The 72089-nt window shown below is 45.0% G+C and overlaps 1 protein-coding gene and 1 pseudogene across 3 annotated transcripts; one reads left to right on the forward strand and one right to left on the reverse strand.

The window, feature by feature from the left end:
- Window positions 1-20653: 20653 nt before the first annotated feature.
- On the reverse strand, window positions 20654-26879 carry LOC123103081 (uncharacterized). Of its 3 annotated transcripts, XR_006449649.1 has the most exons (8): window positions 26417-26824; window positions 26159-26308; window positions 25422-25566; window positions 24337-24489; window positions 24088-24178; window positions 22247-23996; window positions 21994-22095; window positions 20654-21723 (listed from the first exon to the last, which is right to left on the reverse strand). XR_006449649.1 is itself a non-coding variant. In XM_044524574.1 (7 exons), the coding sequence occupies exons 2-6, from the start codon at window positions 26278-26280 to the stop codon at window positions 23938-23940; spliced, it is 570 nt and encodes a 189-aa protein (XP_044380509.1). In that variant the 5' UTR covers window positions 26281-26308; window positions 26417-26879; the 3' UTR covers window positions 20654-22095; window positions 22247-23937. The 3 variants fall into 3 exon arrangements, 2 of the variants coding, with proteins under 2 accessions (XP_044380509.1, XP_044380508.1); XM_044524574.1 differs by having other exon boundaries at window positions 20654-22095; window positions 26417-26879; XM_044524573.1 differs by lacking the exons at window positions 20654-21723; window positions 21994-22095; window positions 22247-23996; ... (1 more) ...; window positions 24337-24489; window positions 25422-25566 and having other exon boundaries at window positions 25575-26308; window positions 26417-26879.
- Window positions 26880-68213: 41334 nt separating this feature from the next.
- LOC123083652 (disease resistance protein RGA2-like) overlaps window positions 68214-72089 on the forward strand; it is a 4460-nt pseudogene continuing 584 nt past the window's right edge.

Raw genomic sequence — 72089 nt, forward strand, 5'->3', positions numbered from 1 at the left:
CTCTAGTGCGTGTAACAGTTTGCTTGTCACATATTACCAAAGCTGAATCAAGACATCAGAGCTGAATCAAGCCAGCCATCAACTCTTCATCTTCAGATTTTCTTTTGTTCTTTTTCAGAGGGGAGCAATAACGATTTTGTTTTCGGAAGGGGGTATAGAAAATCAATAAAAGGAGACTTAAAGCTGATTGCTTAGTCAATCGCCAAACTGAGAGGAATAATTTTTGACTTTTGCTTGGGCAGGCCGCGGAAGGAAAGCCTTTTGGTATGGTGAGGTGTGTTTTGCTTGGCTGTTGCGGATTTTTTTTGAACGGTCACCGGGGGGGGGGGGGGGGGAGCTTCCCCACCTGAATATATTACCACTCAAAAGAGGAACGAAGAATTACATCAGTAGTTCAGTTTACAACAACAGGTGTTAATGAAAAGCAGCAGAGAGGAAATTAAGCCATTGCTTAGCAGAGATATTGTCTTCTTTCTTTTTGAACCGGAAGACCCAGAGGGAGAAATCTGCTACAATGTTACGTATTGTAGTTCTGTGGGAGTGATCCTCGTTTCTGAAGATGAGGGCGTTTCTCGAGTCCCATATCTTCCATGTAATAGTCAGAGCGACCGAAGGCCAAATGTTGGGGTCGAGGCCCATAATCATTGGATGTTGGTGCAGATCATCCAGGGAGTTTGGCGACGGCAGACCCAAAGAAGACCAAACCTGTGCTGCATAGGAACAGTTGGAGATGAGATGGAGAGCATCCTCATGCGGGTCTTGACACCTGGGGCAAGCAACTGATTGGGCAATATGCTTGTGAAACATGTTGGCTTTCATGTTTAGCCGATCGCGGAGGAGAAGCCAGGCGAAGATCTTGACTTTGATTGGTACGTTGGAGGCCCAGACAAAGTCGTGGTGGGGGTCGTCGTAGTCTTCAGCAAGAATGGAGGAGTAGGCGTTCTTGGCAGAGAACGGCAGTCCATGGGAGAGGGACGGCAGTCCATGGATTTGAATCGAATGGCGGTCTATTCCATGAGCTGTTTTGGCAATGGAATGTTGCTGTCCAGAACTGACTCTGTTTCAGTCTTGAGTAATGCAGCAGTAGAACTTACTGACCGTGTGATTGAGAATTATAGTTTGACTACTTCTGGCCAGGCAAATTCAGGCCTAGGTAAACAGCTTCAGTTTATGGTTTGCACGCAGAAATTAAGCAGGGGTACGCCTTCCTCTCAAGGATTTTTTTGAGTGTTTGTTATCTCCTTTTATTTATAATGCTCCACAGATTCGCCGTTCTGGAAAGGGCTCATGAGGGTTAAGGCCGCTTTCTTCAACAGAACGAGAGGTATTGTTGGTAATGGAGATGATACGCGATTCTGGGAGGATACGTGGCTGGGTGACGCGCCTTTGGCTACACAATATCCAACACTATATCGTATTGTTCAGCGTAGGGACGCTCTTGTTGCGACGGTGATGCAGTCTATTCCTCTAAACATGCAGTTTAGGAGAGTGCTTGTTGGACCTCGATGGGAAGCATGGCTTCACTTGGTCCGTAGGCTGATGGACGTTCAGCTAAATCCTCAGCCCGACCAGTTGTGTTGGAAACTAACTAAAACTGGGGTGTTCACGGTAAAATCGATGTATATGGATATTAATTCATCTGTGATACCTACGACTAAGGAGGTCTGGAAAGTTAAGGTTCCTTTGAAGATTAAAGTGTTTATGTGGTTTGTGCATAAACAAGTTATTCTTACAAAGGACAATCTAGTTAAGCGCAACTGGACAGGATCTACTAGGTGTAGTTTCTGTGATCGGGATGAGACTATCAAGCATTTATTTTTTGATTGCCCGTTGGCACAAGGGTTGTGGCGCATTGTGCAAATTGCCTTTAATATTACTCCACCGAGATCGATAAACACGTTATTTGGGGCGTGGCTGTTTGGGATTGAGTCCGAAACAACCAGACACATTCGTGTAGGAGTATGTGCGTTATTATGGGCAATTTGGAATTGCAGGAATGATTTGGTTTTTAACAGGACAACAAATATTCATTTTTTGCAGGTGTTATTCCGGGCTACGGCGCTGATCCGTACTTGGTCCTTACTCACTCCGACGGAGGCCAGGGAGCGTTTGGTTACTGGATCTGTCCGGTGGGAGGCGGTAGCGCGGGATATCTTCAACCGGTTTGGATGACGATCATGTAATAGGATAGGAGTTTAGTTTACCTATCTGCTATTTTGCCAGCCGGGTTGTGGCTTATCTCATTTCTGCCTTGCAGTCGATGCTCTATGTGAGCTATAGGCTGCTTTGGTTTCTTTTTCTGTAAGACCTTTGTTCAGAACCTGTTTATTTGTTTAATAAGAGAGGCCGTATGCATCGATCTGATGCAGAGGCCGGGGAATCCCCTTTTCAAAAATAAAAAAAAATTAAAAAACTCCCTCACCGTCGCCCTGGGTTGTTGGAGGCTGCTTCCGGAGACCATTGCTACCCGAGAGCCCTGTGTCTCTGCTCTGCCTGTACAGCAGCTAGTTAATGTGAGACTGTATCCTTGTCTCTTCAGTTAATTAACCTGAAGCGTCTCCTGCCCTGTTTGTAGCTTAATTAGCTTAACTAGTATTTTTTTGAAGGGGAGTATAGACAATCATAAAAGGAGACTTACAGCTAATTGCTTAGCCGATCACAAAACTGAGATGAATATTTTTCAATTTTGCTTTGGCAAAATGTTTGGCGGCAGAAGAAAAGCCTTTTGGCCTGGTAGGTGAATTTTGCTTGGCTGTTGCAGATTTGAATTGAATGGCAGTCTATTTAATGAGCTGTTTTAGCAGTGGGATGTTGCTGTTTAGAACTGACTTTTGTATCATCTTGAGTAATGCAGCAGTAGAGCTTACTGACGGTGTGATTGAGAATTATAGTTTCTCGCCAGGTGAATTCGGGCCTAGGTAAATGGCTTCAGTTTATGGTTTGCAATACTAACGCCTAGCATCCTTGACAAGAGCAGTTGCTGGCACTCCTTGCGGCCGACACAGCATCATTATCATCATGTCTTTCAAGCATAAAGTACTCATGGTCCTAGCGAGATACTTCCCACGGCATACAGAAATGAAGCAGGGGTAAACGGCTTCTTGTCTAGGATTTCTGTAGTGTTTGTTATCTATGCAGCCCCTTGTAGTCGGTCAGCGCTCTGCTTCTACAGTATTGTTGTAATGCTCCACAAACTCACCGTCGCCGTCGCCCTGGGATGTGGAAGGCTGCCACTGGAGACCATTGCCACCCGAGAGCCCTGTCCCTATGCATATACTATCAGCTAGTTAATGTCAGGTTGTATTCTTATTTCATCAATCAATTAAACTGAACGCGCCTCCTGCTCTGTTGGTAGCTTAATCATGCTTGCTAACCTGATTAGTTCTCTAACCATGCTGCTTCCGTTTGGACTGTGGGCATTATGTACATGGAGTGGTGTACGGGTGCTTTGGCAAGAGGTTGGTTATCCCCGCCCGTGTGATCAGGAGAAGGGAAGTGTTTTCTGGTGTCGTGAAGAGAAGAGGTTTCAGTGTCGGTGAAAGCGAGGAAGAAACTGAACATGTAGAGCAATCAGAACTGATTCGCTGTCATAGATTTGGGCTGTTTCAGAAGTGGGAGGTTGTTGTTGTTTGAGAGCTGCAGCTAGTACTGACTCTGTTTCATTCTGATAATGCAGCAGTGGCCTGAATGTTTGGCACAAGGCACATCCCAAGAGCCATGCATTTGCATACTATACTTTTCCAATATCTTACACTTCTTTATTTAGCATTGGCCTGTCTATTGTAAGACCTAAATGGGTCATGCATTATTATGCTGGACTGGGTCTACTCTTAGCCATGCAGATGTCATCGCCAAACTACAAAGTCATTCACGATATTTTTTCCATTAAACCATGTGCTCACTTCTATCCAAGTAGCTCTACTATGTGACACGCTTTTATTGTGTACTCACATGATAAACAAATGATAACGGCTCCTGAATGCATGCTTAACCGTTGCCACCTATCACATGCTAACCTGAATGTAAAAAGATCCTAACAAAGACTGCAGACATATAAGTCAGGCCTATATATATATATATATGTACTCGATCGCCTAACTTGCCTTAGCTAGGATGCAAAAGTGTGTTATATGAGAGGTTTCATATATTATTTTATGCTCTATTCCATTTCTATCAATCTGTTTGAAATACTGGAGGAAAACAAAAGATCACAATAAATCTTTAGCTTCGCTTCGGTCGCCTCCACTTCTTACGTCATATGTCTCCGATGAAAGCACCAACGGAAAGAAGAAACCGAATCCAGCCCACAACATGCACCAAAAAGATTTTGGTCACCGCCATGCGCCTCACCACTGCTCGCGTGTCCATCCCAGGTCTTCAGGTCACTGAGGATGTCAAAGTGCGTGTGACATGGATTCAGATTTATTTTATCGTGTTTAGCTTCAGTCCAGATAAAATATTGGAGGAAAACAAAAATGCAAGAGCCAAGGAGGTGAGGCGAAAATAAGCTGAAAGCAACCAACAATGTCTTATTTTGCTTTGCCCACTTGCAATAGTATGCCTTCCGTTTGCGGAAGATTATACTCATAGTACTAGAATTGGGAGTTGCGAGGACGTTGCCAGCCTTACTGCTGTAGGAGCAATTGATGGTGAGTTGGACATGAAGAGAGAGTTAGATCAGTCGACGAGTCCGGCCAAGAATGAAAGTGATGTTTCCCAAAGATAGGATAGAGCTTCTATTCTATGGTTTTCCTTGTTTTGTTTCCTTCCTTTTTTTCCTCTCTCCCTGTACTATACTTTTTTATTAATAGAAAATATACCATAGGACAATTGTTCTACCGCCAGGGCCTAAAAAGATAGAGAAATAAGAATGCAACGTCCGAAGATGTGTTATTTTGATGGATGAGTATGCTATGCCTGAGGGGTACATCAAATCTATCATAATTATCTATGAGCTGAACTTCCTGAGTGATGAGCTGAATTGCTGGTGTGCTTGGGCTGAGAGTGGAGTATGAAAGCTTTCCAATGAATCGTTGATTGGCGAATAAGCAAACCCCCTCCCCCTTCCAACGTTGTGCATCGAGACTCCCGCCTTGCCACCCCACCGGGCCCCACTGCACCCCGCCCCACTGTAGATGGTGAGGGCAACACTCCTCCACGGCCTGAGCTAGGGACCGGCAAGGGCGCGACACCACGGCCGCCGCCAACGCCCGGCGGCGGTGCTCCCCGGCGCGGCCAGTCCCGGCCGGCGCGGCCTGCTTTTTCCCCGTCGGCGGCGCTGCACCGCGACCCGCCATGACCCCAAGGGGTGGGATGCGCTGAGCTCGACCAGTTCCAACGGATCAAAGCCGAGGCGCATGTCTCAGAAAAACACTAGGGCGCTGGGAGGCAGACGGCAACGTCGATCGCACGATGCATGCGTCGTCCTCCTCGCTATCACCCTGACCAGACTTGTCTGGGCCTCATACCCAACAGTCCTCAGCCCAGCGAGACTAGATGGCCCAACATCCAAATCGAACCCCCTTTGGCCCAGGAGCGATTTCAAACGCTCCTGGCGAGCCGTCCTGATCTGGGACACCGTGATCGCCGGCCTCGCCGCCGCGGTCACCTCCGGCGCCGATCTAGGCCCTGCCCGGCGAGGTTTCTTTCGACGCGTCACCGTAGTCCACGAGTCCGGCCGAATCAAATCGAAAAGAGTTAGATTCGGTAAACTTACCTTAGGCAGGTGGCCCTTCCATGGCCGGATCGCCGTCGCCGCCGTTCTCCGATGAACCACACGGCGCAGCATCTCCTTCTTATCTCCCGCGTGAAGCCCAACCCTAGCCGGATCACCGAGGGGCGGGACTTTGTCGACCGTAGTCGCCACTTGATCTTCATCGTAACCGGCATTGAAGAACTCGCACAGATGGTCGGAAGGCGTTGGCGATGGCGGCGTCGCATCCACCTCCTCATCCCCATCGTCCTCGTCGGCGAGGGCCCAGAACCGGCCCCCCATCCACCGATGGTCGCCGGAGGTCGCCACCACCTTCGCCGCGCACCCTCCTGCCCGGCCTCCGCACACAGGTCCTTCTCGCTGTCCTCGTGCTCACCGTTTGCTTGTGTCGCTTGTAAAACTAGAATATTGGGGCAACTGCTCGACACCCTTGGGGGGTGCGGCTATCTCATTATATATAAGTACCAAAGGGTACAAGTACAAGTACAACACGTATACACAAGTCTACGTATTCATATACAGTCTAACACCCTCCCTCAATCTTAACTGTGGCCTGAAGTACAAACTAAGTTAAGATTGCGCCTGCAGCCTACAAACTGTGGTTGTGGAAGAGGCTTCGTGAAGATGTCAGCAAGTTGATCCTTTGATGATATGAACTTGATGCTAAGCAGCTTCTGTGCAACACGCTCTCGAACAAAGTGATAGTCAACCTCAATATGTTTTGTTCGAGCATGAAACACTGGGTTAGATGATAAGTATGTAGCACCAATGTTATCACACCAAAGCACTGGAGAGTGAACTGAAGGAACTCGCAACTCCCTCAGCAAGGACTGAACCCAAATGATCTCAGCTGTCGCATCAGCAACTGCTTTGTACTCGGCTTCTGTGCTGCTGCGAGACACCGTAGCCTGCTTGCGAGCATTCCAGGCAATCAAGTTGGGACCAAGAAACACTGCATACCCCCCCCCCCCCCCGTGGATCGCCGGTCATCAGGACTACCAGCCCAGTCAGCATCAGAGAAGGCCGAGATCTCATAAGACGGCGCACGCTGGAGAAGCAAACCATGAGATGCAGTGAGGCATATATATCGCAGAATGCGCTTCACAGCGGACCAATGGGATGTCGTGGGCGCATGAAGAAACTGACAGACACGATTGACTGCATAAGAGACATCTGGTCTGGTGATAGTAAGATACTGCAGGCCTCCAACAAGACTGCGGTACTCAGTGGCATCATCAGAGGAGAGAGGGTCACCATCAAAAGCAGACAACCGATCAGTGGCAGACATAGGAGTAGCGACAGGTTTACACTGCAGCATACCAGCACGACGCAACAAATCCAGAGCGTACTTCTTCTGAGTAAGAGTGACTCCAGCAGAAGACCGTGACACCTCCAGACCAAGGAAGAAGTGCAGAGCACCGAGATCCTTAACAGCAAAATCACCACTCAATGCAGCCACAAGGCGGTCTGCCGCAGCATCTGAGGAACTGATGAGAATAATATCATCAACATAGACCAGTAAATACATCGTAACCTCAGGGCGTTGAAGAAGGAACAGTGATGTGTCAGCAGTAGAAGGAATGAACCCAAGTGCTCGCAAAACCGAACCAAGACGTGCATGCCAGGCACGGGGAGCCTGCTTAAGACCATAGAGCGCCTTAAAAAGACGACAGAGATGATTAGGACGTGCAGGATCCACAAACCCTGGTGGCTGACGCATATAAACCTCCTCCTCCAGAACTCCATGCAAAAAAGCGTTCTGCACATCAAGCTGACGGAGAAACCATCCTCGAGTAACAGCAAGGGATAGTAGCAGACGAATGGTAGTAGGCTTGATAACTGGACTGAACGTGTCTTCATAGTCAAGACCATACCTCTGTTTGAAGCCCTTAGCCACTAACCTTGCCTTGTAACGCTCGATGGAGCCATCAGCATGCCGTTTAACTTTAAACACCCACTTAGAGTCAATGATATTGACCCCAGACACTGGAGGAACAAGCTGCCAGGTGTCATTCTTCAGCAATGCTTGAAACTCCTGTTCCATCACGGCACGCCAGTGGGGAATGCCTAGTGCAGCCTGAAAGTGGCGAGGCTCAGCAGTGGGATCCGCAGCAGCATGAGCCATGCACGCGGCGAGCCACGCAACAGTTCCATCGGTCCAAATCTTAGGCTGAAAGACACCGGTCTGACTGCGCGTGCGATGTCGAGGAGCAACAGGTTGTGGTGATGACGCAGGGCATGATGCAGGCGACGAAGAAGGCGACCCCGAGTCGCCAAGGCTCGCGCTGGAGCCACTGGGCGTCGGGGAGGCGGGCGGTGTGGCGCCCGACACGGCCACGTCGCCCAGGGCCACGCTGGAGCCACTGAGCGCCGAAGAAGCAGGCGAGCCTGGGGTGGCCGGCCCATCGGGAGCCGAAGCCGGCCCAGGCGAGCCCGGCGTGGCTCGCCCAGGAGCAACCTCCTGCGAGGCCATCTCGGGCAACTCCCACGAGGCGGGCGAGGATGCCACTCGCGGAGCGGGGTCGGGCGATGCCCGCGATGCAGCCGCGGGCGCAGCTCTTGCGGGTTGCGGTGTACCGCCCGATATGCATGCCCCATGCACGCGATCGTCCTCCGGACGCGCCGATGCTTGTTCTTGAAGGAGCTCGAGACGAGCGCCACGGCCAACACCTGCAGCATGGTTAGGGAGCAACACAGGAGCATATGCAGCATCCACAAATTTATCAGGCAGAGGTGTGGTAGAAGAAGCGTCTGGCATAAGAGTGATAGAGGTATTCGGAAGTGCACGAAGGGGAAACACATTCTCATCAAAAACGACGTCACGAGAAATGTAAACGCGATTGGTGGGAACATGTAGGCATTTGTACCCTTTGTGAAGGGAACTATACCCAAGAAAAACGCACTTTTTCGACCGAAACTCTAGCTTATGTTTATTATATGGACGCAAATGAGGCCAACAGGCACACCCGAAGACTTTGAGAAAGGTGTAGTCTGGGATTTCATTGAGCAAGAGTTCAAGTGGGGTTTTCATATTCAGTAGTCGTGAAGGAAGCCTATTGATCAAAAAACAGGTAGTGGAGAAAGCATCACTCCAGAACCTAAAAGGTACGGAGGCATGAGCTAACAAAGTGATGCCAGTTTCTACAAGGTGACGATGCTTACGTTCGGCAGTCCCATTCTGCTGATGCATATGGGGGCAAGACACATGGTGTATAATCCCAAGCTTGTTAACGAACGAGTTGAGGTTGTGGTATTCACCCCCCCCCCAGTCGCTTTGGACATGAATAATTTTCTGGCGAAGGAGACGCTCAACATGTGCTTGAAACTGGATAAACACATCAAACACATCAGATTTTTTCTTAATAAGATAGAGCCAGGTAAACCGACTGTAAGCATCAATGAAACTGACATAATAATTATGGCCACTAACAAATGTTTGGGCATGACACCATACATCAGAAAAAATAAGCTCAAGAGGATGTTTCACAACACGACTAGACTCTAAAAACGGGAGTTGGTGACTCTTGCCCTGCTGACAGACATCACAAATAGTTTCAGCAGTTTTATTTGACACAACTGGTAGCTCATGACGATGCAACACATGACGGACTATGGGAGCGGCAGGATGACCAAGTCGCGCGTGCCAATGTGTAGGCGAGACACGAACACCACTGAACGCCTGAGGAGAAAACTGCATGGGAGGTGCGGTTGGCGCGTCAAGTGCATACAAGCCACGGCGAAGACGACCGCTAAGCAGAACGGCCCTCGTGTCCCGATCCTTGATAAAGAAACGAAAAGGGTGAAATTCAGCAAGGACATTATTGTCACGAGTAAGTTGTGGAACAGACAACAAACTATGCGAAGCAGTGGGAATACGAAGGATGTTAGACAAATGCAGTTTTCGTGAATTGTGTGCAAGAAGGGATGCCTGACCAACATGGGAGATGCGCATACCTGCTCCGTTAGCGGTGTGCACCTGATCATGACCGCGATATGGCTCCTGGACCGAGAGCTTGCTCGTGTCGTTGGTGAGGTGGTTGGTAGCTCCCGTGTCCATGTACCACGAGGGATCAATCGAGTAGGATGGAGTACGCCCGTGCTCATGACCCACCACCGCAGCGGCCGCCTGTTTTTCATTCCCCTTGCCATTGTTGCCGAGGCCAAGGAAATCTTGCTTGTAGCGGCGATGACAGCGAGAAGCTATGTGGCGCTCAATCCCACACAGCTGGCACGTCTGCTGAGCACCACAACTGGGGCAGCAAGCCACCGGCCGTGATCCCCCTGTGATGGACGGCGCGGCACCCCATGAGGGCTGAGATGTGCCCGCCGGCTTGGCAGGAAGCGACGGCTTCTGCGATTTGCCACGGGTTGCGGCGTTAGCAGAGGCAAAACTCGGAGTAGATCGACGCGCTTTGATGCGCTGTTCACGACCAAGGAGCCGCGCATACAGTTCTCGTGGCGGGAGAGGCGCCTCGCGTCCATGGACGTTCTCAATGAGATTGTCATAGTCATCATCGAGGCCATTGAGCACATGAGTGGTGAAGTCCTCATCTCCAAGGGGCTGGCCAATGGAGGCCAGCGTGTCTGCAAGTCCTGACATCTTGTTGAAGTACTCCGTGATGGTGAGGCCTCCAAGCTTGGTCTCCCCCAACTCAGTACGGATAGAGTGAGCACGCGCCTGAGACTGAGAGGCAAAACTGCTGTGAAGTGCAGACCAAGCCTCCCGGGATGTCGCGGCGAAGATGACAAGCGACGACACGCTCGGAGTCAGCGAGGACTGGATGGCCGAAAGTATCGCCTGGTCTTGGGCCACCCACACATGATGAGCCGGGTGATACGGCGGCGGACACGGGATAGAGCCATCAACATAGCCCTCCAAGTAGCGACTCCGTAGGAGAGGTAGCACCTGCGCCCGCCAGGATAGGTAGTTGTCCGGTGTAAGCTTCACCGGAAGAAGATGCGAGAAGTAGAACGGCGATGGCGCCGGAGCATAACCCGCATGGGGACCCATGTTCTGCCCATCATGGGGGGCGAGGGCCAAGGACGCCTCGTAGCCAGGACCGGAAGGGGCATCGACCGGACCAGGCGTGGCCACTGAAGACACGGCGGGCGCGGCGCCGTAGGCCGCGCCATAGGGTGACGGCGCCATCTGTGACGGCGGAGGCATCGGCCAGGTAGAAGGCTTTGGTGGCGCGGCGCCGTAGGTTGGTGCAGGGGCGCCGTACCACGGAGCGTAGGTCGGGGTAGCGCCATAGTAGGGCGGAGGGGCTCCGTAGGGTTGGGGAGCCGCCCCGTAGGCGGACGGTGCAGCGCCGCGAGAGGGTGGCGGCGCGAAGGCGAAGGTCGAGGGCGAGGCGCCACCAGTGGCGATCGGCGGCTGGGGCAGGCTCGGCCCGCCCTGCTCCTGCCCACCCTGCCCGCCCTGCAGATGGCTTTCGGCGGGCAGCGGCGGCTGCCGCCAAGCCGTGGCAAGCGGGGGGGATGTGAGGAAGGGCGACGAGGGAGCGACGGGCGCGCCAGCAGGAGAGGAAGCCGAGGCGGCGGTGGAGTGCGCGGAGGCCATCGGGCTAGGCGGCGGCAGCGATCGGCGGAGGCGGTGGCGGCAGCAAGGGGTGCAGCGGAAGACGGGAACTCTACTCTGATACCATGTAAAACTAGAATATTGGGGCAACTGCTCGACACCCTTGGGGGGTGCGGCTATCTCATTATATATAAGTACTAAAGGGTATAAGTACAAGTACAACATGTATACACAAGTCTACGTATCCATATACAGTCTAACATCGCTGCCAACGACGGCGCTGTTGCCCCTACGTCGCCCCGAGCTTACACCACTGAGGCATCGTCCCCCGCTCCACGGGCGCGCATAGGCAGAGTAGAGTAACTTTCTGACTAAGCACGCGCGCTCAGCCTAGCTAGAGCCCTGGACGCGCACTGTCCATGCTTTGCAGCGAGCATGGTGCGGGTTTCAACGCGCTTCGACGCCGGAGACCTCCAACGTTGCGTCGCCTCGTCCTCTGGCTCCAGTACGAGCGCCGCGAGGACAAGTTTGACCGCCGCTGCTGCTTGATACCTGTAGCCGGGCCGGACAACCTCGCTCCTTGAATGTGCCCGCTCCGTGGTCTTCCCCATGAAGTCCTCTGTGCGATGAATCTGGTACGGCGGTGATGGCGTCACCGGTCAACGTGGCCACGGACGGCAGCATCGACTCGCTCGTGGTCTTGTTCCTCCAAGAGCTCACCATCGCCAGCAGCTCCAGACCTTGCACGTTGATAGAATGCCCACATTAGAGATAAATCAAAGGGGAGAAATATATTGCTACATGGACTAGAACTAGTCAAAAGCCATGCCGAGTCAGTGCAAAAACAGCTTTGGTTGACTTGAGGGTCGAAACTTGTCAGTGCAAAAGCAGCATCATTTAATTAGTTAGCTGAGTAAACATGGACCTAACTTGTTCACAACACATGTTATTTGAAGAATTGAGATTTCTTTACCTGATTCGATGCTTAAATCTTACTGTAAATCATTTACTTGGTAACATTATCATCACTTGCAGGCAATGTGTAGATTGCGATGTCAGAGTTGTCAGAGTAATTAAGTAACACTTCACTGGCCGGCCGAGTACTATAATTATGGAACAGAGGGAATGGTATTATGTAAGAAGATTCTGTGTCCTTTGGTTACTTTTGGTGCTAGCTGATTCAGCTGAGGTACCAGTGTGTTTCTTTACAGCCTCATTTAGTCAGTCAATGAGCCACCTATCTTATTTTATAGACCAGTGTTATTATTATTGATGCTCTCTGCTAGCTACGTACGTGTGTACAAGTAGCTCTATACTAGTTTACGTTAGACCGTTACCTCTTTACACTGTCGCCTGTCTTTTTGCATCGCAAGTCTGCAGCCAAGCCCAGCATGTTTTCGGCCCTTTTTCAGCCACCGAACTATCAGATATGCTCACGCGGTAATGCTTTTTGGTGCACCGGTAACAGTCGCTGTGCTCAGGTTCAATAGGATATGGATACATAGCGGCTGATGGTGGGCACATTGCAACGATGTCATGGTGATCGTGCGACTATGCGACTGGCGGGCAGTAACTGGGCAAATATACCCTCCATATTTTTCCGTATTTTTCTCCGACCAAAGGCTAGTCAAGCCAATGCCAAGCATTTTTTGTTACTCATCAGTCCTACAGTCTGGTTTTGTTAGACCATCCTTGAAGGCGTATTTTTGGTGCAGTTTACTCATGATCTTAAGACCTTTAGGAGTTTCTGCAGCATTTGATGTAACAAATGGAGTAAGTGTCATTTATTTCCTTGTTCCATGACGATGTCGACTGCTTAGGTCCTTTCAAGAGGAGAAAACACCGAAGACCAGAAAGAAGAAAAAAAGACCATTTTACTCTGAACTGGTGTGCATTTGTACAACGAGACGAGTATTAATAATGTCCAATTTTGAGCAGGTTTCTTTGCTATGATATGCTAAATATTAGTCTATCCATTTCATGCATCTTTCATGATGCAATGAGCTTGGCTTGAGGGATCAGTGGACGGTTCCATGTCAGCATTGACAGCGTGGAGTCTAGGCAGAGTGGCGCGGTAGGTCTCAGCGGCGGATGTGGGATGATGGACGTGCATAGGGAGGAGGCGTTGTCTGGCACCATGGTGGCGTCGATGGCAAGCCTGACAAGGTCAATGTGTCGGTACCTACTCTAAAGATGGATCGGTGGGAGACGGTAGCAGCAGCCTCTGAGAGTGCGCCAGACCGGTGTCTGCCCCAGTCCCGGCAATGCGGCTTGGTTGAGGCCTCTGGCTTTAGATGTTAGGCTTTGGTGCGAGGTCTGCTTGGTATTCTGCTCGGACAATCGGCACCCCTTCATCAACTACATATCTAGCGATAAATGTTGCCAAGGTGGTGGATTCAGATTTACTGATGTATTACTTGGTAAGGGCTTTGTGAATAATTAATAAAATGGGTCCATGTATTGCCCAGATGCAGAGGTTGAGAGTCATCCTCCTTTTTGAAAAAAAATGAGCTTGGAAAACTGTCTGTTCTTACTTCCCAGTCTTGTGATGGAGTATGTTGAGAATTTATTGTAGAAAATATTGGATGGATGAATATTATTGTATTATTGATCCGACCCTATTTATAGAGTACAACATGCGGCGAGACTTGAAGTACAAGACAATTCATAGTATATTAAAACTAATTCTATCTTCATCTCTCCTTATCTTCAATTAAACACGTTTATATTCTAACATTCCCCCTCAGTCTTAGCAGAAGTGAAGCAGACGAGTACGACTGAATTTGAAGTCTTGTGCTTTCGTCGTCTTCTCCGCTGCGTCATCATCAACTGCGTCTTTGATGGGTCGACACCTAGGGCGTTGACTGTGCCCCCTTCTGGTGCCTTCCTTGTCACTCCTCTCTCTTCCCTCCCGCAGTCACAGCGAGAGTGGCGTGAACGTTGGTGACGACGCGGGTGCTGTTGACTGGAATTGTTGCCGATATGTTGCTGTAGACGTAGCCATTAATGTCAATGTCGAGATAGCCGATCATGGTGATGTAGACATGGTCGAGGTAGTCGTGGTCGATGTTGGGGTCCTCGTGGATGATGAAGCCGCACAAAGCCTAGAGGCGCAAAAAATATGCGCTATGACGGAGCTGCAGAGAATGACGATGCACCTTGCGGATGTCAGAGGGTGCTGTCGGCGATGAGTCCACCGGTTTTGCCAAGACCGGAGGAAGAAGCTCATCGAGCACACATCGTTTTTGCCAGAACCGTGTGCCCGTGAAGTGTTGTCACTGAAGTGACGTCGTGTCGATGCAGTCGTGTCGTCATGGATGACGCGGTCGATGCCGTCGTCGTGACGCGGTCATTGCTGTTGTCGAGGTCGTGTCTTGCAGAAAAGTCTGTCAGAGGACACTAGGTGTCCATCTTGTGGACGAGGTGGCAGCGGTGTGTTGACGATGATGCACTACAACAAAATTGACATACTGTGACGAAAATTCTCGTGACAATGGAGGAAAACGTCACCAAAAATCCTAATGTGTGATGTTGTCGTAGGTGGCGTCACTAATTACCGCAAATCGGTGACGATAAACGTCACCAAATTGCCCCGACCTCTCAGCACATCTGACTCTCAATTTTTGTGATGTTTTGGTAATTTCCATGACGAGCCCGCTAGAGTCACCGAGTACTACGAATGTATGAAGATAATTTTTGGCATGTTACGTATTGTAGTCAGACCCACCATAGCTAGTTCTTGGGTTATTGAGCGATTGGACCAATGTGTCAATGTTGGCAGTGGGTCCTGCCATAGTTTTTTCAAAGGCTACCCAGTGTTGTAATTTTTTTTGTTATAATATAAAGAGGCATTGGCCATGGAAATACTTATACTATTTTTTTGTAAAGGTAAACCTTATTTTGTTCTTTCAAATTTAAATAGGTAGTGGTTGGGAAAAAAACTTGAATCGAGCACCCATGAGCTGATGTTGTTTATCTCAAAAATAAAAATGAAAATAAGGGAGCCAAGAGGAAATGAGTGAACACTATTTTCATATCTATAGCATAATAAATAGTGAGCGGGTATGCAAAAAAACCTTCAATGGTGCAGTCGTGAGCTAATGTTGTTACGTTTCTATCCAAAAGTTAAAATGGAAATATGAGAGTCAATGGGATATTTTTTAATTCGTATCTTATTTTAGACTATCTTATCTATAAAAAGGTAGTTGCCAGGCAACAAGCTTTTTTGCTCCAGGAGTTTGAACGGGCGAACACCATGATCTGCACCCATTATAAAACGATGCACACTAGAATTCAAATCCATCCACGGAGGAAAAAAATCAACTCCATGCGCGGGTCAGCCAATTTGGCGCTAGGTCTCACGCCATGCTCTATGCCTCCAAATAGAACCCTAGCCCAAAAAAATCCCCAAATACACCTGTGGCTGTACCCACTCGTACCTGACTCAAATCGCATCTCACAGGCGGCGCCCCCAAATCACTCGTCGCCAGCCGCGCCACCGAAACCCCTCCCTGCCTCCGCCCTCTAGCCTACCGCCCCACCCAATCCCTCCCTGCTTCCCCGTCCCCAGCCACCACTACATCGCCGCCGGCCTGCTCCATTTGCTGCCTGGTCCGACCTCCATGCTACCTCCACCGCCACTTCATGGATGACTTGTCGACCATCGCCTACTCCATCTCTGGCGCCTTCCTCAGCTTCGTTTCTCACCTCGTGCCTCACCAAGATCTGGACGCTGCCTCACCACCCCTCCATCACCCACTACTTGAGATGTAGATGGTGATTTAGAAGATTGGTTTCATCCGATGAGCAACAAGACGACGGCGGTGGGAGACCAGGTTTGAGAGAGGTAACACAATGATGCAGACAGGCTAGAGGATGGGTCGGAAACTCTGCAAGGAACCTGACTACAGCACCATTAGATCTGCTCCCCTTCGAACTACTTGAATGTAATATTTCGCTGCTTCCTTTTTCTTCCATAATTTCCTGATGTGGGATTTGTGATCTGGAATTTCATTCTTCTAACCACGTATTTGAGATCTCCTTTACCTAGTTGCAGTTCATGTAGATAAGGAGTAAGATCAATTTCCTTTGGTCTTATCAAAGGTATGCATGGTTTATACTTATATGTACCTGACTGTCTATAAATTTCTACAATGAATAATTTCAACTCAAGTTTCCCTTTTAAGCTGCAAGATTATGCAATCTCCATCATGCTCAAGAACATCTAATATGTGACTAGACTCTACATTCAGAGTATTAACAGTGAAACTGTACTAGGAATAGCATTTTATTAGTAACTATGCACAAGAAGTCAATATTCTGTGATTACAGTTAACAAGGTAAAGATATGTCGAGGGCTCGTATCATGGGCCATATACTAAAAGGTTCATTCAGATGCTAATACTTCTCGGTGAAAGAGAAAATGATTATGTTATTCCGTTTTATTCCCCTAATAACGCAGGCGCATTAATCGACTTCTCACTGTAGGTAGCAGGACTGGGTTTGCAATATCAAGATAATCTTATCAATCTTGCTATGTTGGTAAAGTCTGAAGCTCAATATTTTTACTACTTGCTTGTTGATTCTCCACTTTCTGTTTTGTTACAGTCCAGCAATATTGCAGTCCAGTACTCGACAATTCCTTACCTGGTTGTGCATGCCTAACATTTAAGGTCATCATGTCCTTTCTTTGCGCATAACTTGTATTTTATTTGTTATATTTAGATTGAGGAAGTATTGTACAACTACAATGCAAGTACACAATTAGCTGTATCTGCTGGAGAAGGTGAGTAAGCACACAACTGATTAAAATAGTGTAGACACTACTAGTAGTTGCTTATGGCACTTAATTATACATATAGAAGGTGATGAACGGTCAAATTCAAAGCATGTCTGAATCAATTCAGAAATGAGAAAACATAGAGTTAATAGGAATTAGGTGGCCTGTAGTGGTTGGGTGATGACCTCTAGATACTGCATTATTCTAAGATTATTCACTATTTTGAATGGATGAATGAATGTCACTCCTTACTAAAGAGACATTTTTGTGTTTTGGTCTGTGATTTTTTAGTACATTACTGATATGTTTTTCAGTGATGTGTTGATCAAAACTTTTGTAGGGCCTGTTTGGATGGCAGCCCACGGCTGCCCTTCCAAAATATTGGCCGTTGACCAACAGGCTGGCAAGTGTTTGGATCGCATCCAAAATTTCGGATCCCAGCCAAATTTTTTGCCAGCCCTTGCAATTCTATACGAGCGTGCAGGCGAGTTGTTGGCGGCGATTTCCTTCACCAAAAGGTTTACGGACCCTCATTTTGGAAGGGCTGGTGGGGGCTGAAACCAAAAAACCCTGTAGTAACCAAAGTGTCAAACAACTATACTTATGCAACTAACTATGAAAATGTTCAGTAGATTACTATAGTTCATTGTCATATGTTGCAGTACTAGACTCACTAGTTTTTCACATGCTATTTAAAACTTTTAAGTAGCAAGTAGTTAAAAGTACAACCTTGATATATGTAAATTATTTCAACTGACAACTATTTATACAAGTTTGTGTCTTCTTGTTTTGCCAAACTAATATACTGTTTTATTAGCTCATTCGCATACCCGCAAATCTAGTTAATAATGTACTTAGATTCATAATTTGATAGATTGTATGCTTCTTAGTGGTACTCTTATATGTTTTTAGTTTGTATGTTTTCATCTCATTAAGATGCAACACACTATTGTGTTTCCTCAATTTATAGGCATCGAGGGGAGTTAGCCCTGAGACTTGAGGCACAAAACACAGCATTTGAAGAGATGCAAAAGAAGAATCAAGAAGAATTGGAGGCTTTGAAGAAGAGCCAACAAGAGAAGAATGAAGCCTAGGAAAAGAAGCAACATGATGCAGATAACCTGATTGGTTTTCTATTAAGGGCTCGAGCAACTCAACAAGAATCCATCATTTTGTCTATTGTCATGTCAAACTTGAGTTGGTGTTATTTTTTATTGTCATTTCTATTTAGAGGATGATTTGTCTAAGAGATTGAATATATAATATGATTGTTTTTTATTTCAATCTATAATGTGATGTGGCTCATATCTTATTTATATAATGTGATGCAAATTAAATACTTACTGTAATTTGCATTTACGATATAGTGGATCTGATAATTCATCGTAAATTATTTGAAATATAGTAAATATATTTTGATGATGTCATCTTCATCAATAATGGAAGTTGTGAAGCTAGTAGTGGGGTAATCTGTGCGGGTATTGACGTGGCATAAAATCAGTGGTGTTGCTCCATCATTGAATATTGTACAATATGGCATCTTTGCTCCTAACTCGTGACATTAATCCACCATCATAGAAACAGCAAGTTGTTGACATTCTATAAAACGTCACTGAAGGTACCATTTTCAATGACATTGTCTTGCCTGTGCCGTCACCAAGAGTAATCTGTGACGGGGATTCCGTGACGATGCTTGTGACGCCCATAAAACGTCACTCAAGTGTAATTTGTGACCTTATTTGCTGTTCGATGACATTTTTGGCTCGTCACAGTAGGTCTAATCTCTTGCAGTGATGGTGATGAAGACCATGTTGATGAAGACCTTGGCAATGAAGTGTCGGCGATGGCGTCGCGACGGCGTGTCGACGATAATGTGTCGTTTTAAGGCGTCCCTCGCGGCAACCAAGTGCCGATGCCATGTCGCGCCAGAGAAGTCGATGAAGATTGCATCTCGCTCGACACCGGCCTGGTGCGTGTGGGTGGTGCATGTTGAGATCACTTCTCGTAGACGTGCTTGACGAAGTATATTAGCTTGTAGCTTGGCGTAGTCGTACAGTTTGATGATGCGGTGCGGGGTTGGTGCAGATCGCTCGGTGATTCCGCGCTGATGGCTTGGTGTAGGCGATCCATGCGGCTCGATGTAGATGTAGTGGCACGGCTCGGTGAAGCGCCGTCCTGTGTGCTCTGGATAGACGAAGTGGTTAGCACCGATGGAAATTATCTGCATGGGGCATGACTGCATGCAAACGTAATGATTCTGCTGATCTCCTCGTGTGCCTAGCTCATGGTTGGTTGCTGGATCGATGAAGCCAACTTGTTCCTGGGCTGGAGTCCCACGCGTGGAGCGTGACAGGTGTTGCCTGCCGTGTGTCGTCCGGATCGAAGCCGGCTGCTCCGCCGCCCGAGCCCCGCGTACGCCTGCTCCTCGCGATCGCGCTCAAGTCGCCGGCAACCCGTAGTTCGCGCGCGTTGGAGTCGATCGTGCGCTCGTGACAGGGTCTACCTGCCCCGCCGCGCATGAGTGTGCCGCTTTCTGGTTTACTAGATCGTTATTGCGCCTTGGCGTGAGGGTACCGGTTCCAACGTCGGTCAAGCAGGTGATGGTAAGCCAATAGTAATCCAATAGTAATCCAGGTTTACCATATGCATTCATAAAGGATAACAATACAGCAAAAAAGAAACATTGAATTGTGATAGGAGCGAGACATAGTGGTGCTCAATATCGACAGCGCGCACGAGGGTGGCAGTCCCAACTATGTGGTTAAGCAGGTAATGCTCAAGTTAGTAGGAATCCTGATTTAGCGTAGTATTCAAACATGACAACAAAATTAAAAAGAGAAAACATTTACTTGTAATAGAAGCAAAACATCATCAAGTTCAATATCATTAGGAGATTATATGGCAACATCAAGTTTAGTGCGTTCATGAGACCATAAAAGGTAACCACTTGACTTAAGTTAAATACTAAGAGCGTGAACACAAGAGAGCAAGAACATAATAAAGAAGAAAAAGGCAGACACAGTGGGAGTAGAGAGGGTATAACTACAAAGCCACGGCTATTAGGTATAATAATAAGTAGCTCCATTCAACTACCTTGTCGATCAAGTTCATAGGCGGCACTTCACATGAACCCTAAAATAAATACTATAGCGTCCCTTGCTCCAAAGTAAAATTATGGATTATTGCTAGCATGACTTCAGTCAACATAGGTATATACACCAAAAAATATAGCACAAAATGAATGCCCTGCTGTAATCTTCTTAACAGAATATATTTTTGTAATTTTATGTTATATATTCCTAAATATCAAAGTCAGGTTTTATCAGAACATAGTTCACTTACAGTCGCTGCATAGAAATGATACATATTAATGCATAATGTTTTGCACTTAAAGAACGGCGCCAATGACTCATTAAACCAGTCAAAAATCGAAAGTGATAATTAAATGATGTTATCAGTCAAGTAATATAAAGGAAGACATGTTATAGATGTAAGCAGAATGCTTTTATGTCTTAAGATCTCCTTGGGATATTCATCGACGATCGAGCAATATAAATGGATTTCTGATCCATATTGGTCATAGAAGCAGTCTGACATAGATGCATTGAACAGTAGAGATTAGATGCAGTCGACATAGATATCTTAGACGAATTTAACATAGCATTATGTATTCCAAATTTATACATGACCAGCAGAGTCTAGTGCCAAAAGCAAACAGGTTTCTAGTAGAGGCCATACACACACAAATTCATAGGCTATTTAGGTAGATTGGTAGACTGAACATCAATTGAACATATGTTCAGAGGGCGTGGACAGTGAGATGCCTGAGATTAATTGAACATATGTTCAGAAGGCGAAGTAGATTGAAAATGATTTTCAGAGGGCGTGCATTGTGAGAGGCAGGCGACTGTAGCAGCGCTTGAAGGCGAAGGCATATATATTCCTTCCTTCATATTAGCTGCATGGAAGAAGTATGCCCAGCCTTTGGTTTATTCTGTTGTCAACTCATTTGATGAGGTGGGCTTTGATACACATATTTCCATCTGCAGATTTTATTAGCAAGTCATAAAGCTTTGGGCGAATATAGCAGCGGAGATATTTGTCGGTGAAATTGACCGAGATATACTGCAAATCAAAAGTAACAACACGAAGGTTAGGAACATTCGAAATGAAAGGTAACATATATAATTTTCTGATTTGTTTATTCTACAAAAGGAGTGACATAATTCAACACGTAAGTAGCTAGTCATTTCTCTAATTCATTAACACCCTTGTGAAGGCAAGTGATTCTTCAATTCATAACTTAAGTTGTATATTCTTAAACCAACTTTTGCTAAAAAAAGGGGTTCTAAGAAACATCAGCAAGAGCTCAGCAGATACATGTGCTCCAGGATTTGGCCATAGATCTGTCCTCCAAGTGAAGATTTAAACCATATGTCTCAGTGCAGAGTCAACATAAATAACTCAAACTGTTACGTATCTTATGATGTACTACCCCATGACGCCACCGTTCATGGTAAGGAATGTACATGAACTTTATAAAGGAAGAAGTAATCTTGATAAAAGAAAATTGGCATGGCATACCAAAATAGCAACGCCTATACTAAATAATGTGACTAATGTGTTGAAATTGCGGCATTTCAAATTTGTCAAACTCTGCACGATCACCTCATGTCGCTCAGTACACTACTGCTTTGAGACATCAACGCCCTACAAAATATACAGAGGGGGTAAAAGGAATGGGACATGTATTGCAAAATAATAACTGAATGATTATCGGTGCAAGAAAAAATAAATTTCCTTTTGATGTTCACTTTATTCATATGACAAGTATGGGTTTAATCAGCAGTACGCAGAAACTTGTGTGAATTAAAATACCAAGTTCGCTATGGGAAGTATAGTTTCTCTGTGTCATTGTGTCAAGACAAAACATGCTATTTCACATCCACTTAGAATTATAAGTTCTAGTAGCGGTGCTACCTGCAGGCTGCAGCAGTTGTAGCATGGAGCCGGCTGTCAGCATGGATGAGTTCACAGTAGCGGTGCAGGGTCCAGTTTCACACAATGAACCCCATTCAAATCCTTTAAAGCATCCAATTGTTAAAACAGATAAAGAAGAAAAGAGCTAAATCAGCTCAACCGGTCACCAAAAAGAAAAAAGAAGAAATGAAGAACTAAAAACCCAAGAATGTGAAGCTACACTGCAATGGGCGAGTGGATAAGAATCACAGACCTGTAGTGGCACAAGCCTCTGGATCGAAGAAAGTGGCTAGGCAGTGACCAGGATGACAAGAGAGGTGGCGCCTCATACAAACAGGAAGAGGTAATCAGAAGGAAAGAACCACTATTATTAATTAGAGTTATTTTTAATTAGGCAAAGGATGCATTACAACACTGGATCCTAAGCCACAGTTGAGGCATACAAAACTACAAGTGTCTATTATTTTCATATATAAACAACCTTTAGTAAACAACCTTTAGTATCTCAACCAGAACGAAAGCAAAACAAAAAATCATGGTGAAGTAACCAGCAAAGGAAGAATGAACCTTTTTGGAATTTTGAAGCAGCAAGACATGAAAAGTTCTCTTTTTCCTTCAATACTAAACACATTAGGGGAGGTAGCTGAAGTTTTATTGCATAGTTGGCTCAGATTCCCCTTTCCTCGATCATATAACCTACCACTGTCATCTCTTATCACTAGATCAATCTGTTTATACAGTAGAGCTGTCCTGGTTATCACTCAACAAGAATGACCATCCAAGGACAACAACAAGTATCACATGACCCAAAAGGATTCTAGAGACAAGAGGGAGGATCCAACTTGATACCCACAGGTTCCTCGATTGCTCAAAGGCACACTAATTCCACCCAGGTAATCATCATCGCCCTAGCACGAACACCACTTGAGCATAAATAAGCAACACCTTTAAATACAAATAAAAAACTGGTTCAGGGTTCATTGCATAGCCGCCACGGACGCCATCGCTGGCGGCGTTGATCTGCCGCCCTCCTCCGTGGCCGCTGCCACCGTCGCCGTGGCTGGTGGGAGCCACCTGCATGGGAGGGAGGGAGACGGCTGCAGGAGCAAGCGAGAGAGGAGGCGGCAGCTAGGTTTGCACCGTCCCGCGGTGGCATGGATGGAGTGAAACTATTCATTCCAGCAGTGTTGATCCCAGATCCAACAGCCCAGCCTTCTCCAGATCTCGATCCAACGAGTGAAAACGCATCAAGGGAAATGATCCAACGGCCGAGAATCGCTGAGCTCTGAGGAGGCTCGGTGGAACATCCATCTCTTATTTCTTGATGTGGATAAGCAACACGTTTAAATACAAAAATAAAGGTTTCAGGGTTAATTGCACAGTGGGCTCAGATTCGCCTTTCCTCGATCATATAACATACTCATGTCATCTCTTATCACCAGATCAATCTGTTGATACAGTAGAGCTGCCCTGGTTATCACTCAACAAGAATGACCATCCAAGGACAACAACAAATATCACACGTTCAAAAAGGATTATAGAGATAAGAGGGAGGATCCAACTTGATACCCACAGGTGTCTCGATTGCTCAAAGGCACACTTATTTCAGCAACGGCTAATCATCATCACCCTAGCATGAACACTACCGATCAATCTAGCAAATCCAGGAGCATAGCTATAGGACCAGGACATCCACATGTAACCAGAGTATCACATGAGCTCCTATGATAGCAACTAAACATGAACAGCAGCCTGTAAACCCTAAGATAGCATGGATCCACAACTACAGAGCTCAAGTAGGAACCGATGCATGAGTAGGGCATAGAGCATCAACCAGATGAGCACCACATCAATATAGCCACGGCCATGTCCCAAACAGTAGCCGAAGCAGAGGAGCAAAAGGAAGATGGAGCTAACCGAGGGAGGTTGTAGCCGAGGCAGTAGTCAGTGCGTGTCGGGGTTGCGCCTGAACGCCGTCCAACTGGTGAGGCACCATCTACAAGCTATGTATTTTATGTTCAATTTTATTTGAGTCAATTGCACGGTTCAGTTTAGTCCAGAAAGTTACAACTCGGGTTTGATGGTGCTTACTACCTCTCCTACTGCCTCCCATGCTGCCTCCTGCTCCTTGCCTCCTCCCAGTCAATAACAACCCCGACATCTCCTTCCGGGTAGTGACTGTGGCCTGCAGCACATCCATCCTAGTTAAGAGAAGCAAAACTACGAGCACAATAATCTTATTATTTATTAGGATCAGAAATGTTTTCCCAAGTGACAAACTTAATATCAGCAACCCTCGCAAAAAAAGGGTTTTACATCTGCAATGTAGGAAGTGATGGGTACCTTGATTAGAACCGATGGTATGATGAGGTGAATACACCTGCAATTATAAGATTGAAACATCAAGTACAACTTGAAGGTTTCTTCAACAGCAAGCTGCTCATTTGGTGACAGCTGAACTCTCAACGGTTGACGGCACATGTTGTCTGCCCTGCCCTGCATATTATATTATGTATAAGTAGAAGTCAAACAAAAAAGGAAGATACATTTATATTGATGAAGACATGGTTGTGTATAACAGACAACAATTTACTCAACAAGATTCCAGATGCCGCATAACAATGATAAGCAAGCAGCGTGAAAAGAGGGAGACATTTTGCTGAATGAATGAATTCCTCAACCATTCAAGTGGGAAAACCAACCATTAATTATCGTTTTCTTCTCTTGAAATTATTTATATTTATATCCGTGGTTCCCCTGCCCTGCCCTTGGTACACACATATAACTAAATAGCTAAGTAACTACTGCAGATCTAAACCAATCTAAAACTCGCCCGTGCCCCAATCCATGGTTGGACTGTATCACTCGCCCGTGCCCCAATCCCTGGTTGGATGAAGAAGCAAGCATATATAGAGTATATTTAGATGCTCCTGCTTTTTTCCACGACCCCGTTATTAACCACAGTATACAATAATGACAAGAATTAGAATCAGACTGCATTTCATATGTAGGTAAATACATCGGACTGATTCAACTATCTCTAAAACTCCATAGGAACTGGACTGGACTGGCATGCCTCCACTGAAGCAAAAGCTATTGAGAACTTTGTGGAGACATAGCAGACAACTGAACTCACATAACTGTAAGTGTAGTACAATTAACACTTGCAGGCCCCTGCTTGTAAGCACATGCATGATTCAGAGCATTGCACAGCTTCATTAACAGGGTCGCTACACTAAAAGCTCAAATTAGCGTCCGTGAGAAATGAGCGCTAGCATAGTAAGGGGCAGTTTCATTCATCCATCCATCCATTCAGTGTGGTTAAGTTTTCAGCTAAGAGAGCCAACCAATTTTATTTATGACAGCATCTGTAAAACGACTAACAATGACAGTTAGATGGGGCAGCGAGGAGAGGAGGAGGAGCGGACCTTGGTGTTGGTGTGCTTGGCGGTTGAGTCCCAGAGCGGGCGGAGGAACATGTCGGAGCTGGTCTCGACGATCCCGCGCGGCAGGCCCTCGGTGCTGGTCCTCCAGTTCCAGCGGGCCGCCGCCCCCTTCACATCATCCCTCTTTCTATCAACACACAAGCAACAAATGCAGGTCAATACCAGCTATTTGAATGAACCCAAGAAAAATATTCCATGCCATTCTTTACGAAATGTAGATGAAAATAATGTATCAGCAAGCATATGCTCCTAAAAAAGAAGCCAAGCCTAGGCATCATAACAAAGGTTTCCTGTGATAAGAATCAAGCCAAAGAGATTGTTATTTAACAATAAATACATGAGTCTGAGAACAAACAAACAGCAAGGATCAATTATATGTGAGCAAATAACAGAGAATACTTTGTAAACATGCTGAGCTATAGTGAACAGAACAAAGGCTAAAAATCTGCTCCTCACACAAGCATGTGTAGGCATCTAATTCCTAATCAGAGAACCCCTGGACTAAATGATCATTGCTAGCTGTATTATTTGGGATCTTTCTTCAGAACCTTAATTGAAATATCTCACATTCTATCCACAAACCTTTGAGTCATCCCTGTCAACCAATTCGTGCATACAAAGCATGGTCAGTTAAATTCAGACAAATGCATAATGCTACTAAACTTTAGTGCTGTTGTAATGGCACTGAAGATTCAACCAAGGAGGGGTGTTGGCCTTACGATGTTGGCGTTGGGGATGGTATGCACAGGCCGGAGAAGAGGCACCACCCCTCCTTGGTTGAATGTTCAGCACCATGTAGCGAGCAGGGCCAGGGCAAGGGGATTTCGGCCGGAGAGGGCATGTCGGCCTCCAGGATGGGCGTAGCTGGCCTGACCACCAGAGAAGACAACACACCCCGAGAGTGGATGTAAGAACAGAAACTGAGAGAGAGAGAGAGAGAGAGAGAGAGAGAGAGAAAGATAGAGAGAGAGAGATACCTGCACGGAGTAGACAGATGGGGGCGGGGAGGCGCCTAGCTCCGTCCGTTGCGGGGTCGTCGTTGTCGCCGGGGAGCACGGCGGCGAGCGCCCCGAGCGCCAGCGTTGCCTGGTCGGCGGGGATCTGCAGCGCCTCCGCAAGCACCGCGGCACCCACGAGCAGGCCGAGGAGGAAGACCGTGGGGAGGCGCCCAGCTCCGTCCGTTGCAGGGTCGTCGTCGTCGCCGGGGAGCACGGCGGCGAGCGCAGCGCCCCGAGCGCCAGCGTTGCCCGGTCGGCGGGGATCTGCAGCGCCTCCACGAGCACCGCGGCACCCACGAGCAGGCCGAGGAGGAAGACCGCGGGGGCTGGACCTCGACGGCGGCGGGGCAGGGAGGCGGGCTGGGCGAAGGAGACGGCGGCGGCGTGGGGAGCTGCTAGGGTTAGGGTTCATGTGGAGGAGGCGCAGTGGTGGAGGGGGAGGGACGAGCGGGTGCGGGAGGAGGAGGCAGCGGCTAGGTCTCCGTCACAGGAGCGCCCGGCCCTTTTATACCCCCACCACGTGAAATGACCAAAATGCCCTGGTGGGGGCATGGTATTTACATTCTGTTGCCATTACTATTCATTCCAGCAGTGTTTCTTTCAGATCCGACGGCCCAGATCCTCCCACCTCTCAATCGGACGGACGAGAACGCATCAAGAGAACGCATCCAACGGCTCAAAGTCACTGATCTCTGAGGAGGTTGTGTGAGGCCTTCTTCTCTTATTTCTGGATTGGCGACGGCTTGATCAGATCGGATGAAGATCAATGCTGATGCAGCCACCGGGAGAGGCGCGTATGCAAACGCGGTGGATGCCTACGCGGGACGTATGAGCATGGATTTTCTTTTTCACCGAATTGAACCTAAGGACCGTCGGATTTTTTGGGTAGCTAATGGAAAAACTAATCTAGTGAGAATCTCTAAAACTAAAATTGATCTAATGATGGGGAACTAAAAAATTGGATCTAAACTACGAGACTGATCTAATATTTGATTGATCGGGTGCCGCCCCCCCGGGAGAGGAGATTAGTCTCCCCGGGGGCGGCGCGCTGCGGAAGTGGTGAAAGGTTCTAGGATCGGCGTCGTTGGACAAACGGCTCTAATACCATATAAAATATATTGGATGGATGAATATTATTGTATTATTGATCTGACCCTCGTAGGGGTATATATATAGAGTACAACGTGCGGTGAGACTTGGAGTACAAGACAAGTCATACTATACTAAAACTAATTCCATCTTCATCTCTCCTTATCTCTAACTGAAGTACTGAACAAGTTTATATTCTAACATTTATGGCATGCATAACTACATGAAGGTTGGTTACTTGGATCATTCAGGTTTAGCCTGTTTGCACATGCATTTGACGTTCAACAACTCTGCTCGTTTGGAAACTGCAATACAGTCTTTAATTGTGAGTTTCCTTCAATCACTTTTCACATATGATATTTTTTCTGGAAAGAGATTGGAAACTAAACATGCAAGTAGAATGGCCATTTCATTTTGTAGTCGACTCACGCGATAGAATTCTCATGATTAACGGTTCCTGACTGGCCTTCTCAACACATACCGCATACTCACAATATATTTGTTTCATAACAAGAGCCAACAGGGAGGTGTAGAAGTCTTATATATACCCCTGCCTTAATTAGGATGTCAAAGTGTGTGATATGCATTCAGATTTGCTTCCGCCTTTAGCTCCATTCCATCAAAGATATTGGAGGAAAACGAAAATGTGAGAGTCAAAAAGGTGAAAGGAAAAAGAGCTCTAAAACTACAGCAATGTGAGCTCACCATTTGGCAGGGTATGCTGATGGAACTGGAACTAGGAATCTCAGTGACCAATCTAGCTTTCGGGAGAACACCTGCCATGCAACCAGAACACCTCTAACCCCATATGATTCCAGAAGATGTTTTTGAAGCAACAAATTGCCAAGCGATTGCTTCTTGTAAACATGACAATATCCATAATGACAACTTTGAGGAAGCCAATGGAGCAATGTCCGTGTCAGGCTGTGCTCTCTACCATGGCTATGGTGGCGAACAAGATCCCAGTCCAGGGGAATAAGGAGCAGAGGAGTATTAGGATACCGATGACGAAGGGCCCAACAGCTAAAAAGAGACAACACGGGAGTGATCCGTAAGAAGATCATCTAGTGCACTGAGTTTTTGGACTCGAGGGTCTCACTTGTAAGAGTGTGTGTGTGTGTGTGTTTACCAGGGGCACGTGAATCTCACATACTCCTAACTTATTGATGAAATGAGAATTGCCTGAACTCTCACCTACTCTGTTCTGCATCTCACCCTCTTACTCTCTTCTTCTCATTCACTTGGACATCACAATTTGACAACCGCAATCATCGTAATTTTTATTAAATAATTTAGGCCGGGGAGTCCCCCCTTTTCGAAAAAAAATCCATGACAGAACGGATATTTTCTATATGAACATTGGAAAAGCATGAATTACCCATGGGCCATTTTACTTCTAATTCTATGTGCACTCTGTTGTTTGAAGCTGCAGTTATGGAGAGTAGATATTTAGTTGGAAGAAAATAGATAACTTAATGCTGGTAATAAAAGACGTCTCATCCTAATTATAAACGTGTGGTAAGCACTCTCAAGTGTTTTTCCCCAATGACTCTAACTCTAAGGGTGTTTTTGACATCCAAGAGTCCCTATCCGTGACAAATTAACTTATATTACTCCACCCGGGCCTCATGTACTCTTTTCATTGAATAAATTATTGTCACAAAAACAAGCCTTTTGTTTCTCTTGATGACATTATTCAGAATAAGAATCTGGATGCCTGCTGCAGTAGGCTCATTTGCTATTTTTATTTACAAAAAATCATGTAACAAATAGAGTAAATGCCTTCCCCCCCCCCCCCTCAGACCAGCATGATGTTAAGACTGCTAGCCTCTTCCGGAAGAAGAGAATATTGAAGAGCAGAAAGAAGAAAAAGTCCATCTATTTATTCAGAACTGGTATGCATTTATACATCAACAGTCACTTACTATTAATAATTTCCCATTTTATGCCTCACTTTCTCCAATGTTTTCTTCTACCTTTCTTCCCTATGATACGCTGATCAATAAAGGGACCCGAAAGTTTGAATCGTATCAATTTCCATTTCACACAATTCTTACATGATGCAATGGTTTTGGAGAACTATGTTTTTATTTGGCTGCCAAGTGATAGTAAGTATAACTGAAACTAGCGTAACATGCATAATAAGTTCTTTGACTACATGAAGGTTATTGTTTGAAAAGGCTATTGTCGTTCCACCACTGACTCATTTATGGACATCTCTCATTCATTTGACGTGAGTTCCCTCCAACCACACACGATATTTTCCTTCACTTCGTTTTCGGCAAGATATGGGAAAGTAAACATGAAAGTAGAATGGTACGGTCACACCATTCTGCAGTCAACTCACATGCTAAAAATGTCATGATGAACGATTCTTGAATGATAAATCACATGCTCATGATATATTTGATTCATAAGAAGTGCTAAATAGATTAGAGGTGCATAGAAGTCCTATATATATACTGCCCCAGGATGTTAAAGTGAGTGTGGTATGTGTTCAGATTTGTTTACGTCTTTAACTTCAGTCCATCTAAAATAGTGGAGGAAAACAAAAACGTAATAGTCAAAGGGGTGGAGGGAAAATGAGCTGAAAATCACTGGCAATGTCGTGTCTTGCTTTGTCCACTTGAAGTTGGATTGTCATTCCTCGGAGACTACAGTGATGGTACTGGAGTTCAGAGCTGCAGTGATCTTGGTAGCTCTTGGGATAACATCCCTACACGACGGCTGCTTAGTTACAATGAATTTTATGGTCATGTGCCAGGTCTGAATGAATGTGGCAGTGACAACACTAGTCCTCAGCATCATCGACTCTACCACGTTCTCCTCCACATGAATTTACATCCAAGCCCCTCATCTAAGCTTCTCCCATCACAGCTGGCTTCATAGTTTCCTGGTGTAGGGAGTAGTCGGTAGAGAGTGGTACATGGAGAGAGAAACATTCCCTTTACTCGAGGTTGAAAGCAGTTTTGTTTAAACCTTCGGTTTTCACTTTGTGGGCACTCTGATGTTTGGTGCTTGTAGTTAATGGTAGAATAGATATGCTTCAGTTGCAAAGAAAATGAAATAAAATCTCGTTATTCGTACTCATTTATTATTTGCAGGTAATGAAAAATGACTCCACCTAATTATAAAATTATTAAGCGCTCTTAGTATCCGGGAGTCCCTAGTACTGTGAAGATGATATTAAGACTAATGATTGGACATGGATTTGTTCTGATCACACAAAGATAGCTCAACCACCCGCTCACTTACTTGCTTGCATATCAAAAGATTGATAACCGCATTTCACCATTTTTGTTCCACTTCTCCACCTTGCTGGTGATATCCAGCTTCCGTACTTATAATATTTTTCACTCTAGTACTTTCGGCTTCTTTTTGAAATGAAGGCTATTTTTCACTCATGCAGCAACATATGGCTTCCTTCATTCTTTAAGGTCAATCAGTATTCTGTGTATTTTTCCAAAAATGGGCAGTGGGAAGTATTCTGGTGATCTAATTAATGTTGTGTAGTGACGAGGATGAAATAGTGTAATTCTTTATGTACAAAATCATGGTTTCATGTGAAATGCAGCAAACATATTGTGAAAATTATGTGGTCCAAATGGGTCCTAAGTTTGCAAATGAGGAGCTGAAGGTGGTGTTCTTTCATAGTAAAGTGATACCGGGTCACGGAATTTATGTGAACTGTAGATTCTTGTACAGAAGAGTTGTACCGGGTCATGCAATTAATTTTGACATCGGCGATTAACTTGGTACCCCATCCGGTCCTTTTTACTCCGCGTATTAGATTGTGTCAAGTCGAACTTTATAAAGTTTCACCAAATTTATATTAAACAATAACAACATCTATAATACCAAGTATATATACTATGAAACTACATTTCATAATGAATGTAACACTATGATATGGCATTGTGAATGTTGATGCATTTTTCTATAGTTTGGTCAAAGTAGAGATACTTTGACTTCAGACAAAACTTATATACAGACCGAAAAAGACCGTAGGCAATATGAAATTCAAGGAAGGCGGGTTCTTGAAAGAAGATATTGTTACTGCGATAGGATGAAAGTTACTGATATTTTAGTTGCGAGGACATGAGGTGGATACAATATGTTTGCAGAGCCGATACGCCTTGAGGAATAAGGAGACACGATGAACTAGGAGGAGAAGATCGGTAAGAAGAAAGAAGGACAAACCCATTTTAGTTGACCCACGACGTCCCAATTCCAAAGACAGATATGATGCGATAGAAATTAGAGGAACCAAAACACCAGTAGCTCTCCAAAGTTATATGGGAACGCACGCCTAATCAGAGCAAAATGGAGTCGAGAGATCATCATCACTCCACGCGCCATCGCCTTGTCCGTTGAGCCATTGCCGCTAAAAACACTAAGAGAGAAAACTAATCTACATGCTATGCAAAACTATGAAACGGTCCTGGGGTTCCCCCGTCTCTTGGGGGCGAGAAGGGTCTCTTTGAGGGAAATGATAGAATTTTTGTTTTTGAGAGAGAACGAGGGGAATGAATGATATATATATTTTTTAGGCAATGAGAGGAATGATAGATGGCGCTGGTAGTGAGGCCCACAGCCTGGAGTGAGTGATTAGGCCCAACATAAGGCTCTTTTTTTTCTGAGACCACCAAATTCGAACTGGGCTATGTTTTATGATATCCCAACACCACAAGCCCAGCCCACGGTTCGCTGATCTTGCGTCTTCCTCTCCCTTGTTCGTCCTCCTCGCCGGCGCAGGCTCTCCCGAACCCCACCGCCGCTCGCCATCCGTCCTGGTCCGCTGCGTCAGCCTCGCCCTCCAAGCCCCCATCCGGCGTCCCTCCACCGCTGCCACCGCTCAAGGTACTCATGTTTCCTCTTCTGAGCTCCCGTTGTACATCCCACGCAGTCGCAGATGGTCTCCACGAGAAGGTATCCGAGCTCCTCGTCTCGTCGGGTGCGATTCGATTCACATGAATGAATTTAAGGGGCGCGCCCATCTGCACCCAGCTGCGTGAAGCAGAGTTCACTTGTCTAGCCTGACAGACCCTAATGTATACGTTTGTGCTTTGCTAGCTGAATTACTACTATGTGCTTTCTGTGGATGTTACTTGAAACAATCATCAAATTTCCGCCTACGCGCGCTATGCAGGTGAAGGGGAAGCAATTGGTGTGGAAGTTCTGTTTCTCTCCGATGTGTGAGAAGAAAGCTCCTAGGAAGTTCGTCCGCTCGGTGGACTGGAGCGATATTCAGGTTCAGTTACAGCATCCAGTCATCTGTGTATCTCAGCGCCTCTTCTGTTTTCCACAAGTCACATTTCGAGTATGTGCATATCAGAGGAAACATGCTTTCACCGGGCATGTTGAGCGTACCGAGTTCCCAGATTGCAAATATGATCCTAGAATTTAATATGTTATTAATTCCACATTTTCTTGATCCAGGTGACCGGGAGTATTTTCTGAAGGACTGGACAACCTGTTATTCTAGTCTTATATAGAGTGTTGAGCTGCCAAATCCACATTTCTCTCGGTCTAATTTCTGAAATGATAATGTGCAGCATCTCCTGATGAACCTATTTTAGGATAAGTTGTTTTATAACATTTTTTTTATTCTGCCCTTAAAATCAAATATAACCAAGTGCATTTCACAGTACTTTTTCTGCCCCTAGCTGCTTGTAAAGAACAAGTTCAATTCAGTCTGATTTAGTTCTTATGATTTATTAGTGATGCCTTGCTCGAATCAAAGGATGAGAATGACTAATCGGTGATGTATTGCTTAATACCCAGAAATTGTGCTAATTTATGAATTTATTGATCTCATTGATTCTGCTAATCCATGTATTAATTTTTTGTGATCAATTTGGGCTGTGTTTGTCTCAGCATGAGGACTGTGCTAATCCGTGGAACAAATATGTTGTCACGCTGCCTAACGTGTGCTAATTCTCAAAATATGTGCCGTTAATCTCAAATAATATTATGTGCAAAACCAAAATGTCAGAGTTCTCAAGGACAAATATGTTTCCTGCTGATATGCATTTTAGTATATCAAAATGTACGCTTGATGAGGAGTTTGCATTTTCAACTCACATTTAGAGAGAGGGGCAGCGCACCAACCAAATATGGTGCATGCTGTGCACTGACGACATCCAGTCCGGCCTTCCCGACAACATAATTTATCAATCCTGTTTGTCTGTCTCTTCTGTGATCCAATTCACACAACTTATGATGCGTGGATCAGGAGAGTCAGGAAACAGAATTCAGCTGTGTAGCATGACAGTCAGTGGCGGACCCAGGAATTGACGTTAGCCGGGGCGAACATTTAATGTTTAATTTTTTTTCGCTACAAATGCAGCTATATTCAACCAGAACTTATAGCATTCAACAACAAAAGGATGAAAATACTATTTAAAACTAGTACACTGTTAAAAGTCGCCGAGGCTTCCTGACTACTCACATGGACTCTTGTCGGCTTGAAATGCTCACTTATGCCACAATATGATCCCATAATTCCAACTTCCAAATGAGACCTACAAAATAATGAATGCATTAGCAAAAGTGTGATGAGAGTTGTATATTTTGGTATAGTCATCTGATGGCAACTGGGTGGTAGTATACCTTTAAGACGTAATTGCATAATGAACACGAGGTTCTGGAGGTAGATGACCTCGACGGTTCTTCAAGGCATGAAAATGAACCATAATCTCTTTATCACTAATTTTAGCAAATATATCGCGCTCAACAAAGCAAACCATCAAATCATTAAGCCAATCATCACCCATCTTGTTTCGAAGATCAGTATTTATAATATTCATGGTTGAGAAAACCCTCTCAACTGATGCAGTTGCCACCGGTAATGTCAATGCAAGTCTGATGAGCCGATAAACCAATGGAAATACCAGATGTTGTCTACTCTGAACCAACTTGAGAGCAAGAGAACTCAAACTATCGCAAGCCAAGAATTCAGTACTTCTTTTCATCACATCAATATATATATGTTGAGTTGATCAGTCAACAGATAGCGCTCTTGTGAAGAGAAATCAATTGAGTAAATATTTGCAAGCTCAACTAGCTTATCATGATCAAAGTTGCTAAATGAGTCTCTAGGATCAAGGCAAGCAATGCACTTCAACAAGCGTGTAGAAGGTTCACTAAATCGATTATTCATCTCAACTATGTTTCTATCCAGCACCTCATTGAATATAGTTACCTTGTAATGATGGAGACAAGTAACCATTTTGCGTGATCTTCTTGGGGCGGCCCTCCCCTCTCGCGGCGGCGCAGTAGCCAACAGTCTAGGTCGTGAGCGGATGGAGGGGAACGAATCGGGAATCGATGGGATCTGGATTGAGCGATTGTTTTTTTTTCTTTCTTTGACGAGGAAAGAAAAGACGTCTGTTTGGGCCTGGCCTATAGAATTAGAAACAGAGCCAAGTCCACTGGCCCAATTCTCTTTCTCCGTCACTTACCCCTTCGAACCTTAGCTGTCGTACGAACTGAAGAAAACGCCGCCGCCGCTGTTCTTCTGATGTATCTGACGCGGTGACCAGTGGCGGATCCAGGAATTCAAGTTTGGGTGTTCAATTTTTTCCCACCCTAACAAAGAAGTCCATTGGTCCACGGCAATACAATTTGTTCACAACAGTAACAAGAAGAAAATTACCAAGAGATATATATCTCTAAAACCAAAGAGAATTCATTAGATTCTCAAAAGAAAGATAATTCATTCGCTTTTTTTACTAATGAAATCAATATGGTGATAATTCATTTGTTGTTTCTAAATCAACAGTCTCCCTCTTTACTAATATGGTCATGTACAGAGCTATATATCTGTAAACATAAGCTACACATGTACCGGTCAACGAATGAAATTTCAGATTGGAACTTTGGACTGAGCTTTTCTAGGGGTATTTGGACTGTGCGTAGAGTATCTACAACCAGGCATCTGAAACCCACCTCAAGCATCCGGGCGCGTCCGCCACATCAGACTAACGGCCTGGTCTCACATGAAAACACTATGAAACTAGACGGTCCGAAGCTCGTCTCCTCCGTCGTTGCGTACCGCTGATCCGACGGGCGGCGTGCTGCCCTAGCCCGACTATTTAAGCCGACCGTCGGCACTGAAACCCTACCCATCCCCATCCCCCCCCCCCACCCCGCGCTGCCGCCGCCGCTACTTTCCACTCGCTGTCGACATCGTGGACATCTCCGATGACGAGGCGTTGTTAGCTAGCGTGTGCGTAGTATGTAGAATTTATTTTGCATGGTTTGTATGGATTTAGGCGATGGAATATGAGAGACTCAGATGCAGCACCATGCATGAGGCGTGACCGGTCACTATCCGCGTACGGGCCCGATCACACCCGCGGGCATTTGAGGGGTCGGATTTGGCGGAGGCTGGCAAGGTAGAAGAAGATGAACGTGACTAGATTTTTGTATGTAAGAAATTAGACAACTATTCAATTATAAATTTGCAACCATTGGGAGGTTTGGAGAAGAAAAGTTGTACATGGCTACATACTAAGTTTTTGTCTGCAATTATTTTTTTAATATTGGTGTTGTTGTTAATCATAATTATTTGACTAATTATTCCTTGTGATGTGGGTGCAACCTAACGCCATCAAAAAGATAGTTATATAATTTTGAGGATTTTTACAACCGGAGGCCACCAGAGACAAGATTTGGCGGAGGCTGGCAAGGTGGAAGAAAATGGACGTGTCTAGATTTGTTTTGGCCTAAACCGAGGAGACTTGCGGCATAGGCACCACCCAACCCAACCTCGCTACCCCCGCAGCCGAGTTGGACGGCCAGCACCAACGAGGGCCGGTGCCACAGACCCGGTGTCGATCCATCGGCTAAGGCTGCCGCCACGGATCTAAGCAAGAGGCAACAACTCGGCTACTGCCTGAGACGCACTGCGGGTATCTCGGTTCGTGATGTGGGGCGGAGGGTTTTTTCGCCAATCACCTACAAAGTCTTTTGAATTCCAGTAGACTTTTTCTAGGCCCAGGAATTTAACTACTAACTCTACTCCACTAACTATTTAAAAATACACTGCACAAAGAAATTCCTATCAAAAGAAGGAATATCTTCCTTGTAAGTATACTTTTGCATTATTCATATAAGAAGTGTAAACAGTCATTCTACGGTCTACACGGGTAGACCATCATGTAGACCAGTACAAGACAACTCGACCGAAAACAAATAACACGGGGTTCCCAGTTTTCCTCTCGTCCCTGGTGGCTGGAACCCTAGCCGCCGCCAGGGGAGATCGGTCTTCCAACGCCGCTCTCCGGCGGCTCCCCTCCGCCGGCGACCTCGGTCGTCGGTGGTGAGGGGGGTCGCCGGATCCACGCGTGTGGATCGTTTTTACTCTCTCGTAGTCTAGGTTTTTAGGTTGTTCATCGTCTTCGCTTCGGCGGTGACGATGACAACGCTGAATAAAGATTCTTCGGATCCTTTCCTAGCGAGGCCATCGGTCCTATTGTTGGGGATGGATTTGGAAACCAGTCTGTTCAAGCAAGGATGGCGTGGCGGCGGCGGCATTCTCGTGGTGGACCTGTGTCCTTGAGCTCCGCCGTTGCGACGGTGTTTGCTCCAGCGTCGGCGTGGAGCTTGGGAGGTAGTCGAGGAGCGGATGCAGATTATGGTCTGCATCGACGACATCTGGAAGACGGAGCATGTGTTGGGCTCGTGGTTTGTGGATGGCAGATATGGTTTCCTCCTTCGGCGTTTTAGTCGTGGTGGGATGCTAGATCTGGAGTTCGATGGCGTGTCCGGGGTGTTGCCCCAGTCTGATTCGTTCAACGGTAAGGGCTTCACTTTTGGTGAGCCACCTTGGAGGTCCGCAAAGCTGCTTATCAGCGATGGAGCCGCGTCGAGCTCGGGTGAGAAGGTGATTCGTCATTCTTTTCTTCGGTGGCTACTGTGGTGGTGCCGGAGGCAGGTGACGTGCGTTGGTGTCAAGCTCAAAGATGTTCTGCTATCTTTTCAGTTTTGTCATGTCGGTCTTTACGTAACTTGTACTTTGTTCTTTATGATATAAATGAGACACGTATTACCATGAAAAAAAAACAAATAACACGAATGTGACAGTAATTTATCAAGATATCCATAATGAAACTAGCTAGGCATAGCGCCCTAATTAATTAGGTAACGATGCCGGGCGGCGGCGTCGATGAATCAGCTAGGTGGAGTTGCCCTGCGGCTTAGGTTCGGTTGCTCCTTGTGGCAGGTGGAGGATGTGGATTAGTGATGCACTTCAACAACAAATAATCAGTGCAGACGATTTTTTTGGGGGGTCAAGCAGTAGGGATTTAGCTTCTACCTGTAATACTTCATTATATTTAAAAAAAATACACAGTGGGAAAAAATACCTACAGGTTCCTACTACGGATATTTGATGGGGCTGCTACGCATCGGCCAGTGGATCTTTTAAAAAGATCCGCCGCCTTGCGAGCCGTTCGATTCTGTGACTCGAGCTATCAGTTCCTCTTCTCTAATTTCTTGCTACAATACTCTTATTGTGAAACCTTCTCTTCCCTAATTTCCTGCAACACGACATTTGTTGTGAATCCACTCTTCTGCAATTTCCTGCAACAAGTCTCCTGTTGCAAAACCTTTTCTTCTCTTATTATCTGTAATAAGACCCTTATTGAAAAAATTACAAACACATCTCCCGCTGCTTCTAGTTTTCTGTAACAAGACCTTGTTGCAAAAATTGCAACAACATCTCCTGCCGCATCGCGCACTGACACAGTCGTCTTTCGATGCCGCTGTTCCACAACAATGTTGTTGTTGCAGAAACTTGGGGCGGACATGGAAGTACGGCATGGTGATGTGGCTGCTGCTAGCGCGAGTGGTGCCGGAACGGTGGTGAGGTTGTTGGTGCTCCACGCCCGAGTGGCGGATCTCGCCGGATCCAGTCACCGGGAGGCGTTTGGCAGCGGAGATCCGGCATGGATGCACTTGCGATGATGATCTACAGGCAAGAGGGCTTGGCTTGGCTGCTGGTCGCGAGTGCTCAGTCTGCAACAGACCATTTGTTTCGGTGAGGCTAACTGAAGCAAGGGGTGTGTTGCAACAACTATACTGGGATAAAGATTGCTTCTGAATCGTTCGATCCAAATCAAATCCAACGGCTACGAAGGTAGACACACACACAAACATCCGCGGATTGAGTTATAGAGTTTTCCATATTTCATATAGTAAAAAAAGTCTAAACAATTATTCTATGGTCTACCGGAGTAGACAAGTACAAAGACAACACCACTCGAAACAAAAAACATGAATCTAGCTATAGCTAGGCATAGCGTGCTAATACATTAATTAGCTATGTAATAATGAGGACAGCCGTCTCCTCAAAGTCGCGGATGGATCGTCGGTTAGGCAGTTGAGCAGCGTGGCCTGCGCGGTGGTGCACGCCAAGGATTCGATCTTGTCCAGCCCCGAGCATGCAGCAGCCCACGCATCCACCTTGTCCACGCATTCCCGTTTGCCCTTCTGCAAGCAAAGGTGTTTGGTAGCTGTGGCGACGTCGGCATATAGTTTTGCCATAGACCTGTCGATGTCGGGAAAGGATTCTTCCAAGGACGATGTTGTTGATGTGCTCTGCCTGTCCATGGCGCGCGATGGCCGGCGGTGTTGGTGGCGTGAAACTATGTGTCGATATCGATCGACGTGGCCGGGAGGACTTGATTGGTTTTCCTATGGACGGACGTAAAGGATCTTGTATGTTTATAGGTGCACGTACGCGCTGATAGGGGTAGATGAATTGGGCTCCAACTAGGACTTGCGTTGGTTTTGAAATCTATTTCACGTACGCACCTTAATCTTAAGGCAGAGACGGAAACAGAGTGTCATGTCGGTTGTTGTAGCACCTATTTCACGTACGTACCTTAATCTTAAGGCAGAGAGGGAAACAGAGTGTCATGTCGGTTGTTGTAGCACGGCCTACGGCTCCTTTCTCTTCGACAAATCTGCTTAAGAGTACAGGCAGGCATTAGGAAAAGACGAGTACCGCGACAGGTACAACTACTAGCGCATGCATGACGTGGCTCCTGAGTCGGCGGATGACGGTGAACGGTGACGGCGACGGACGGCAGCGCAGCGGTGGCGCCCGCCGGCGACCTTGTGGTACGTGCTGGGCTGCTGGCCGTCTGGCCGTCTCGCTCTAGGTCGTGGAGCACAGTGAGGTTTTCATCGTATCAATCACGGGGTGGCTGGCCACGTTGTCAAACCCATTCAAACAGCATTTATGCAAGGACGCAACATACTAGATGGAGTTGCTGTGCTGCATGAAATTGTGCATGAGCTTCACCATAAAAAGTTTAATGAAGTCATCTTCAAAATAGACTTCGAAGAAGCATATGAAAAAGTCAAATGGCCCTTTCTTTTGCAAACTTTATGCATGAAGGGGTTTTCATCAAAATGGTGTAGATGGGTAGAGAGTTTTGTTTCTGAAGGTACTGTGGCTAACAAAGACAACGATGATGTTGGCAACTACTTTTAGACAAGGAAGGGGCTTCGCCAAGGGGACCCTGCTTCCCCTATTTTATTCAACATTGTAGCTGATATGTTAGCTACCCTTGTTGAGCGGGCTAAGGTGGCCGGTCAATTTAGCGACATGATTCCTCATCTGGTAGAAGAAGAACTGTTTATTCTACAATATGCGGATGACACTATACTTTTTCTAGATCATGACCTAGATAAAGCTAGAAACCTCAAATTACTTTTATGTGCATTTGAGGAGCTCTCTGGTCTCAAAATTAACTTCCATAAGAGCAAGCTTTTCTGCTTCGGCAATGCTGCAGAGTCTGCATCTGAGTATGCTGAGATTTTTGGCTGTCAGCTCGGCCAGTTCCCGATTAGGTATCTAGGTATTCCTATTCACCATCGGCGTTTAACTATCGCTGAGTGGAAGCACGTGGAAGAAAGACTTGAGAAAGGCCTAGCCGGCTGGAAGGCCAGACTCTTGTCGTATGGGGGGCGGTTGATTCTGATTAATTCCGTCCTCAGCAACATGGTTCTTTACATGTTTTCATTCTTCCACTTACCAAAAGGGGTTCTACATCGTCTTGATTATTTTAGATCCAGATTTTTTTGGCAGTGTGATAGTGAGTCCAAGAAATATCGGCTGGCTAGGTGGAGTATATTATGCCGACCTAAAAGTCAAGGAGGCCTTGGAATTCAGGATCTTGAGAGTAAAAACATCGCTCTTTTGAGTAAATGGGTATACAAACTACTCACTAAGAATGAAGTATGGCAGAAAATCATTCGTAACAAGTACGTGGGGTCTAAAGCCATTTCACAAGTTCATTAGAAACCCGGTGATTCACATTTTTGGAGTGGCGTGATGAAGGCCAAGGAATTCATTTTTAAATTTTTTACTTTCTTGGTGAGGGATGGTTCCCAAGTTTGATTCTGGGAAGACACCTGGCTGGGGGCCACTCCACTTATGGTGCAATACCCTAGCTTGTATAGGATCGTCAGAACTAAATTCGTCACGATCAAACAAGTATTGGGAAAAGAAAACCCTGATATTTATTTCCGTAGGGACCTTATTGGGCCTCGTCTGGTAGCATGGAAGGAATTACTCAATCGTCTGGAGGCCATTGAGCTGTCAGGCGAACCAGACAAGTTCCGATGGAATTTACGTCAGAACGGTACCTTTTCAGTCAAATCCTTGTATAATGCAATGGCCTATACTGATGTTCCGGTTGATAACAGGATATTGTGGAAGCTCAAAATTCCCCTAAGAGTGAAGATATTCCTCTTGTTTTTAAACAGAGGGGTCATCTTAACTAGAGATAACCTGGCACGATGCAACTGGCAATGTAGCAAGATATGTGTCTTTTGCTAACATGACGAGTCCATCAAACACTTATTTCCTGAGTGTAACTTTACTCGTGTAGTCCGGGCCATAGTTCAAGTAGCTTCAAATCTATATCCCCCACGTAGTGCGTGCAACATGTTCAGCAATTGGTTGCGGAGTATCCATAAACAATTTACTGCACATCTACTCGTGGGAGCGGCTGCCTTATGTTGGGGAGTGTGGCTTACCAGAAATGTTGTGATTTTTAACAATAAATGTGTTTCATCTCCTGTGCAGGTTATCCATACGTGAATGCGGTGGCTCCCTACGTGGTCTATCCTACAAAGGCCGGAGGACAGAGACCTTTTTATGATGGCGTCTACATGGTTAGAGCATACGGCCAGGGAGGTTTTCTCCCAACATGGATGGTGGTATAATCTCCGGATAGGATTTGCCCCATTCTAGGCTAGACTGATTTACTTTTGCTGCAAAACGATATTTATTTTTAGGCTTGTTGGACATGTTGGCTGTGTGCATCGCGCTATGCAGAGGCCGGACATTCTTCAATGCGGTTGTATCACCTCGATATATCAATTGAATGAAATGTTCTTTATCAAAAAAGGAAAGAAGACCAAAAGGACCATCTATTCAGAACTGATGTGGATTTTGTATATGAACAATTGTTTACTATTGACAGTTTCCCATATTCGCCCACTTTCTCCAATGGTTATTTGTTATGATATGCTAACTTAAAGGGTCGGAAACTTAGCTAAAGTAAGTTAATGGTCGATTCACGCAATTTTCATGACGCAATGAACTTGGAAAGTTGTCCCTTTTTTTTTACTTCCCAATCAGTATGACTGAAACTGCATGATGCAAGCTACAAGTTCACAAATGTGTTTGTCGTCATGATATTTTCTTGGCAAGATATCAGAAACTAAACATGCAAGTAGAGTGATCACATGATAAAATTGCTGTGACAACATTTCATGAATGATAAACCACATGTTCATAATATATGTGTTTCATATAAGAAGAGCTAGCAAAGACACGGACGTGTACAAGTCTTATATATACCCATGCCTTAATTAGGATGCCAAGGTGAGTGCGATGTCAAGTCAGGTTTGTTTATGTGTTTAGCTTCAGTGCATCTAAAATATTGGAGGAAAACAAAGAAGTGAGAGTCGAGGAGGTGAAGGGAAAACAGGTTGACAGCAGCCAACAGCGATCTGTTTTCGTTATCCCACTTGCAAAAGTCCGCTTGCCCTTAGCTGCAGACTATAATCATAGTACTAGAATTGGGAGCCAAATTACCTCCATAGTCTCGATGGTGAGTTGGACATGAAGAGAGAAAGGAGAAAGCAACACTTGAAGATAGGTTGCTTTGACTCTAGTTTTCAATCTCATGTTTGACGGCTGCGGCTATGGTAGGATATATATGTAGCTAAAAACTGAACTATGTGTCACACAGATGGATGTGGGCAACGGCGTGACTGTCAAAATTGAAGCGCTAGACACTGGACAGGTGAATGGATCTGACAAAACTGAAGTTGTTCAGTTGTCGGGCAAGGGAAAGGAGAAGGCTTATGCGGGAGACGACGCATTCGTGTTTGATGGGTGTTGTTATAATCACATAGACGTGTTTGATCTAATTAAGAATGAAGAAAAAAACTGTTGTACCCTCCCCTCTATGTCTGTCTCTTCCTACCTTTATTTTCTTGTTGTTCTTGATCTCCCACGAACGTCGCGCCTCCCGCCGCCAGAGCCGCCGCCCTGAAATCAGCCAACCCCGAGACCTACACAAAGGCCCCAACTTTGGATCAACCGACGGCCCTCGACCGACGGAACCACCCGCAGACGCTCCGCTGGTAAACCTGCGCCAACCCGCCCGCGGCCGAGGAAAGGGGGAGAAAGGGGAGTGGACGAATCTAGACCGGCAAACCGTGCCGATGACGGGTGACGCGACCACATCGAGGCCATCCATCCCTCCAACCAAGCTCCCCGCCGAACACGGCGAAAGGGGGAGAAGGAGGAGCGGACACATCCGGACCGGCAAACTGTGCCGGCGACAGGTGGCACGACCGCATCGAGGCCACCTATCCCTCCTACCAAGCTCCCCCGCGAGCACTCCCATGTCGCTCCACCATGGGAGCTGACACGCGTCTCTGCGAGGCCATCGGCAACCGCGTGCTCACCGATGAAGGAGACCAAATCAACCCGCAGCCGCAACCATGGGAGCTCACCGATGCCTCCTCGCGCCGTCCGCCGACGTCTGAGCGCCAGACCAGGAAGGTTCCGATGCGGACTCGACCAACACGCCCCGCTAGCCACCCCCACTACGCTGCCACCCCCACCAGCCCGAAGCCAGGGCAGGGGCGGCTGCCCGCAGATCCTTGTCGCCCGCGACCCGCACCACCGCAGCGCCAAGCCAGGAGCCGGCCCAAGCGACCGGAGCCCGCATATATATAAAGTTGTACGACATGAAGGTTAGTTTTTTTTATCATGCAAATTGTTGTTCAACCACTCACTCATTTAGAAACTGCTCTCCGTTCTATCTATTGTGAGTTTCCTCCAACTAAACAAAGTGGATCTCCATGCATGTAGAAAGGTCCCATCATTCCACAGTTTACTTGTAGAATAAAACTGTCAAACGATTCTTGAATGACCTTCTCAATACATATCCCATGCTCACAATATATTTCTTTCATAAGACGAACTAACAAAGACTAGATATCTGTAGGAAGTCTTATTATATATACATACTCCTGCCTTAGGATTTCCATGTGCACGTGCTACGATTTCAGATTTTCTTACGCCTTTAGCTCCAGTCCATCTGGAAAATTTGAGAAAAACAAAAACGTGAGAGCCAGGGAGAAGCACTTAGAAGGAGCTGAAAGCCACTGTTAATGTTGTGTCTTGCTTAGTACAGTTGAAGTCAGATTTGAACCGAACGGTGGTCTATTTCATGAGCTGTTTTGGAAATGGAATGTTGCTGTTCAGAACTGACTCTGTTTCACTCTTGTGTAATGTAGTAGTAGAACTTACTGATGGTTTGATTGAGAACTATAGTTTGACTACTTCTGGCAAGGCGAATTCGGGCCTCGGTAAACGGCTTCAGTTTACGGTTTGTATACAGAAATTAAGCAGGGGTAAACGGCTTCTTCCCAAGGATTTTTCCTGTAGCTTCCTGTGGCCAGTCAGTGCTCTGCTTCTATAGTATTGTTGTAATGCTCCACAAACTCGCCGTGGCCGTCGCCTGACAGAGCATTGCCACCTGAGAGCCCTATCTCTCAGCTATGCCTGAAATAGCAGCTAGTTAATGTCAGGCTGTGTGCTTGTTTCTTCAATTAATTAACCTGAAGCGCCTCCTGCTCTGTTATTTGAGAGCTGCAGCCAGAGCTGACTATGGTTCATTCTGAATAGTGCAGCAGTGGCCTGAATGTTGGGCACAAGACACATCCCTAGAGCCATGCATTTGCGTCCTATAGTTTTTCAATATCCTACGCTTCTTGGTACACCTATTTAACATTTGCCTGTCGATAGTAAGACCTAAATAGGTCATTATTATTACGTTGGACTGGGTATACTCTTCGTCATGCAGTTGTTGTCGCCCAACTACAAAGCTATTCATGATATCTTTCCAAGTACACCATATGGTCACTTCTATGCAAGTAGCTCTACTATGTCACACAATTTTGTTGTCTACTCACATGATAAACAAATGACAACGGCTCCTAACCGTTGACACCTTTTGCGTGCTTACCTGAATGTAAAAAAATCCTGACAAAGAATGCAGTACATATAAGTCAGGCCTATATATATGTACTTAATCGTCTGAATTGCCTTAGCTAGGATGCAAAAGTGAGTGTTATTTGAGAAGTTTCAAATTTATTTTATGTTCTATTCCGTTTCTATCAATCTGTTTGAAATATTGGAGGAAAACAAAAAAACCGTAGTAAATCATTAGCTGTGCTTGCATCACCTCCCCTTCCTACATCATACGTCTCCCTTGGAAACACCAGCAGAGAAAAAAGATGAATCCAGCCCACAGAACGAGCCAAAAAAATCTCGACTGCTGCCACCTCCTCACCAGGTCGGTGTCATGCCCATCCTATGATCGAGTCCTCCCATCTCGCCTCGCCCGCACCATTGATCTGGCCGCCCAACTCACAGCCATGGTCATCGGGCTCCTGGACATAGAAGTATCTGGTAGCTCTGACGATGTAGGCAAACGATTCTTCCAAGGACGATGTTGTTGTTGTGATTTGATTCTCCATGGCGCGCGATGGCCGACGGTGTTGGTGGCGTGAAACCGTCTGTCGATGTCGATCGTTGTGGCCGGAATTCGATCGATTGGTTTTCCTATATGGACGGACGTGCTTGATCTTGTATTTTTTATAGGCGCACATACGCAAATTGGTTTTCCTATATGAACGTGCTCGATAGGAGTAGTTGAATTAATTAACCTTCTTGTATCCTTGGTTCTTCAATTAATTAACCTTATAAGTGCCTCCTGCTCTATTGGTAGCTTATCATCCACTATAAATGCTCTTATATTTCTTTACAGAGGGAGTAGTTGCTTGCTAACCTTATTAATTCTCTAAAGATGCTGCTTTTCTATGGACATTATGTATGTAAATGGAGTGGCGTTCAGGTGTTTTGGCAAGAGGTTGGTTATCCCCACCCGTGTGATCAGGAGAAGGAAACTGTTTTTCGGTGTCTCTGGCAGAGAAAGGTTTAGCTAGTGAAGGCGAGGAAGAAACTGTAGATGTAGTGAGCAATCAGTCTTGATTCACTGTCATAGATTTGAGCTCTTTCAGAAGTGGGACTTTGTTTCATTCTGAATAATGCAGTAGTGGCCTGAATGTTGGGCAATTGCTTAGCGAATGGCTTCTACAACTGAACTGTATTGCAAGCAGTCGCTCTGGACCGAGAATTGTTGGGGCATGTAGCGTAGGGCGACTACTTTGGAGTTGAGTCGAACACTGCTGAATCACATCCCAGACCGACAAAGATGATCCGATCTGTATTTGTGTCGGTGTGTACAACAGGCCGGGGGTCAGCAGTTTACTGCCATGTTTGTTGTAGCCCAGTAGTGCTCTTTCTAGATATCTGAATCACTTGCACCACATTTCCTTTGAATATGATTTTCCCCCCAATCTACTAATCTGCGACTAAAACCTTGTACAAGGTTCCATATCATACGACTATGCAATCCAAAACAGTCTTTTTGATCGACCACTCAAACGTCGATTATACCAATAAACCACATCACGTACAGAAATGCAGCTGAAGCTAAAAGAAGATGCTGGTTACTGAAGCTAAGTTGTAAGCACTTTTCACAGTGAAGATTCAGGCTTTTGCTTATTTCGACATGATTACCTTGTTGACCTATCTTCATCTCTGCTTTCAAATGAGGCCCCATCAAGTTCGAAATGTTTCCAAAAAATTCAGAATGTTTTGAATTTGTTTGCTATTTTTCTTCATTTTACTGTTCACGCATATGGGTGCGTCTGCACATGGGAGCAAAAACTCCATGTCTGAAATGACAGTCGTCGCTGCAGTCACGCGAGCTGCTTCAAAGACCAACAATGAAGTGACTTCTATGTACGAGGGATAGGATAATGCACTGCAGGCCAAGACGCCAGTGTTGTGAGGGACGGTCTGGCTACGGGCGTCACTGTGAGGCCGCAGGCAGTGCTGCAATGCTGGACGATGGTCTCTGTGACATCCAACTGCTTCAGTGACCGCGGCGATGCTATTAGGCTGGCTGCGATGGCCACGGTGATGACGCGACCACATGCTTCGAACCTCTATGATGTACACTTCGACAGCCACAGCGATGCTGCGATGACATCCTGACTGCTTCGATGATGCTGCGAGCACGACGTGCTCGAACACCCGTGGTGTGCTTCGACGGTCGCGACAATGATTTGACGACATGCTTCGACAGTCACAGTGATGCTATGAGGCGTGATGTGAGGACCACGGCGATGGTGGGACGGCATCTCGACTACTTCGATGATGCTGCGACGGCCACGGCGTTGGCACGACGACATACTTCAAACACCCCACGGTGTGCTTCGACGGCCGCGGTGATGCTACGAGACGGCTTCGATGACCGCGGTGATGGCGCAATGTCATTCTTCTACAGCCCGTGTTGTGCTTCGATGACGGCAGCGATGGCGCAATGTCATTCTTCTATCGCCCATGTTGTGCTTCGACGACCGTGATGATGCTGTGACAACATGGTTTGATAGCCGCGGTGATCCTGTGATGGCGGTTTTCGAACAAGGATGGCGTGGTTGCGACGAGATGCTTCGACAACCGCGAGTCATGGATTCGCTGTCATGGATTTGAGCTCTTTAAGAAGTGGCCTCAATGTTGAGCAGAGGACACGTCCCAAGAGCCATGCATTTGCGTGTTATACTTTTCCAATACCTTACGTTTCTCTATTTTTGACGTTAATATCTTACGCTTCTTGGTACGTCTATTTAACATTTGCATGTCTATTGTAAGACCTGAGTGGGTCATGCATTATTATGCTGTACTGGGTCTACTCTTCGTCATACAGATGTCATAGCCAAACTACAAAGTTATTCACGAATCACGATATCTTTTTCCATTAAACCGTGTGCTCACTTGTACTCCCTTCATTTCTAAATATAAGTCTTTTTAGATATTTTAATATGGACTACATACGGAGCAAAATGACTGAATCTACACTGTAAACTACGTCTATATACATCCGTATGTAGTCCATACTGAAATATCTAAAGAGACTTATATTTAGGAACGGAGGGAGTATCCAAGTAGCTCTACTATGTCACACAATTTTATTGTGTACTCATATGATAAACAAATGATAACGGCTTCTGAATGCATGCTTAACCGTTGACACCTTTTACATGCTTACCTGAATGTAAAAAGATCCTAACAAAGACTGCAGTATATATAAGTCAGGCATATATATATGTACTAAATCACCTGAATTGCCTTAGCTAGGGTGCAAAAGTGAGTGTTATATGAGAGGTTTCAAATTTATTTTATGCTCTATTCCGTTTCTATCAATCTGCTTGAAATATTGGAGGAAAACAAAATAACCTAGGAAATCTTTAGCTTCTCTTCCATCTCCTCCCCTTCCTACATCATACGTCTCGCATGGAAACACCTGCAGACAAAAAAGATGAATCCAGAGCTGATATGCTAGCTTATTGGTCAGAGCAGATAAGGGGTACAACATGGGCTACTTGGATGGATATGGCGAGTGTTTTGTCATGTCAAACGCCGCTAAAGCTAGGGTTTTACCGTTCCACGGCTGCGAGGACTTGGTGTTCGAGAGCAATTATTGTGGTCTCACTGATACACCTGAGGGGATATTAATGCAGCTCTGGAAATAGAGATAGGCCAGGAAGTGGCACTGAAAGCAGCAAAGGTCCTTGCAGAGTACTCGCGCATGCCGCGCACCGAGGTTAATAGGGAAAAAGCAAGGAACGCCACGCGTGACCTCCCACTAATGGTCTGCGAGGGCTCAATAATCAATTGTATCGGGATATAATGAGAAACAGTTGGAAAACCCGAACGAGGCTTCCTCCGCAAACTGTTAGACTCATATTAAAATAGTAGCTCCTCTCCACACATAACTGTCTCAAAAACCAAGTGGTCATCACCCGCGAGGAAGGGCGCAAACTAATAGATATTCAGATAACCACACTGGCGGGTCATAGACGTGTTGTTCATGATCTAGCATGCGATTATGGCAGCTGCACAACACAAAATAACAATCACAAATGAGTGCTCACTCCATTTTTATGTACAAGGCCACAAACTCAAATTACAGGTACCAAGTTAAATTTAATACATGTTTTGCAACACAACTTATTTTCTTGTTTACCAGAATCATTAATACACTGCATACATGCAAGAAAACTGAATGGAGGAAGAAACTGAGTATCATTATGACTACACGCATGCAACTATTAAACAAGTTGCTAGTACGAGGAAACATCATTAATTTTTGCTTCGATTATTGTTGGTGGCCTTGTATAAATGCAAAATATATATTCCATAGTGGTCTTGTATAAGTAAACGAAGGGAGTAACTCTTTCCCTAAATAGGGCATCATTCATAAGTTCTCGCCTCGCCCCCGCCATGGATCTGGCTGCCCAACACACATTGCAGGGCCATCCTGATCACAAGACGTCTCCTGCTGTGGAGGTCACCGCCCGACTTGCTACCATGGCCATCCCGGTATCTGCCACACGTGTGGCATATTAGAGTTCCGCCCACACGCCCTGTGTAGCATAATCAGGAGGCAGCCCGCACGGGCCAGGTGTGGGCAAACATTAGAACGGCCCACACCTATGAGCACAACTATGCGTGCCAGACGCCCAACAAATACTATGCATCCCCACCCCGCGCGTGTGGCACGAAGCAAATGTGCCCACACGTCGTGGCCCAGCTACGTTAGTTACCCGCGGGATGACGCTTTAGTTACCCCGGGGGATGGCAACTTTAGTTATCCGGGATGGCAAATGTAGTTGTAAAAGCATGTCAACTCTCTCTGTTTTGGTTAACTATAGTTGCCATGTCTAATTTATGGTAGTTGTTGTGTGTAATCGAATCATAGTTGTTGTGTGTGATTAACTACTTGCCACATGTGGTCAAACAGTAGTTAACATGTGTGTTTACCTGATTGCCACGTACGCACAACTGCAGTTGCCATCTACAAACGAATCATAGTTGCCATGTGTGTTTACCTAGTTGCCACATACGCGCAACTGCAGTTGCCATCTATCACAGTACGAGCATCGTGTGGGCAAAGAGCAGTTCACCCACACACGCGTGGACTGGGTGGTGACTGTGTGGGCGGGAACTGGTTCGCCCACATGGCAGCTAGCAACCCCGCGCTGTGGGTCGTATGGGCGAGCGCTCTAACACCCACACAACAGCTATGCCTACGTGGCACTGAAATTCCAACATATTCTTTTAAGATTCGTGCAAAACATAACAGAAGGAGATCAACACATGTGGGTGAAGTGCAGACATGCCACACAGGTGGGAGTTATCATTTTTCTTTTTGTTTTGAAACGGATATCCGTGCAACTGTAAATTTGACCCAAATTATATGGACTGCTGCAATCTGTTGTGGACTTATGGTTCACCCCTGTTTGGCGACTCTTATGGTGCACGTTGGCTAGTTTCGTGGTCATCATCTTGTATTTGTTGCCAGATGAATTTTGAGTTTTCAACCCACTCCAGTTTACAATTGTAATTATGTGTAAATAAGTATTTGTTTTCTTATTTATTTTCATGGTAAACTCGATTGGTCTAATTTTCGCCATCGTAGACGAGATAAGTTTTAGCTGCCACAAAAAATATGCTCAGATCCTTCCGTTTTTTGCATTTACTCGGTGTTGACATTCAAAAGTGGCATAAACCTAAATGTGGCTCAAAAGAGTGCTCGGCGTACTGATCGGCCGGTTACACACCCAAGACCACCAGAGAAGGAGAAGTGTTCTCCATGAAAAATCTTCATCTCGTCAAGGCGAATGATTTTGATATTTGAATCACCTCAATCCAATGTCGTATTCAAAATTTACACCCAAAGCAATGCATCCCTGCCACTAATTAAAAGTTTTAGCTGGCACCAAACACCCATATAGCAACATCAACAGATTTGGAAGCCTGACTGTCCAGCAAAAGTACACTATCTCTAGCAGAGGAGTGGATGTTGATACAAGGCATGTTGTCTTTTTCATTTGGTCGTTCGGTTTGCACGGCTTAAGATGGTTAAGCAGCAGCAGTAGCAGCAGGTGAGGCTTTCATGTTGGAGGAGGTGCGCATGTTGAAAATGTGATTGTCCTATGAGAAACAGGTGACGACAGACATTGGCAGTGCTCCTGGTGCTGAAAATTGTATGTCTGCCTGTGGAGGAATTTCAGTTTCAAATTCGGTGGTATGAAACAGATTTTGATTGCTTCGAATAATGTACTAGGTTTTCATCTTCAGATTGTAATCAAACAGCTTGGTTGAACTTTGACCTCTATCTTGTTTAGATACTTGTAATATGAATTTATTATCAGCTTCAACATTTACAGGGCTTAGGAGAAGCTAGGATACTCAAGTTTGTGAGCATTTATGTCTAATTTTAGTTTTGTTACTTATTTGAGACATTGTTCCGTGTAGATGCTTGTTAAACCGTAAAATTGAGTTCCTGGAATAATATTGACAGCTAAGATGGGAGCTGCTGGTATCACTTGTACTCCAGGTTGCTGTTGTTTGTTGTGATATTTGCTAAGCGGTGGCGTTCAGAATTATCTGACATTTTCAGCCTCCTTGTTGGGGAGCAAGTTGCAAAAGTAGATAGCTGAGTATTAAAAAGAGCTTACTGATCACTAATATGTGCTATGCTTGTACCATTGTCATGTTTAGGAGATGGAGGCCACGGAAGGAAAACTTGTTTTTGGCGTGACAGGTAGAGAGAGGTTTGGCTGCTGAGGTGACGAAGAAACTGAAGATTTAGAACAATTAGTAGCTACAAGTCGTCAACCCGTGCATTCGCACGGGCTAGTTTAGTAACCTACAATGGGATCAAGTTTTGAGACTACATTTCATTTACTGGTAGTCAGGAGAAACAAATTATTTAATCACCTCTGATCTTGGTATATAATGCCTTGAACACACTGAGAATAAATTTGCTAATTTTTCATTCACTTGACATCTATTCCGACCAGTTGCTAGAGTAATTAAGAAGTTTACTTTAGATATAAGATGAAAGAGCATCACACAATCAACATGAAAAACAATTAGACCTTTAAGAAAACATTAGGAATAGATGCACCCATTAGAGAGAATTTTTATTACTTTTTTTCTTGTTCCAAAAATTTCTAATGAAAAGACGGAAGCCTAGTCTCCAACTGATATAATAAAATCATGCATAGTGAAAATAGTCATGTGGTTGAGATTTTGTACATGTTTCCACGGTTGCACTTTCTGCATCTCCTTTGGTTGCATCATATCATAATAATTTGGAATGTAATGACACAAAAATAAATTATGAATCCACACTGTATTTACAGAAATACCGATACATTACTTACCGATAATTGTATCTATCAAACAAAACAAACCGACATACATGTCTCATATCCCTTACTACCACCCTATATACGTGGTTCTTACAAATTACCGTGCATATTATTGCTAAAGTTGTAGTTTGTTGAGTTCTTATTTTTGTAAACTCGACAATGCCTGCTTCAACTTTGCTCGGGTGTCTGAGAACTCGGCCAAGTTAATGATTTCCATGTCCATTTGACCGAGTTGTTTGTCGAGAACAGAACTCGTCAGTTGTTTCTAGGCTTTGTCGAGTACATTAGAAACTCGACAAATTCGGCGATTCCCAGTAGTGATGTAGCATTAACAAAAAAATGAAACTGTAAAATCAAGTAAATATATTCCTCAATGCATATCACCAGCATGTAAACCCTAGAATTTGGTTGCATCGAGTTGGGGTACCAGAGGTGTATTGGCTTGGACTGCCATTGAGTTATTTTCATACGTACACATAGGTTTGGGTTACTTGGAAAATAATCTGATTATTCTGCAAAATCTTGAATAAAACATGTCAACTCTATAAATCAAGCATGCATTCACCATATTTTTAACCTAGATTAACTTACAAAAGTAATAGTGCATGGACATGATGTTACGACCAATTGTTACTTGTTAGCAATGCAAAATCCAATGCCCTGACAATCAGAAACAATTGGAGATAAGATACGCAACTCTAACCTCTGATGCATTAGGAAATGTAAAGTTTAGAAATACGGTGATCTGATGAGATATATGATTCATGCAGGGGCCTATTTTGCATGGCGTAGTTGCCATGGTTCTATTCTCGTTCAGTCTGGGGCATTCAGAAAATGTTAAATAGAATTCCTCAAATTTCGTGACCTGGTGGCTTTTGTGGATAAGGTCATAAAGTTCCGCGTACATGCAAAGTCTAATGCATGGAACATGAGCATTTTACGTCTTGTAGATAATAACCTGTGCCCAACAATGATGCTAGCCCGGGAAACAATTGACTGGCAGTCCTTCACAGAAATGACAGAAAACATAGAGAACATACTTGATTAAAATTAGAATGCATGGAGATAGTAGAATCAATTGCATATTATGCTTTGGAACCTGAAAAAAGAAGAAGAATTGGTTGTAATTGTCATAAAACCCATCAAATCAGGCCCAACATAGAACCTATGAATCAAAATGCACATATAGGATAGAACACCAAAATTAAAGTCCATGTATAAGATGTCACAAAAACGGACTGGATTGAAAGACAACATTTTCTTTACTCGTACCATGGGCATCAGTGGTTCCTGGATGGACAATTTCATGTGCCGGATTGAATAATTGTGGATTTAGAGGTCCTTACGATCAAGGGAGACACGGATCTTATCGATAGAATTGGATGTTTTACGCTAAGTGTTAGAGTTGAGGGATAGGGGAGAGAATCAATGGAGATTGGTGGTAGAAGACAAAGCGTCATGATACGGTATAAAATATGAAAATCTGCAACAACAAAAAAAAAGCTGAAATTTGTGATAAAAACATGAAACTGTTTTCATTGAGCGAATCTCCATGCTCCAAACAAATCACATAGCTTGACTGATTTGAGAGGGTATAATATATGTGCGCTTTTTTGGCCACCACGGACTAACACATGTGAGTTCTTTGTCTTGCGTAGTCAATTAGCTACTTGACCACCGTCTTCTGTTCATCAACGCTACCTGCAGACAAATAGCATAAAGAGGTGCATGCTAAAAATGCATTGTTATTAAATAAGAACAATATTGTACTACCTCAGATCAAAAGATTCTTCACACGCTTAATCCATCACCAGACCAGTTGCTTAATGGCGAGCTTATCACCTCGTCCTTGGCCATGACGGTGCTGCAGCCAAGAAGAGGTTCCCATATGCACCCTGGCTGGATTGGCTAAACAATGCTGCCATTCACAAACCGCACGGAGAGACAACACATAGTATTTACCTGATCAAATGGCTGGGCAGGGTGATGCTTAAAAGATTATTCACTGCATAGTGGATGGTCCTGCATTGCACTTCATCGCCCAATTTTGTATAACTTGTACAGGCAACCAATTACATAATCAGTCCATGATGTTCATCACCAGCATGCAAACCTCATTTTTCTCTTTGCCGCTGGATCAAACTCGATGCAGTCTCTTCATCAGAAATGTTTGGAAGAGAATAATCATAAGAAAGTACCTGTATGATGATGAGTATGTGCATGAAAATAGATATAAATATGTTCAGTTGACTACTTGTACGTGCTAAGATTCATACTTGTATGACTGAATAGAAAAGAAAGGTGAGTCTATGCACGGACAGAAAAATGGAGATACGCATGCACATGTTTTTTGACATGCCGTACGTACCCATACCTCATGTACTAAGACTTGATTATATCTGGGAATCTATGCATGCTACAGTATATTGTTTCTTGATTGCAATTTTTCACATCCATAAACTGGATTTTTTTTATTTGCCATCCATAAGAAATCTGAATATTAGAAATTCCTTTTTGGGTGAGATCATAAGTAGCGCCCATGGGTATTTGAATCTCAGCGCTCAAAATTACTAACAAACGAGTATTCACTTACCAGATTTACAGATTTATCCATGGCCTCGATCCGTTTGTTTCTAAGTGTGTTACTAATCAACTTTGTTCGCATTCTACACAGCTCTGGAAAAAGCATATGAATATCAGGTTTGTACAGAACTAAAAACGCAATCCTTACATAGATAAAAGAGAATTTAGATCCAACATGCGACACTAACAGAAACTATATGAATAGCCCCAAACTCTTATCAGCAGATTAGTTCTGGATGTGGTAGAGCAATCTGCCAGCCAAAATAGCAATCAAAAAGGTAAAGCGACAGACCTTCATCATGAAAATTAATAAATCAACCGAACCCCATAAAAAAAAACTATATGGTCTGCTTACCTCGTAGGTGACTCCAGGAATTTATTTCTCTTGATTCCATCATAAGAGCAGATCTGATACACCTTCTTTGTTGCTGCCTAATATAGTTATAGTTAACTGATTCTGTTGCGTGATAGATGCACAGAAAATTGATAGAAGCATCTACTGTTAGCACATTAGTTATTGGTATAAAAGAGTGTTACATTGCTCTTCTTTTGATTTAGATGAACCCATCTGACTGTCCTGACTTTATCACTAAATTTCTCAAGTTTGCATCTAATTAGAATAAATTGCTCGCAATTCTGGTACACAACTCAGTATGACAACGTCGAAATCTGAATAATGGACGGGGTCAGTTCTACTTGATATCATAAGCACCAAAAACACTAATTGTGTACCTGGGAGGCAAGGATATGTAGTGGTTGCTGAAGATTGTCTGATGAAAGTGAAAGCAGCTGGCATTGTCCTCGAGGATGAGAGAGGGAGAGAGAGAGAGACGGGCTGATGGCACGAGAGAGAGAGAGAGAGAGAGAGAGAGAGAGAGAGAGAGAGAGAGAGAGAGAGAGATGGGCTGATGGCACCGGCGGGAACAAGCAAAGGCCGAATCGCCATGAGCCCATGGCCTGGTGGAATTGGAGTTGCTGCTAGATCTAACACGATGTTGATGATCAGAAGGACAGGAGAAAGACAATTGCGTGAGCGAGGGAGGAGATGCCTAGGGGGGGGGGGGGGGGGCACACGGGGGTTATGTTCATGGAGGAATAGAACGCATGGAGTAATTATGTATAGGTTGGGTGTATAGGTTGGGTCACGTGCATGTGCAGGCTGTGATGGGCTTTTTATACACAATCAAATCGTGTGAGAGATGGTTAGCTATTGTATTAGATCTTAACAGGTTTAAGATCTCATGGTATCTGATTTTTTTCTTTTGTTTGAAAATATTCTTTTTCTAGATGAGGACTTTATGATTAAATCTACACCGTAATAATTCGGTCCCACCAGATGAATGGCTCGTAAAATCTAATTAACGTGGTAATTTCTTGGGAGTCTGTAATTAGTATAGGTATATATAGAGGTATAGATAGAGATAGATAGATAGATAGATGTATGTGGTGATGTTAGGATTTGTTGTGATGTCCATTTGGTATTCGGCACACCTTCATCAAGGGATAGGAGTAGCAACAGGTGTTGTCTAGAAGGTGGCTTCAGGGTTGTCTAGAAGGTGGCTTCAGGCTGACTGACGTATTACTTTGTATGGTCTTTGAGAATAATTAATAATATGACTGCATGCATCGTCCAGATACAGAGACCGGAGTTTATCCTCCTTTAAGAAAAATGTATGTGGTCGTCTCGGAATTTTTCGCTGTTCTATTATGGATTTGATTTCAATAAAGATCTCTTTCATGAGCTGGTTTAGCAAGGAATTTTGTTTTTGTTGCAGTCTGTAAGCGCTCCATATATACTTCTTGCAAAACCATGCTTCCCTGCAGGTACAGGGTCCACATGGCGACCCCATGATGGACCTGTCCCCAAGTACGTACGGTGAGTAACGAATCGAAACTCTCAACACATTTAGTACTTTGCTGATCTCATGTTATCGTGCTTCTGACTTGAGAGGCTATTTATTGTCAGAGGCCTTGACGAACAATGTGAATGATACCCATGGATGGATCTCAGGAACTTGGCGGCAGATTTGGAAGCTCGACTGTTCAGGCAGACTGTTTCAGGTGGTCGTTTGGTTTGCACGGTGTAAGATGGTTAAGTAGCAACAACAGGTGTGGCTTCCATGTTGACAGCGATGGCCCTATGAGAAACGGGTGAAGACAGACATTTGCAGTGCTCTCCTTCTGAAAACTGTATGTCTGTCTATGGAGAAATTTCAGTTTTAGATTCAACCGCACTGAACATAATTGTCCTTGAGCATTTTCCCAGGTTTAGCAGAAGCTGGGATCTATACTCAGATTTGTGAGCTATCTTTTATGTGTCTAGTATTGGTATTGCTATTTGGTCGAGAAGAAATCGGTCTTTAAATTGTTCAAGAAATTTTCCAACTGTAATTTTTATCTGTTTCAGTGCAGATAGTAGGGCTATAGTGCTAGTTACGGTGGAGTTGTTGGCGGGGTATCATCCATTTTGCAAGAGGAACTGAAGCTTGGACTTGTTAAGAAACTTTCCAGCATTCTCTGGTTTGGAGCCTAGTGAAGAATGTTGGTCTGCTAGCTAGGGGAATAAGATGCTGGCTTGCAATTGCTTCCGAAACTGAACTGAACCTGCAGTTGCTCTAGATCGAGAATTGTTGGGGCCTGCGGCGTAGGGTGACTGCTTGGGGTCGAGTCGAGTCGAGCATCGTTGTGTCCCATCCTGGGCCGGCCGAGACGATCTGATTTGGATTTCGCTTTTTGCTGGTCCTCTAGGTGGGTGTGCACAACAGGGTAAGCCGCAGTTTAGTTTAGTATTCATGTTCGCTGTCATGTTGGTTGTAGCATAGTGATTTAGGTATATTAATAACTTGTTGCCTGCTTGCAAGGGAGGAGGACATGGAAGGATGTTTGCTGCCGGCCGGCTGATGCAGCAGAAAACTGAAAGAGCAGGCCGAGGCTGCAGAGTATGCACCGATCAAGAAGCAATGAATGTTGGGTAGTAAGATTTGTGTCCTTTGATTACTTTTGGTGCAGCTTAAACTAATTTGCCAATGTGTTCCTTTACGGCCTCCTTCAGTTAGTCCTCTGCTTTTATAGACTAGTGTTATCGGTAACCGTGACCAGGCTTGATTAATACTATAACCTTGCTAATTTCAAATTTAATCATGTTATTAATTAGTTTGTCAGCAACCAATGCCTGAAATATATCTGATCATTTTTGGCATGTGTGGCATGTTGTCTTGATTGATGCAGCCACAGAAGGTGGGCTGAACATTCCTTCAACATTGCAGTGGGTTGACATCTTCCGCTGATCAGAGATTTCCATATAGAAAGGGGAACGTTTTCTCTAGATCTGTTACCTTGGTATCTTTCTTCAACAAGTTGTTAGATTCCGATACGTTCCTTGCTATTCGAAGAGGAGTTTCTACTACTCTGATGGCTGTCGTGGATAGTACTAGATATTATACCAGACAGGCACTAGTGGCCACAGGGTACAAGAGTTAGGCATCACTTGTTGCAATGCTTGCAAGGTCCAGGCCAATGCAGAGAGGAAACAAAGGGAGAATAACTTCATGTGAGAAGGGTGAAGGACTTCATGGGGAGCTATACTATGTCACACAATTTTGTTCTGTGCTCACATGATAGACAAATGATAACGGCTCCTAAATGCATGCTTAACTTTTGACACACCTTTTACATGCTTACCTAGAAGTATAATGATCCTAACTAACATAGACCGAAGTATATATAAGTAAGGCCTATATCTACTGGATCACTTGACTTGCCTTAGCTAGGTTGCAAAAGTAACTATTATATGAGAGGTTCCAAATTTATTTTATGCTCTATTCCCTCTCTATCAATCTGTTTGAAATATTGAAGGAAAACAAAAGATCACAATAAATCTTTAGCTTCGCTTCATTCACTTCCGCCTCCTACGTCATACGTCTCCGATGCAAACACCAGCGGAGAGAAGAAACCATATCCAGCCCACAACACGCACCAAAAAGATCTTGGTCCCCGCCATGCGCCTCACCATGGCCATCTCTATCCCCAGTCCTCTGGTCATTGAGGTCCCGCACCACCCTGCTCACCCCCATCTCGCCTCGCCCCCACCATTGTGTATATGTGTTGGCGACCCAACTTACAGTCATGGCGATCCTGACCACAAAGCATCTTCTCACCGTCAAGGTCGCCGTCCCAGCTGGCTATCATGGTCATCCCGATCACGTTGTGTTCCCCCGCAGTCCTGGGTCCTGGCCAAAGCACAAAGAGAAGTAGTTTGGCAGAACTGAAATTAACCTCGAATTGCCCAAGTGAGCCTGCATGCGTGCAACTTTCAATTTGACTTAATTATATGGGCCTACAGGCTGCAGTCTGTTGTTGGTGAGTTCTTATGGTGGACTTTGACGAGTTTTTTGGTCATCTCCGTGTATTTGTTACAATAAAATACATTTTCGTTTTTTCACTATTCAGGTTACGAAATGACATCGACCGAGTGGATGCTAGTGTGGACGAAGCTCAAGAGACGATTGATCTGAAGGGACAAGGGTTGATGAGGTTGGAACATTCATGCCACACACTTACCATCTTCTTTTCTCTGGTTCTTGTGCACTGTGAAGTGAAGCAATGACACAAAATTAATTTGTATTTGTAGGTTACAGTCATTCATTTCCCAGGAAAAAAGGAAAAAAAAAGAGTCATCGATTTGGATTTGAGCATTTCCTAGACAGAATTACAAGAGGTTGATCATGCACTCCTGATTAGGAACAAGTTTGGAAGAACCAAATTCGAAGTGTAAGCACCCCAGAATTCCGCTTTTGGTGGGTATTTTGGAATGCTGAATAGGGGCTGAAGCACGAAGGAGCAGTAGTTCTCTAAAATGCAGGACTTCAAATAACCTGGAATTCCACTCTAGTAATTCCGACCTATGAAAAGTTGGATAGGGTACTTGCTAGTGTGGAGTGGGAACAAAAATATCCATTGGTTTCGGTTCATGCGATGCAGAGAGCGATCTCGGATCATACACCACTCTTTTTAGATTCGGGTGAGGCTACCCATGTGGCAAATAAAAATATCTTCTCCTTCGAGCAAAGCTGGTTTGAACGAGAAGGATTTATGAAAATGATTGCACGTGAATGGGCTAAGCCGGTGACGGGAAGGACACATGTCGAGAGATGGCAGAATAAAATTAGACATCTACGACAATTTCTGAGAGGATGGGCCAGAAATGAGTGTGGGATTTATAAGCAGGAAAAAGAGCGTCTTACTCAACTTATTGAGGCACTAGACGTAAAGGCTGAAACCACTCTCCTTTCTGTTAATGAGCATCGAACCAAGTCCGAGGCTGAGCAAGGCCTACGGGCTCTCCTGAGAGAGGAGGAGCTCAAGTGGGCCTTGCGTGCGAAAACACTTAAGGTTGTCCAAGGGGACGACAACACACAGTTCTTCCATATGGTTGCAAATGGTAAACATAGGAAGAAGAAGATCATACAGCTTGAACAGGACGAAGGCACCATTGTGGGCCATGAAAATCTTAAAGCGTATATTTCCAACTATTATAAAAACATTTTTGGACCCCCGAATACATCCACGGTGTCTCTGATGAGTCTGTGATTGATGATATACCTCAATTACAGGCAGCAGAGAACGATGTTCTCTCTGCACCGTTTACTGAAAAAGAAGTTCATCTGGCCGTAACCCAAATGAAGCCGAATAAAGCACCGGGACCAGATGGGTTTCCAGCTGAATTCTATAAGAAATGTTGGCATATCATTAAAGATGATCTTATGCCTATGTTTCACGATTTTTTCGATAGCCATTTGGAGTTGTTTCACCTCAACTTTGGTACGATAACGTTGTTACCTAAGAAGAATGAGGCGGTTCGGATCGAACAATTCCGACCCATTTGCCTGCTGAATGTGAGTTTTAAAATTTTCACAAAGGTAGGGACCAATAGATTGACACAAATTGCTCACTCAGTGGTTCAACCTTGTCAAACTGCTTTCATGCTGGGACGACACATAATAGAAGGTGTGGTCGTCTTGCATGAAACACTTCATGAGATTCACTCGAAGAAACTAGACAGAGTTATCTTCAAAGTGGATTTCGAGAAGGCTTATGATAAAGTAAAATGGCCTTTTCTTCAACAGGCAATGCGTATGAAGGGTTCTAGTGAAACCTGGAGGAACCAAGTGGATACTCAAGTCCAGAAGGGTAGTGTCGGAATTAAGGTGAACAATGACATCGGTCACTACTTCCAGACGCATAAGGGGTTGAGACAAGGGGATTCCATATCGCCTCTTCTGTTCAATATTGTGGCAGATATGTTGGCCGTCATTATTGGCAGGACTAAGCAGCATGGCCATGTAGAGGGTCTAGTTCCTCATCTAGTTGATGGAGGGGTGTCCATTCTACAATATGTTGATGACACTATTCTATTCATGGAACATGACATGGCTAAGGCACGTAACATGATACTTATCTTATATCTATTCGAACAATTGTCTGGCTTAAAAATCAATTTTCATAAGAGCGAGGTGTTCTGCTTTGGGAAGGCCAAAGACGAGGAACATACATACAGACAATTGTTTGGATGCGATTTAGGTGCTTTACCATTCAGTTATTTGGTTATTCCGATTCATCACCGTAAGCTATCCAATAAAGAATGGAAATGTATTGGAGAACGAATTGAAAAAAACCTCAGCTGCTGGAAGGGCAAGCTGATGTCATATGGCGGTCGGCTAGTTTTGATTAACTCAGTACTAACTAGCATGCCAATGTTTTTACTTTCGTTCTTCGAAATTCTGAAAGGGGTCCGGAAGCGACTTGATTTCTTTAGATCTTGTTTCTTTTGGTAGTCGGATGAGGCCAAGAGGAAATACCGCCTTGCCCGATGGGATATCCTGTGTCGACCAAAAGACCAAGGGGGGCTTGGTATTGAGAACTTAGAAATTAAGAATAAATGCCTTATGAGCAAATGGTTATACAGGTTAGAGACAGAGCCGGAGGGCATGTGGTCTCAAATACTATGTAATAAGTATTTGCACACGAAAACGCTTTCCCAGGCTACCATCAGACCCACTGATTCGTCGTTTTGGAAGGGACTTATGAGAGTGAAGGACATGTTCTTTCGTAGGGTCAAATTCTTGGTTGGCAACGGGATGTCAACAAGATTTTGGGAGGATACGTGGCTAGGAGAGACGCCTCTGGCCTTACAATATCCTACCCTCTACAATATTGTGCAACATAAGGAGGATTACGTAGGTATCGTCCTTCAAACTATCCCCTTGAACAGTTCAGACGTACGTTAGTGGATGAGAGATGAACAGCCTGGATGCACTTGGTTCGGAGATTGATTGAAGTTCGACTCTCCGACATGCCGGACTCAACACAATGGAAGTTAACTAAAAATGGTATATTTACTGTGAAATCTTATGAGAAATGGGTGAAGACAGACATTTGCAGTGCTCTCCTTCTGAAAACTGTATGTCTGTCTATGGAGAAATTTCAGTTTTAGATTCAACCGCACTGAACATATTTGTCCTTGAGCATTTTCCCAGGTTTAGCAGAAGCTGGGATCTATACTCAGATTTGTGAGCTATCTTTTATGTATCTAGTATTGGTATTGTTATTTGGTTGAGAAGAAATCGGGGCTTTAACTTGTTCAAGAAATTTTCCAACTGTAATTTTTATCTGTTTCAGTGCAGATAGTAGGGCTATCATGCTGGTTACTGTGGAGTTGTTGGCGGGGTATCATCCATTTTGCAAGAGGAACTAAAGCTTGGACTTGTTGAGAAGCTTTCCAGCATTCTCTAGATTGGAGCCTGCTGAAGAATGTGAGTCTGTTAGCTAGGGGAATAATTGCTTCTAAAACTGTACTGAACATGCAGTTGCTCTAGATCAAGAATTGTTAGGGCCTGCGGCGTAGGGTGAGTGCCCGGCGTCGAGTCGAGTCGAGCATAGCCGCTGAGTCACATCTCAGGCCGACGCAGATGTTCTGATTTAGATTTGGTTGGCTGCTGCGCCTTTGGGTGGGTGTCTACAACAGGCAGTGGTCAGCAGTTCAGTGTCATGGCCGCTGTTGCCCAGTAGTGCCCTCTAGATATCCGATTTACTTCCACCACATTTCCTCTCAAGATCATATTTTTTTTCCTTCCCAACCTACTGATAATATGTTGAAATTTTAGTAGCCACGGGGCGGTTGGGTTTGGAATGTACTCTAAAAATATATAGAGTTGCTCTTATGTACTACAAATGTAGGAACGAACGGAGTACAAAGTTGAAACACTTATCTTGGGAAGGAGTGAGTACATATTTACGTAGCCAGAGATCGATTTTTGAAAAACCCATTTCTTGGTGATGTTTTCTGTGCAATTAATTTTTTTCAGATTTGTGCTTTTTTTTACTGTCTCATAGTTTTTGTTTGCAATTTTTTATTATGGTGTTTTTCTTTCTATCTCTCATTTATTGTTTCAGCAATTTTTCTTGTTTGCTCCAGTTTTATCTTGCTTTCCCACTGATTTTTGTTTCTATGTTATTTTCTATTTCTGTATATTTTTTCTTAACATTTATATTTAACCAATTAACGTTTTCTCTCTAAATTTGTGAAACTCTATTTTCAGATTTAGGAATTTTGTACATCATAAACATTTTGTGAAAATCATGAACATATTTAAAATATGTAGTCATTTTTTCTAAAATCAGTGTACATATTTTAAAATTATTATTTTTTAAATCCGTAAAGGTTTGTTTGAATTCATGAACATTTTTCTGTAAGTCTTGCAAAGTTATATTTTAAATTAAGTCTAAGGCCCCCCCGCCCCCGCTCCCGCAACGCGCCCCGCGAGCGCGTCCTGGGGGCTCCAGATCCGCCGCCGGCGCTTGCCTCCCCCATCATCCTCTCCTCCTCCTCGCCGCTGCCAGAGGGCGTTTGCCGGGCGAAGCCCGTGCGGCGCTGGCAGCGGCGGGGCCTCTCTCCTTCCTCCCCTGCTCGGGATCTCGGCGGCGCGGGCCGCCGCTCATGGGGGTGCTGGGTCTGGCGGGGACGCATGGATCTAGTGGCTGGTTTGGATCCTAGGGTTACCGGAGGCTGCGGGTGGTGGCTGCCACTGATGGAGAGGGCGCCTCCCCTGCCTCGACGGGGGGTGGCATTGGCGCTGCGGTGCTCTATCTTGGTCGTGCTGGGCGGCAAGGTGGCGGCGGGCATGGTTCCGATCTGGAGATGGCAATGCAGTGGAGGTTCGGGCTCGGGGTCGGGGGAAACCCTTGACCGGCGGTGCTGGTCACTATGTTGGTGACGCTCTCGGCGTTGTTTCTCCCTCTGGTGGGCGACATCGAGACCTCCTTCCCGCCCTCCGCCCCCTGGTCCCGGGCGAAAGCCTAAAATCTCTTGATTGGGTGGCGATGGCGCTTCGGCGGCGGTTACTTCTTGAAGGCGCCACCTTGGGAGTCCAGGGGGTCAGGGACTCGGTGCGGTGGTGCTCTGCTTATTCTTCGGTGGTGTTCCTGCTCGGCAGTGGTGTGGGCTTCTCGGTCTTGGCCGGAGACGGTGGTGACGTGTGGGTTCCTATGAGAGGTGAGGTGGCCAGGGCTGCCGTCCTCTCCCTGGCCTCTTGTTGGCCCATCCATCCGAGCTCAGGGGTGAGTGATTCTGCCTCCTGACAGGGACGGCGTCCTTCGATCCAGGACAGGAGGGCAGGGGTGCCCTCTTCGGAGGCAGCGGCGGAAGGTGGGACAACAGGGGCCCTTGGGAGTTGATGGAGCATGGACCTCCTCCGGTGATGATTTGCTCCCTTGTCGCATTCGCGTTGTTGGCATGATCTGAGGCCGGCGTTCGCTGTTCCGTAGTGTCTGTATCTTGTTGATTTCCTTTTTTTTTCTTTCCTTTTTCTTTTCCTTCCTTGTTGCTGGCTGTAATGTGTGGTGGTGCTTTATATATAAAGCGGGGCGAAAGCCTTTTTCGGTAAATAAGTCTAACGGTTTTTATAATTTGTGAAGTTTTCTAAATGAGGGACGGACATTAAAAAACATGTAATTTCATTTTGCAATATATTTTTTATCCGCAAAAATCATGTAGAAAGCATGGTAAAACCGGAAAAAAAAGTACCCTACAATACCAACTACCATAGTTACTACTTGTAGGGAGCGAAACAAGCCGATCCATGTTGCGTTGCCTGTATGTTCTAGCGGCACTTAGAGCGTAGAGTAGGAGGTCCCATGGGAGAGTTTTTTTTTTGTTTTGGCTTCATTCCATTCTCATCATTTCTCAGGAAACACCACATATTTTTTTTCATTTTTTTGAGATTTATTTATTTATTTGGGTGAGAATCAATTTATAAAAGTTTTTTTCTTTTATTTTGAGAATCTACAACACGTTTTTTCCGGCGAGGGGATGAAATAAGTAACGTGATGTCATGCTCCTGCGACATCAGCCTCCACCTGTTCCCCAGTGACGTGAACGGGTGGAGGCTGATGTCGCAGGAGCTCGTCTCTCTGCTGATGCCGGTGGTCGCCGGCGCCATAGACGGACGGCGAGCGGCGGCGGTGGGATTGGTTAGAGTCGCTGGACCAGCGCCAGCAGACTCGGCGGCGAAGAGGAAATGGGAGGGGAGAGAGATGCAGGATCGGCAGAGTGTTGGTGGGCCTCACAAAAACAGAGCCCAGTTCAAATTTGCCCCCGGTTTGTTTGGTCTGCCAACAGATTAAAATTCTATGTTTATTCTAAAAACTGAGGAGTGTACTAACCACAAATTGCATCTGCCTATATGAACAAAAGATAATCCTCTGCCAGCAGACTATGATCCTTCTTGGATCAATCCTGTACTCAATCATAAGTAAAGGACAAGAAAATGACCACTTGTTTTGGAGATAAGTATGTGATGCATCCCAGAATACAATTGTTCTGGTCTCCCTGGCCGGCACACTTGAGATAAATATATATTGTAGTTGTGCTGTAGTGTGCTGTCAGCCTGTCACACGTCTAGCCAGTGGAGGTAACTTCTTATAGTATTTGGAAAGAAAATTCGTACCAACTACCGGTGGAATGAGTCCGAAAGACGCCACATAGTTCATCTTGTAAATTCGCAATCCACATCTGTATGATGAATTAATTGGCGGTCTAGGTATGCAACTCTCCTGTTAATATACTACTGTATTAGTAGGCCTCCTCTGTGATGTTTCAGTTAAAAAGATGCTGCATATAACCTCACTCATTAGAGCTTACTGCAACTGTCCTATATTTTCTTGTTGTGTCAACAGGTTAAAATTCTATGGTTACAACTGAGGAGCGTCGCTAGTAATTACAATTTACAACTTGCATTGGTCTCAGCGTAAGGTTAGCATGCTTCTCCCTCTGTCTTTTATTTTTGCTTCACTGTACAGTTAGAAAGTTAGGCTTGTTATGATTTTAGTTAGTTAACTTGAGCTTGTTGCGATGATACCAATTTTTTCGTATGGCCCCTTATGGGGGGTTTCACTGTCTTGCAGCAACACAACATATTGAACTTATCAAATCGGACGGCATGCTCACAAGTCTCTCTGTCATCATTAAATAATGGAAGATGGTCAAGTTGTGATTTATGATATCGGTATATTAAGTATTACATATGTCCATATAAACAAGAGATAATCATCATGATCATTTCTGAGATCGATAATTAGAAGAGTCATTAAAAAGGGACAAGAAAATAACCACTTGCTTTTGTGTCTTCTCTCTTGAGCAGGGCTGATGCATTCAAGAATGAAGCTTCAGTGAATCCACAAAAGCCAATATTGCAGTCCTCCGTTGGCGGCAAGTACTCGAGATAAGTATATGTTGCTGTCGCCCCGTAGGTGTGCTATCACACGTCTAGTAAGTGGAGGTAATTGTTTAATTTCTACTCCTGGGACCTTTTGTAATAGGAAGAAATTTCATACCATTTGTAATTATTTACTGACATAAATACACAATATAATGCTCCACTTGCAATATTCTGCATGTACTGACATATACTGTTTTCCTACCTGCAACTGGACATTCTGTAATTGAAGCACACATTGTCCCATATGCTTGTCAGTGCCTTGGTTTAACCATTTGATTAACTTAAAACCTGCATCATCAATACCAACCACCTTGTTTATTTTGATACTGAGGGCTTCTGCTTTCCAATTAAATTGATGGTGCATATAATCTCCTCTGGGCTACTGCGAACTGTTTCTGCGTTTGTTTGATATGTCAGCAGATTAAAACTCTATGGTTTATCCTTGAAACTAAGGAGTATCTAACCACAATTTGCATTAGTCTCAGCCATTGTTGTGGTCACCCTGGGCGGTAGGTGCTCGAGATAATCGTTTAATTTGTATTCCTGCAACTTTTTGTTGTATGTGCAGTAGATGTGCTGTCACTGGTCTAGCCATTGGAGGTAATTGTTTAATTTGCATTCCTGCAACTTTTTTGTAGTATTTGGAAATAAAATTCATATCATTTGCCAAGGTCACAACCAATGGGAAATCACTTTCGAAAAACTGCATTGGATGTACTGACACAAACACCTAATATAAAGATCCACTTTAAAATATTCTGGTTGTGCCCTATTAAGAAATGAAGATGCCCTCAGTAGCCAACGTGGTATGCTGGTTCGCCTCAGCATGAGGCTAGTCAAATAATGGTAATCTGCCGGCCTGCCATAGTGTCATAGGCACAGCTGGCCACCACGCTGGCTTCCATTTTCCTCACAATTAGCAAGCACACATTTCTTGCTCACGTCTCCTCTGAAATTCCCCATCAAGCTGGCTCCTGCTCCCCCAAATCCTACCCCCACCCATCCAAAAGCTTCAAGATCTCACAGAAATCTCCCAACTCCCGTTTGTCAGAGTAGAGCATCCAGCCCCGCCCACACATCCATGTGGCGCCTGCTGCCATAACTTCACTGGAGTCGCCTGCTTGAGTGCCTCATCGCTGGCGTCGACCACGCTCTGAATCTGCTGCTGCTGTCGCCGACATGACGCCGAAGCCAGCATCGACGTGCCTGTGAGGACTACATCTTCCTTGCCGTTGTTGTATTGCTGGTCCTGGGTGTTGCTGATCAGGAGTGAGCTCGTGTAGGTAACTATGGTTGCAAGATCGGATTTTGACTTGTAATTTGTTTAAGAACAGATCCCAATCTCTACATATACATGTCTTGCTCACACCATTCTCTTCTCCATTAATTTCTGCAGTGCACCTGTGTTGGAGGAGTCTCTTCCGAGCGTTCCAATGGTGGAGCTGGTGGTCACCATGGCGCTCCGCGCTTTGGTGTCCATGCTGAGAGACAAGGCGTCTAGCTACCTCCTGGACCAGTACAAGGTGATGGAGGGAATGGAGGAGCAGCACAAGATTCTCAAGCGCAGGCTTCCAGCCATCCTGGACGTCATCACCGACACGAGGAGCAGGCGACGGCCAATAGAGAAGGGGCAAAAGCCTAGCTCTAGGAGCTCAAGAGAGTAGCCTATGAGGCAAATGAAGTTTTCGATGAATTCAAATACGAAGCACTTCGCCGTGAAGGTAGGAAGAATGGACACTACAAAAAGCTTGGATTTGATGTGATAAAACTCTTCCCTACTCACAACCGTGTTGTGTTCCGTCACAGAATGGGTAGCAAGCTTTGTAGGATTCTGGAGGATATCAATGTCCTCATTGCGGAGATGCATGACTTTGGGTTGAGGCAGACGTTCTTGGTGTCCAATCAATTGAGGCAGACACCACCGGTGTCAAAGGAGTGCAGGCAGACAGATTATGTCATCATTGACCCACAAGAAATTGCCAGCAGATCCAGACACGAAGATAAGAATAATATCATCGACATACTACCTGGTGAAGCTAGCAATGTAGATCTCGCAGTAGTTCCCATTGTTGGAATGGGGGGCCTTGGCAAGACCACATTAGCGCAACTCATATATAATGAACCTGAAATTCAGAAGCATTTTCCGTTGCAGCTCTGGGTCTGCGTCTCTGATACCTTCGATGTGGATTCAGTGGCTAAGAGTATAGTTGAAGCATCCCACAAGAAACATGGTGATACAGACAAACCATCACTGGAGAGACTTCAAAAACAGGTCAGCGGGCAGAGGTATCTCCTTGTATTGGATGATGTCTGGAACAGAGATGTCCATAAGTGGGAAAGGCTGAAGGTCTGTCTTCGGCATGGTGGCATGGGTAGTGCAGTGTTGACGACAACCCGTGATAAACAAATTTCTGAAATTATGGGCCCACATAGAACCTACAATCTCAATGTTTTGAAGGATAACTTCATAAAGGAAATTATTGTGGATAGAGCATTCAGTTCGGAGAATGACAAGCCTCCCGAGCTAGTCGAGATGGTTGGTGATATTGCAAAGAGATGTCGTGGCTCTCCTTTAGCCGCAACTGCACTGGGATCTGTACTTCGTACCAAGACCAGTGTGGAAGAATGGAAGGCTGTATCATCTAGAAGCAGTATTTGCACCGAGGAATCTGGAATTTTGCCGATACTCAAGGTTAGCTACAACGATTTTCCAGCACACATGAAGCAGTGCTTTGCTTTCTGTGCCATATTTCCCAAGGATTACAAGATTAATGTGGAGAAGCTTATCCAACTATGGATCGCAAATGGCTTTATCCCAGAACAGGAGGAAGATAGTCTTGAAACTATTGGAGAACATATTTTCATTGAGCTAGCATCAAGGTCATTCTTTCTGGACATAAAGGAATTTAAGGGGGACAGTGATTATTGTTTCAGAACTACATGCAAAATCCATGATCTTATGCATGATATTGCAATGTCTTTTATGGGAAAGGAATGTGTCGCTGCAATCAAGGAACCAAGTCAAATTGAGTGGCTTTCCGATAATGCACGACATTTGTTCTTGTCATGTGAAGAAACAGAAGGTATTTTGAATAATTCTTTGGAGAAAAAATCCCCTGCCATTCAAACACTGATATGTGATAATCCTATGCGAAGCTCATTGAAGCATTTATCAAAATATAGCTCTTTGCACGCCTTGAAGCTCTGTATTAGAGACACAAAATTATTTCTACTGGAACCAAAGTATCTGCATCACTTGAGGTACCTTGATATCTCAAACAGTTCTATCAAATCACTTCCTGAAGATATAAGTATTCTATATAATCTGCAAACGTTGGACCTTTCCAATTGCTCTGCTCTTGATCGACTTCCGAGGAAAATGAAGTATATGACTTCCCTCTGCCACCTCTACACTCATGGATGTCTCGAGTTGAAGAGCATGCCTCCAGGATTTGAAAATCTCACTAAGCTGCAGACACTCACTGTTTTTGTAGCAGGAGTTCCTGGCCCTGATTGCGCTGATGTTGGAGAGCTGCATGATTTAAAGATTGGTGGTCAGCTAGAGCTACGTCAGGTAGAGAATGTTGAGAAAGTAGAAGCAGAAGTGGCAAACCTTGGAAACAAGAAGGATCTCAGTCAACTAACATTAACATGGAGTAAGGTTGGGGATAGCAAGGTGCTAGAGAAGTTCGAACCTCATGGTGGGCTGCAGGTTCTGAAGATATATTCCTATGGAGGAGAGTGCATGGGTATGTTGCAAAAGATGGTTGAGATCCATCTTTTTTGTTGTGAAAGATTGCGACTTTTGTCCGGATGCAGTGCAATCTTCACTTTTCCAAGACTGAAGGTGCTTACCCTAGAATATTTGTTGGGTTTTGAGGGATGGTGGGAAATAGATGAAAGGCAAGAAAAACAGACAATATTTCCTGTGCTTGAGAAGTTGTTTATTAGTAATTGTGGGAAGTTGGTAGCATTACCTGAAGCACCATTGCTGCAAGGACCTTGTGGTGAAGATGGTTATACATTGGTACACTCAGCATTTCCTGCCCTAAAGGTGCTCAAAATTAAAAACTTGGAGAGCTTTCAGAGATGGGATGCAGTCTAAGAGACTCAAGGAGGACAAATATTGTTTCCTTGTCTGGAGGAACTATCAATTGAGAAATGCCCAAAGCTGACAGCGTTACCTGAAGCACCATTGCTTCAAGAACCATGTATTGGAGGTGGTTATAGATTGGTACGCTCAGCGTTTCCTGCCGTAAAAGTTCTCAAAATGGATGACTTAGAGAGGTTTCAGAGATGGGATGCAGTTGAAGGGACATCATTTCCTCAGCTTGAGAAACTACCAATTGTGGAATGCCCAAAGATAGCAGATTTACCTGAAGCACCAAAACTCACTGTATTAGAAATTAAAGATGGCAAGCAAGAGATCTTCCACTTTGTAGACAGGTATTTATCTTCATTGACCAATCTGACACTGAGGCTAGAAGACACAGAAATAACATCAGAGACAACATCAGAGGATGCTCCAATTGTGGAGTTAGAACTCATAGAAACAACACTGAGGCCTGAATGCACTTCAATTGTACCGGTGAGAGCAAAGAGAAATGGAGCTAGAAATCCCCTATTACAGTTGTGGAGTTAGGATGCTGCAACAAATTCTTTGGAGAAGGTGCACTAGAGCCGTGGGACTATTTTGTACACCTGGAAAATTTGGAAATTGGTACATCCGATGTGCTCGTCCACTGGCCAGAGAAAGTGTTCCAAAGCTTGGTATCCTTGAGGAGGTTAGTGATTACAAACTGCGAAAATCTGGCTGGATATGTACAAGCTCCTCTTGAGCCATTGGCATCTTCTAGGAGTGAACACCTGAGAGGTTTGGAGTCTCTTTGCTTACAATACTGCCCAAGTTTAGTAGAGATGTTCAACGTCCCGACATCTCTCAAGGAAATTAATATTAGTGGATGCATTAAGCTTGTGTCCATATTTGGCAAGCAGCAGGGCATGCCATAGTTAGTCCAAGGATCTTCTAGGAGTGAGGCAATCATGCATGGAGCTGTATCAGAGTTGCCATCCTCACCCATGAATCACTCTTGTCCATGCCTAGAATCTCTACAGTTATCTGATTGTGGAAGCTTACCAGCGGTTCTAAATCTGCCACCATCCTTAAAGACCATATTTATTGACGATTGTAGTAGTATTCAAGTCCTATCATGCCAGAGCCAGCAGCAGCGGCTGCTGCTGCAAGTGAGCATTTACTTTCTACCCATCTCGAAGCTCTACTGATATGGAACTGTGCTGGCATGTTGGGT

Source organism: Triticum aestivum, chromosome 1B (genome assembly GCF_018294505.1).
Source record: "Triticum aestivum cultivar Chinese Spring chromosome 1B, IWGSC CS RefSeq v2.1, whole genome shotgun sequence".
In the NCBI taxonomy this organism is placed as follows: domain Eukaryota; kingdom Viridiplantae; phylum Streptophyta; class Magnoliopsida; order Poales; family Poaceae; genus Triticum; species Triticum aestivum.

What these genes read in the sequence shown, in the direction of transcription:
- LOC123103081 (XM_044524573.1), bottom strand. Translation starts at nt 26,849, where the DNA reads ATGAACCCTAACCCTAGCAGCTCCCCACGCCGCCGCCGTCTCCTTCGC. An exon ending in CATCTGTCTACTCCGTGCAG is followed by an intron (nt 26,309 to 26,416) that starts GTATCTCTCTCT and finishes TCTGGTGGTCAG; the next exon opens with GCCAGCTACGCCCATCCTGG.